Source organism: Dioscorea cayenensis, chromosome 3 (assembly GCF_009730915.1).
Source record: "Dioscorea cayenensis subsp. rotundata cultivar TDr96_F1 chromosome 3, TDr96_F1_v2_PseudoChromosome.rev07_lg8_w22 25.fasta, whole genome shotgun sequence".
NCBI lineage: Eukaryota > Viridiplantae > Streptophyta > Magnoliopsida > Dioscoreales > Dioscoreaceae > Dioscorea > Dioscorea cayenensis.
This window is the reverse complement of record NC_052473.1, coordinates 2921752-2993155: the sequence shown is the minus strand read 5'-3', so window position 1 is coordinate 2993155 and position 71404 is coordinate 2921752. Positions and strand designations below refer to the sequence as shown.

Sequence of the window (71404 nt, the reverse complement as noted above, 5' to 3'; positions counted from 1 at the left end):
CAAAACAAGTAGAAAGCACGTAAAATATATAATGATTGAATACATATTGTATTTTAAATCCAAACGAGATTATTAACTTGGTAATCATAATGGATGCAACTACCAGAATAAATCTACTGGCTAGCTTCTAATGATCAATTACTAAAAATATAATCATGTTGGTCATGCACATATAGAGAAGAAAAGTTGGGGGAAAAAGAGATGGCAGCCCACAGACATCTGCACAACAGTGCATTTTTTTAGAACTAAATATTAAGTGATCACACAAAATTAGCTGACACTCAGATCTTATCTAAACACCACTGAAGCATATACTTGGCTCCAGACTCAAAAAATGAAACTAAAATTTTATCTCATGGCATAATCTTAAAGCAATCCATAACTTCAATTTTCATGATTTCAACTTATCTTGGCAAAAAAAGGAAAAATGCATATGCATTTTATACCTTGGAAAGAACACCAAGTCCAGAACAAGGAGCATCCAATAGAACTTTATCAAACTTTAAATTAGTTTTCTCCTAGAAAAGGAAGCATCAGAAATATCAAATTAGTAAAACATAAGTTTACAAAGAATGATAAGAGAACCATTGAGATGAAATTACTTGTATTTATAGACTTTGAATATAATTAAGAATGGAAGAAAAAATTGAGTTCCTACTACATATTATCCCAATATTACAAAAGAACTTATAATAAGCACATGGCAGAATTAACGGCATCCACACCAACCATGTGGTAAACTTGGAAGTTTCTTCATGAATTCTAATAAGATAATATCTATTACTTACAGAATATAGCCGCAGGTCAGAATGGATAGCAGTGATAACACCATCCAAATTATGTAACTTGGAAGTTTCTTTTAGAATTCGCAAGCGTCCTTTATTTAAATCAATTGCTACGACCATACCTGCATGGCACAAGAAACTTTTAAGATTCATGCGCCCTCCCACATGAAAGAGGGCAGTTATCCAGTAAAGCAACAAAATAAAACAATAAAAGAATGACTTCAAGAAGGAAGACAACAAGACCCAACTTTCAACTTTCATTGGAAGTTTGTTTCACCGTCAAAAAGAGGAATAAGATAACGATTTAATTTCTAGATGCTTCATATCCGTGATGATTTAAATTTTAAAGTTTACAGTTGAAAAATGTTTTATGCTACAAATTGGGGATGACAAGAAGTCTGGTTTTCTTGGGGCCTAGGCCATGTCAATTCCAAAAAGAAATTTCAGGTTAGAACCAACACAATCTTCCGAGGATTCAGGGTTGCTCAACCCATAATCATTAGCAGCTTAGCACTCTTACTTAAAAGAGGTTCATCTGACTTATCTACTGTCCAAAATTATTATTCACTGTAGTATCATCAGAACCAGCAATATGCATACCAACATGAGACCAACATGACTTGTAATTAGAAATTCACATGTAAAATCACCTTGGCCTCTTAGACGTGATGCCATGTAAAGAGTTTTCCCACCAGGTGCAGCACAACAATCTACTATAGTCTCCCCTGGCTGTGGATCCACCACAGAAACCACCAAGCCTGCAATCAGTTACATAAAAGGGCTTCTAGGTCACAAAAGAATATTGAAGGCCTCTGGAAAATCAGAACCAACAAGGGGCCTATAAGTAACATATACATGCATGGCTACATAATGATAATGACAAATCATAATGATATAAAAATTAAAAAAATAAAGGGAATGGACTCTTTTGATCTGAGGAACAGAAATAGGATGCAAAGAACCTGAAATAAATCCCTTGATTGCAATAGAAGAGACCACTAGATTCATGTCTAGTGCTTTTTTAATTCCATAAAAAATGATTAGATCTAGGCTTTTATGAGGTGAACCATTCTTTACAGTTTATACACACACACACAAAATAATAATAACAATAATAATAATAATAAACAAGTAAATAATAAATCTATTCTATGAGTTTAAAAAAACAATTCTTGAATGAAAAGCCCCAGTGAAGCCCTTGTAAGTATATATGACATCAAATATGCAAAGTTCTGTCTCTTTTGCATGTCTTCTTTTGCCACATGAAACATGAACAGATAATATATATATTGATTTCAAAAGTTCCTCATCTAGGCTTTTATGAGGTGAACCATTCTTCAAAAAATAAAAAATTAAATTAAATTAAATTAAATTAAATTATAAAAAAAAAATCCCTATTCTATGAGTTTAAAAAAAAAAAAAAAAATTTTCTTGAATGAAAAGCCCCAGTGAAGCCCATGTGGGTATATATCACATATAACATACAAAGTTCGGTATCCTCTGCATGTCTTCTTTCGCCACACATGACATGAACATATTAGACACACACACACACACACATACATATATATATTATATATGTTGATTTCAAAAAGTTCCTCTAAAGGGAATAGAGAAAGTATCAAGACACCTGAGTATATTAAGCTCATTTAACTAAATTCAAGTGGTTAATCAACCCAATTAAGGTTAAAGTGGTTAATCAACCCAATTAAACCATTGATATCAAGCAGGTGAGTTGAAACGAGAGTATAAAGTGTAAAATTTAATACTTTGCATATTTTCAATATAAAAGTGTAGGAGTAACCTGCACTCTCATCCTGAACAGAGCAAACACCTTCTCTCAGTAACCCAGCTTGTATAACTGTCTAAAGAAAAGTAAAATAAAGAACTACGCAAACAAAATGTCTTGAGAAACAGTTAAATGAAATAACACGCTATAGATTCCGATGGTTTTAACAAAATATAAAACCATAATCATCAAAACGTAGCGAATAATCACCATCTTATTTCTAACATAAACTTTATTTTCTTAAAAATGTTATTGAAATTAATAGGGAATGAAATAATTCAACTCAAACATTGTGTAACATTGCGCATTTTGAACTATGAAAGTGAAACATAATATTTCCATGAACTTGATGGCTCAACTGATGTGCCATAAGTGTTACAACCGGAGAAGTGCATCGTCAATAGCAACATAGTGTTATATATTTCAATATCTGAACAAGTTTTCATCAATTTAACAATCCCAAATTCACACAGCAATTTACAGATTATGCTGATCTTAATATAAGGTCTTAGAAGCAAAAAGATCAATTTTTCTAAAATCTTCAGATCTTATTTTATAGAATACTAAATCAATGTTTGTCAATTCATTGCCAAGCATCTCCTATGAAGAATTTTTGGTGCCACAAGAAAAAAACATGACCTGATTATTCACTATAAAATAACAGAAAAGCAAAGAAAGAAACACTAAACAAGGTGATGCCTGAGCAAGAAATTTGGAAGAAAAAAAAACTTGCTACTTGCAAAACACAGTAAGAAGCCAAGGTAATAAGTATGAAAATGTGGTGAACTGATTAAAAAAAGGTGCAACATTGGATAACCTACAAATTATCAAAAATTTCCAAAACAAAATTTTGTGATGCTGACCCAGCGATAGCACAACAAGAAATGATTGAAAAATTCTGAGTGCACATAGGCATTTTTGTATGTAGTTCCATGATTTGATTTTAAAAAATATAAACATGACAGGATTTGCATTTAAACCAACCGAAAAGTAAGGATATGTCAATGCTCATACGGTAACAAGATCGAAGGAAGTAGGTCCCACATCCATTGGAAGGAAATTGATTTCACTATTTTAGAACCAATATTTCATGTATATTATAGTGAAAATATCCCCTACCCACCAGTTCATCATGAATGCACACCCACACACAAGTTGCAAAACAAAGAAGAATGTTCATAGAAAATCATCAGGAATCCATAAAGTTTCTTCAACGCAAATAAGAAGATCCAAAACATCTCTTAGAGAAGGATGCTACATACCTGCAACCCGGTTTGTACACGGACAAAATCATCCATACATGGAGAGGGCTCATGTGGAACCTGTTAAGAAAAATATCGATAGTTTAAAGAGTAAACAACTTACATAGTTCAAAAACTTTGAAAGAAAGAATTAGCTTAGCTTTCTGAAGAATGAACAGCAAACCAACCTTGTTCAAAAGGTAATTTACAAAAAATCTTTAATAAACCAAAAAATTCACTCAATACTAGACTCACTTAATAATCTGCAGAGATTTTTCAAAGACTTTCCCAAAAACATATAAGAAAGATTCTTATAAGATAATATCCACAATTCTACATGAGAAATCACTGTGTTTTCATTTGAAATAACATTAATCCATATTAAAGTCTATGAAGTTTAAGTATGTTTTTAACTCAACCACAGGAATCTATTTGTGCAATATCCATTTTTAAGGATCAAGAAAAAAAAAGGGCAAAAAAGGTTAACAGTCAACTAAAGTCAGATTTATTTTGCAAAATGAGAGTCAAAATATATCAATTTTTGAGATTGCATTGCTGAACAATAGCCAATAATTTTGTTCAATAAACTGGCCCCTCCCCTAAGCTTGGGTAAGGATAGCACATGGTGCCAATTCTACTAGATCAATGCCAGATGATGAACAATTCAAAAATCATTAAGAAATTAAATCCATGTCTCAACAAGGATAGTATTTGAAATGAAGAGAAGCAAAAATCAATGTTATAATAATGAGCAATAAAACTATCATAAGGTCAGAAACAATCAAGACTTATCAAAAACCAGACAGCTATAAAACCAAAGCATTATCAACAGAAACTCCTCATAATATATGCACAAAGTTAATAAAGGAGGAAATGGCAGTGGAGGCACCTTCAACATTTCCAATTTTTCTACAAGATCAGTCCTTGTATATCCTCTACTAGTGTTTACTCTGACAATAAGAGGAAATCTCTTTCAGCCATTAAAATCATAAAAACTTTTTACTTCATAACATGTAGAAGAAGAAATAAAATGAAGTTTGAAACCTGAGGCAAAATCTTGGATCACCATTATTCCAATTCATTAGTTTTATGGCTTCTTCTTGGCCAAGAAAATTTGTCCATCTTCTAACCATCCACTAACATCAAAAATATGCACAAGTTATAACAGAATCATTATCAATTAATAAAATTTATTAAGTTGGAGATACAATTCAGACTAATAAGAAATGGACCATAATAAAACCAAAGTTAAACACATTTAAATCGCTCACAACTGGATGAGAATGAATAACAGCAAGAGCTCGGGCTTGAGCACGGGCATCACCTTCTATTTTAGGGAGTGGAAGTGAATTGGTTTCCTGAATCAATAAAAGAAGGGATTTGACTAAATATTAACAAATAAACCACAAACAATTGAATTCAAACAACTTATTATCAAAAAAATAAAAAAATAGAAAAAAAAAGGGAAAGAAAGAAAGATAGGAAGAAGAAGAAGACAAACCTTAAGCAAAACTAATTTACGTAAAATTCCATTCACCATGTTTCCAGCACCAGGCCTTAGAGCAACTTTAGCAAGCCTAACATTCTACAATTTCAGGAAAACAGCCAAAATGAAACATAGCACGCATGTACAATTGATTGATTATTTAAGCATATGCAGACCATAAAAATAAATGAAAATATGAACACAACATTAGAAAAACTCAGACCATAAGAAATAACCAGTACCTTTGGAAATAGATTTTTATTAAAAGCAACCAGTGAAAAAAAGTCAAGTCATAAAAAAGAAATCATTCCTCAGACTTTTTTTTTGTTTCTATTCAAACATATTGAATGTGAAAAAAGAGTGCAACATAGGGCCACGTTCAACGCAGTCAAGAATAGTTGACACTAGATATAACATGTAAATCTATAAGTTACTACAAGGCTAATTATCATAGTGAGCCAAAAAAATGTACTCTAGGTGCTGTATGAATGAGTATATGCTTATTGAATATGTGGTTCCTGCTCTTGTAGGATATAAAATGCTTGCAATTTCCAACAAGGGCAATCATTTTCTCCTGTTTTGCAAAACTATTTTAGGAAGCTCTCTGTAAAGAATGAAAGGGTTCAAATTTTGGGTTTGGATGTACAAATGCTTTCGGGTTGCATGTATATGCTTTTCATAGTCATGCCAACAATAGATCAACAAAAATATAACTTAAAATGTATTTTCTGATGTCAATTTCATGAGTAAGTGTGATATAGCCTAGACCCTTCAATAAGAAGAGTACCAAATAACACATCAAATAAGATCTTAAAAAGGAAGGAGATTGGATAAACATTTATTGGATGGAAGCGGCTCCTAATCAAGTGACGAGATATCTTAATATTTCATCTGAATCATTAGGGTACACATGAGAACTAAAATGAAAGTGCATTAAGAAGCTCAGAAATACATCCAAGTGCATTGACCATCAAAGTTTGCAAGATCCTTGGCACAATCTTAACATCCAAAAACAACAGGATCATTTTCTTGTCAAAAACTTAAATCATAAAGGTTTGAAAGAAGTAAAATGTACCTCATCAACAACGGCATATGGAGGCATGGCTAGCTTTACTATCTCAAAAAACCCAATTCGAAGAATCTAAAATAAAAGAAGAGCAAGAGCTTATAGATTAGATAGTTATGCAAAGAAAAAGCTACAGAAATGCTTAAAGAGCGATTCAGAATTAACAATAATCATAAAAATTTAAATATAAATTTCACATTGCCAGAATTGGGCTGCAAATGCTTGCCAAAAAGTGTTTCATTAATATTTACAAACAAAGCTGGCAACCAGTACCATATGGTCAAATCACATAGAAAACTAACAAGGGCAGTGGCATTGTTATGCAAAAGCAGTACAGGTGAAAAAAATAAGCATACCTGCAACAGAAGTGGTTCCATCTCTCTAAATGTCCGCTCTTCATGACATAGAGATAAAATAAGATGATCAAGAAGGCGCCTCCAGCGAACAGCTCCTCCAACAATGTCTGTCACCTATAATCACTTACAGGGAAGGCAGAAATTTTCTCAATACAACCGACAGAAGACACAATTGTATAATAAAGGTAAAACAAAAGGAGTTAAAATGTGAACGATTCAAATTTATCACACTTAATCTTAATAATCAACAAATAAGGAAACAGTTGTCAATGCCCTTGATTTAAGGCGATAAATTTCTTAAATAAATCTAATGGCGTGTAAAGATCCCAAGGCAAAAGAATTTCAAAATCATCAGCATGGCCTATAAGTATCCTCTAAATTCTAGAGGAAGCATAAAAACTACTGAGTATATATTTTTCTTCCCAGAAAACATCCCATGCTCCTTTGACCATATGAACCAAGTAAATCTATATGACTTAAGATGGGTAAATGGGCCCTAATCATTGCAATCAATGAGCTAAGCAAGCTTCCGTCTGAAAATTTCCTATTATTAATGCCATTTAAGTTAAAAATTATAGCTTTCCTAATAATGGGAAGCAAGAAGAACAAGGCATATAAGAAGGACGAATATAGCAAGTGCTACTTAGAAAAAGTTTCATGTTAATTCATACTCTAAGTTTTCTGTGACTACTTCAATACTTCAATTGATTCAAAGTGGTAAAAAAGCTACAAGTAATATGGAGCAAATTCCAAGACAGAATGGGAGATCATGTTGTTGCTCTTGATACCCAGAACTAACCTTGGGATAATCATTAGGGAACATCTAACAGCTCGGTAAGCAGTCATAATTCATAACAAGAAAAATGTAAATAATAAAATTAGAAAAGAAAATGTTGCTAAAAGGTATTCATGCCACTAGGATGATCTTGGCAGAATTCTGTGACTCATTCTTACTCCTAAGGTCCATAAACTCCTATAACAAATGACACAAGGAGCATCACATACAATAGTTCTTTCCACTAATAGGCGGTACCAAGAGAGATTTACGCATGAGAGACTCTTTTTCATGTTGGTCATGGAGCTTAGACACTAGTCATGCATGCATGATAAGATCGTTCCTATGCATAAACAAACAAAGATTGTCACAAATCCTGGCTCTAATCCAAACTCACATTTCACATAATTACATTAATTTAGCCACTCAAATGAATAAACCATAAACTAAAAATAAAAAATAAAAAATAAAAAAAGAGCATAATGTCATCAATAAAAAAACATCAACTTGAATTCATTCATGAGACGGCTATGAAACGTACAAGCCTAAGATCTCTATCTTCCAAATCCCTCGTGCGAAACCCAAGCGTCCGTTCAACATAGGCCATCTCATTCTCCGCTGCGCCCCGCCCCTTTTCACTCAACAAGTCAGCAAACGCCCCGCCCTGCTCAATCCTCAACAACCTCACAGCAGACACTAATCCATCCACAAGAAAGAAAAGTTCATCACACACCAAAACAACCCAAAAAAAAAACAAAACAAAACAAATGCACATGAACTCAACACTCACCAGCTCGGTGTGGGGAAACCTCTTCGTTAATCTTCTGAATCTTCTGCTTCGATTTCAACCCTAGCACAAAGAGAAAGAGATGAAACGCAGTTCAAATTGAAGTGGAAAAATGAAGACTTGCTTACCTGCAGCTTTGTATGCAAATGCAATGATCCTAGCATTGAATTTCTTGGTTTTGATTGGCGATTTTGGGAGAGAACAAGAGAAAGGAAGAGGCTTCCTTGATAGTGATAAAGTGGAGAAAGGGGAAGAGGAGGAGGAGGCGAAAGAGATCGCCATTTTCTCTCTTTCGAGAGAAAGATAGAAGAGAGAGTGAGATAGGCGGAGAGATGGTGCAGACTGCAGAGTATAATATCGGGGATTTTTGCAAGCACGTCCTAAACATAATCCAAAATAGAAACAGGTCCCTGATGATTTTCAGAAGGATTTAGAGGTCCTATAATTTTTTTTTAAACAACTTAAATGTTTCATATTTCTTTTCGTGTGTTTTTATTTCTGTCACCCACCTTTTAAAAATTATGATGTGATTTTTTACCCATCTTTAAATTTTATTATAATTTGGTTATTGAGCATAAACCTTTAAAGATGGATCACATATAATATACTATGTAACACATTTTTTCTCATAACTGGCATATGTCACATTTGATCGTTACTGAAGTATATTCAAAATAAAAGTATAGATCAAATTTTTAACTTTCTAAAGCTTGATCGGGCAAGTTCTATACGAATTCTGAGACTCATTTGATGGTGGTTGAGAAGGTAACTATTGTTATACACCCCATCCAATCATCGCCGGGAGATACCGACCAGGACATGAGCGATTCGGATGATGAGAAAGAGGAGATGTCTGAGTCGGAGGAATCCGATGACCTCATGACACTCTATCAGTTCCAACACTATTTAAGGAAAGAATCCTTTGCTCAAAATGTCCCCCAAGCTCCAGTTGCTACCCAAAAAAAAAAGTAAGGGTAGAATTAGGGTTTGGAGAACTCTAGTTGGACAGCAGTCTTTTTCTATTTTGAAAAGCAGTCTGGTTTTTGGTGTTTCCTCTTTCTAAAGATGTTTCTTTCCCTTCTCTGTCTTTTTATTATTTTGTTTATTATGATATAGACGTATTTAAACTTGTTTGTTGGAATTGTGGGGGAGTATCCGGGATAATTTTCCTTTTGATGAAGAAGATCAAACCGCTCTTTTTCTATCTGGTTAAGACTAGAGCTAATGAGGATCGTCTTAATAGGTTTTGTGCAAAATCGGTGGAAACTGGGGATGGGCCGCCATCTAGGTAGTTGGTTTCTTTGGCGGAATTATCGTTGACAGTGACATATTGGATTAGTTACTCCAGTGGTGACATCTAGAAATGCTCTGCAGCTAGTCATATCTCCAACCATCTCTGAAACATGGGTTCTTTTACTTTTTTACAACTCGAGCACGATTCAAGATTAGTCAGTTCTTTGGCAAGAACTGTCAGGTATGACTTCTTTAGATATTCCTTGGGCTATTATTGGAGATTTTAATTCTATTGTTGATATGAATGAGCACAAGGGTGGAGCTAATCACTACTATTTGCATAAGGCTCGTTTATGTAATGATTTTATTACTGTTAATCATCTTCTTGAAGTGAGTTTTGTTGGGTCTTCTTTTACTTGGTGTAATAATCAGGCCCGTTTAGCCAGGAGTTGGGCCAAACTGGACCATTGCCTGGTTAATGCTCGTTGGGTTTCCTATTCTGATTCATATTATGTGAAACATTTTCCCCAGTCTTTCTCTGATCATGCCCCTTATTTCCTTAATGCTTTCCCTCACAGTTATTATAAAAATTCTATCCTTAGATTCGATAATTATTGGTTAGACTACCTTGGTTGCCATGATATTGTTCGCCAAATCTGGAACTCTTCTCCCCATTCCACTCCTATGCATGCCTTTAGTCATCTTGTTGCTAGGACTAGATCTCAGCTGATTGCTTGGAGGACGAAGGGCTTAAACTCTATTGATTCAGACCTCAAATGTCTGGAGCAAGAGATTCAATTAGCAGAGATCAATGATGTTCTTAGCAACAGTGAGGATCATTCTAACATTGCTCTTACTACTCTCTATAATAGATATGCTGCCCTCCAAAGGCAGAATTCTATCAAGTGGGCTCAGAGGCCTAGAATGCTTTGGGTGCACGATGGGGATCTTAACACCAGTTTCTTTTATAATTCAATTCATATTTAGAACCACTGCAATACTATTTCTCATATTTCTGATGCTAATGGTAATATTTTTACTCATAGGGAAGGTATTGTTCAAATATTTGCTGATTACTTTTCCAATTTGTAGTCAGATGGTTCCCATATGAATTTTACTGAGATTTTGCATGCTCTTCCTAATGATTTACCTTTTGTTACTGATAGTGATTCTGAAATGCTCACACGTGAAGTTACAAAGAATGAGGTCCTTCAAACTTTGATGTCTTTTTTTACTACTAAAAGCCCAAGGCTAGATGGTTTAAATGTTGAATTTTATCATTTTTTCTGGATTGAATTTGGTGAGCATCTCTTTACTGCAGTTAAATTTTTTTTTGATAATTCTGTCATGCCAAATGCTTGGGGTAGAACTTACATTACTTTAATTCTAAAAAGACCAAAACCTAAATTTGTTTCTGATTTTCGACCGATTTCGCTTTGTAATGTGTGCTATAAAATCATTTCAAAAATTTTATCTAATCATTTACAACAAATTTTGCCTCGTCTTATCGGTCATGAACAAGATGGTTTTATTTCGGGGTGCATCTCTTTTGATAACATCATTACTCTTCAAGAGGTAGTTCATTCTATGAATAATGATGTTAATCACCCCCCCTAGGATGCTAATTGTCACGCCCCGAACTCGGCTCGCCAAGCCCAGTACGCTGACAAACGGCCACACACCAACCAAGACGAGACAGTAGGCATGCAAGGCCTCAAAACCTGTTCTCAAAATCACAAAATCTAACAAAGAAGCGAAAACTAGAAACAAGAACAGAGTTCAACACTAAAAGAAACAAACTAAGTGTTTTGCATAGTCAATATTAGTTTATTCAAATAAAACCTATACTCACAACAACCGGGACTTATTACATGCTAAATAAATTGATGATGTCCCAACGATCCCCGCTAAGCTATCCTCTACTCACCCTTACTCTTGATCTGAAAAAAAAGTATCAACAATATTTATGAACTTAGCAACCCAGTAAGCACCACTAAAAATATAGGGATCATTCACTCAAAATCATAATTTATCAAAACGTAAAATAATAAATAAAATTTCTTTCAAGTAAACACCAATGTCCCCCAAAAAACTATTGCCAAAACAAAATCACAGAATTCATATGTTTACCCTCGGTGACCCGAGACAAAATTTCAGAGAAATCATATTTTTAACCTCGGTGACTTGAGCCAAAATTATCAGAGGCCGTTATTCTTCACCGACGGAAAACGATGGGAAACTATAGTTTATAGGTCAAAATACGTGTCGACACGGTCAGTGTATAACCCCCAGTGACAGGGTTATTGCATAGTTAATTGGGGACTAGTTTCTATGTCCAAATACTTTATGTTCACAAAACAGTAAGCTATCAAAATTCAGATTGAGCAAAATACAAATTAATTCACCAAGCAACATTTTTAACAGTCATGTGATCCCATTTTTCATAATATCAAAATAATCAATTATTTAACTTTAATCGATAATTCAAAAATATCATTAATTAGAAAACTAACTATAGAAAAATTTCAAATAAGATACAAAATGCAAATAATCAGAAATTGATAAAATATCTGAAAATTCAAAGTTTTAAAAGAAACAGAATTGATAAGTTAGCTGGTAATTAGAATTTAAATAAATTATATAAAAATTCAGAATTTAAGTAATTCAACATTTAAATAGTTCAAGAACTTTTAGTTTATAAACATCTTTAAATCAATTTTTTTAAAATAATTAAATGATAAATCCAAAATTAATAATTCTTAAAGTGATAAAGTTAGATTGAGTAACAGTAATTTAATTTTACAAAATAATTAAATTAAAATGATTAAATTCACAAATTTAGCTAGTGTCAAAGGATGTATATACATAGTATAATTTATATGTGGTTACTTACCTAGATGTCTTCCAACTCTAAGACTCCAAATCAGATTACCAAAATCAAGCACTCCAAGGAAGCCCTAATAAACATTAAACATGTGCATAAATAACAAAACTCCAAATTATAAGCTCACAGATTTTGTGAGAGAGACGTACTGGGATGTACATGACCATACCACAGGGCTTTAAGAAAATACCTAACAGTGCAAATGACTAAAATGGTCATCTAAAAATTACATCCTAAAGGCCAAGGTATATAGTAGCTTAAAATAAATCCAAACAAATTATCAGAAACCATGAAGATATTTAATGATCGAAGCTAGCTCATCAAATTCTACCAAATTTTGGTTAGCCAGATACCTAGAAAAAATAAGGAAAAGCCAAGTGATAGCAGAATCCATGAGAAGATTAATTCTTTTTCCAAGTCAACGATGCAAGACAGGTGAAATTGAATGAATGAAAAAGCATTGGTATTCATGACAAAAGGCTAAGTAATCAGAAAATCTCTACACATAATTGGGAAACATGCTGATGTAGACAAGAAACTAAATAAAACAAATAAATGAATGAATAAACAAAAAGGGGCTGATGAATACATATCAAATTTCTTATGGTAGTCAATGGAGTGGAAATTAAGGATGAGGATAAGCAAGATCTCACAACCAAATTAAAAATTTCAAGCATCTACCTTGAATTTTCATCAACGAAATTCAAAGGAGAAGATATCGAGAGCCTGCCGCCAAGGTCACCACGTGACATAAGGGGAGATAGGGTTTCCTCCGGTTTTCTACTCTTCTTTTATTTAAAAACCAAAACAAGATATCGCGTGAGGATCTTCACTCGGGCGCTACGGAACCATAAATCATAACCGGGAGGCTGGGATAAGATAATGATTTTTCTTTAAAATATAAATAAATAAATAAATATATTTAACTAAAAGTAATTTAAAATTTATTAAGAGAGCGGGGTCTACACTAATTAAGTTTGATATTGAGAAAGCATATGATACAATGAGTTGGAATGCAATTCTCGTCACCCTTACTAGAATGAAGTTTCCTAGTAGTTGGATTTCTTGGATTCATACTTGCATTAGCTCGGCTTCCTTCTCTCTTTTCACCAACAAAACACCTTCATATTGGATCTCTTCTTCTAGGGGCTTAAGGCAAGAGGATCCTTTGTCTTCTTATATGTTCATCTTAGTAGCTCAAAACTTGACTGCCTTGCTTAATTTTGCTATGAGAAATCAGATAATTCCTGGCTTTAACGGCAATCTAAATTGTAACTTTAACTGGCCACCTGATGTATGCTGATGATTTAATTTTGATTTCTCATGCCTCTAGGAGAATTGCTCGTAATATCAATATGTGTTTCCACATCTATGAGAATTTGACAGGTCATCGTGCCAACAATACTAAGTCTGAGGTTTTTTTTCCAAACAGATTTAATAAAAGACTCAATGTAGTATTAGTGGCATTCTTAGCTTCAAAATTGGCAATTTCCCTCACTTATCTGGAAATTTTGATTTCTCCAAAGAGATTGGCCATGACTCATTTTAATTCCATGCTTGATAAGGTTGAGCATTCCATCTCTGGTTGGCATCACTCCAGAATTTCTCTAGTTGGGAAATCTATGCTTATTAATTCTTATATCTTTTCTATTTCCCTTTATTACTTGTTTGCTTATCTTGTCCCTGATACAGTTTTAGAGAAAATTGCTAAGGCTTCTAGGAAATATTTTTGGTCCAAGGGTGGTGATAGAAAGGGTATTCCTTCAGTAGGTTGGAAAGATATTACACTTGATCTCACTGAGAAGGAAAGGGGGGGGGGTATTTTGATTCGGAATCTCAAGTATTCAAAACAGTCTTTAATGGCCAAAAATGTTTTCAGCTATCTAAATGGCCAAAATATTTTATGGACTGATATTCTTTATCTCAAGTATGGGAAAATTAATTTTTGGATTGATCCCATTCCTGGGAATTGTTCATGGTTTTTTCGTGGCCTTTGCAAAACTGCTCATATTTTAAAGCCAAACTTGTGGATGATTTCTATTAATGTGAGTTCTACCTCCTTCATGTTGGATCATTGGTACTTCGATATCCCTTTAGCTTACAAGCTGACTTACTTAAATATGGATATGGATCTTTTGCAGTTTCTTTACTGGATCTAACTGTTGATGTTCACTGGAATTTGCATGAGTTACATCATTTTTTGACAGGTATCTGAACACTCAAGCTCTTAGCATTGGATCTATTGATAATGAAGACCTCGGTAAATGGGTTTGGTATCCTAATACTGATGGTCACAAGATTTCTTCTAAAGTTTATCGTCATTTTAATAGCTTTGCTGATATTTCTAAGCATTGGAATGGATGGAATATCTTGTGGCATCTTAAGGTCACGCCTCCTTCATGGCAGCATTATTACAAATGAATACCTTTATCATATCAATATGGGCTCTAATAGATTGTGTGCTTTGTGTGGTCTGGAGAATGAATCTATTACTCATGTGTTATATTTTTGTTTCAGAGCTCAATTTGTTTGGGCCCTTGATTGCTAGATACCTTAACTCTAACATCCTTTTTCTTAATGGCATAACCTCAAGTTACTGCCTATGTACTCCTGAAAATGAGATCTCTAGCTTTGCTAAGTCTATCATGGCTTCCACGGGTTGGTTTATTTGGAAAAGCCGCTGCAATCTTGTTTTCATAAATGAAACATTTGATGATAGCACTATAGCTAAGAAAGCGGTGGCTCATGTTAATGAATTTGCTTCTTCTTTGAATAATTTTGATGCAAAAAAAATCTATTTCTGGCTAATTATCTTGGGCATGATGGGCCCTTCCTCTTCTCTGCAGCTTATTGGAACAAAGATCTCATGAGAGAAGGAATTGGTTTTTTGTGTCTAAGGCCATCTCCAACCTAAAACTCTATATTTGGCGCTTCAGTACTAAAAAATACAGCTTCTATAATGAAAGTTTCTCCAACCACCATCTTTATTTTTAACTCTAAAATAGAATATTCTAAGAATATTCTTCTCATTTTACAATTTATACATTCATACTTTCAACAAATTTAATCATCTTTAAAAAATTTTCACTTTTAACCATTAAATTTAAATATTATATTATTTAAAATATAGTTTTAATTTTTTATATTTATTATAAATATTTATTAAATATAAAATAAATCTTATTGATAAAAAAAATATACAAATACAAATACAAACATTACATTAATTACTTAATAAAAACATAACATACAAACACCATTAGTAAAATCAACACATTATTGGAAACTAAAGTAGCACACAAGTTTCTAATTATCTTCATTATTTGCATAGCGCAACCATAAATGTTCAATTAATGGATTGCAAAGTGCAATATGAGCATCTTTGTCTTTAATTTAGCTGTAACGACCAAGAAATTGTTCAAATCGAGCATCTTCATCTTATACCAATTCAACTAATGGGGTCGCCACTTCTCTGACATCCACGATTGGTGCACTGAGATCTCGTTCATCCTCGACTATCATGTTGTGCATAATAATGCATGCAGTCATTATATCATGTAAGATATTTTTCCTCCTAAACCGTGCTGGTCCTACCACAATTACAAAATGAGATTGTAGAACACCAAATGCTCTCTCGACGTCTTTTTGGCATGCTTCTTATCTCATTGCAAAATATTTTTTCTTTGAAGTTTGTGGTTGATGAATAGTTTGTACAGTATTAGACCATTTTGGATATATGTTATCAGTTAAATAATATCCCATATGGTACTCATTTCCTTGAATGACATAATGAGAAGGAGGAGCAATACCTTGTGCTAGGTTGGAGAGCAAATTAGAAGACTCTAAAACATTTATGTCATTGTTGGTGCGTGGCATACCGAAATAAGTGTGCCATATCCAAAGATTATAATCTACTATTGCTTCAAGAATAAGTGAAAATCTCTACTATAGCTTGACAAAATCTTTTGAAGCTTTCAATTGTAGTTGATTCCCCGATTTTGATATATTCGTTTGTAGCATCAATAGGTAAACCATATGTCAACATTCGAAAAGCAGAACTAATTTTTTGTAAAGTAGATAACCCAACTCGACCAAGACCATCACAACGTTGTTGAAAATAACTATCATGGTCCTTCACTGCCTCAACAATGCGAAAAAAACAAACTTCGTGACATCCAATATTTTGTGGATTCTCTGAAAAGTAATCATTCCACTAATTGCAATCTGCTACTTCACTGTTACGATTGATAACAACATGGCCTGGAATAGAGCTACCATGGGAACGTCGGTTGTTCAGATAACTAAGGGTTAACTCTAATATCATGTTATTATTTTTAATAACACGATGCATTGCATCCTCTTCCACTAAAAAGTGATCATACATTTAAAACATATTGTCATTATCATCTGAAGATGATGACGACAATATGTTATTTTCAATATTTGAAGTTCCTCCAATGTTGTAATTCATTTTGAGTATATGTTTATGTGCTCTATGAATGAAAAGAATAATAACAAGGTCAATTTATAAGAAAATGGGGAAATTATTCAATTTGCTTATCATCTAGGATTGGGAAGTGTGATAAGATAGGGTTTGATAGGATGAATTCAAATCCAATGGTGTTGATGCAAATGAAATCCATCCGACGGTTGGTAAGAAGATAAGGTTGCATATTATTCAATTTTCTTATCTTCTGGCATTGGGAAGTGTCACATTATTCAAATTGCTTATCTTCTGATATTGGGAAGTGTGATAAGATAGGGTTTGATGATAGGATAAATTCATATCCAATGGTGTGGATGTAGATGAAATCCATCCAATGGTTGGTAAGAAGATAAAGTGGCATATTATTCAATTTACTTATCTTCTAGCATTGGGAAGTGTCACATTATTCAAATTGCTTATCTTCTGGCATTGGGAAGTGTGAAAATATAGGGTTTAATAGGATGAATTCAAATTCAATGGTGTAGATGCAGATGAAATCCATCCGATGCTTGGTAAGATGATAAGGTGGCATATTATTCAATTTACTTATCTTCTAGCATTGGGAAGTGTCACATTATTCAAATTGCTTATCTTCTGACATTGGGAAGTGTGAAAAGATAAAGTTTGATAGGATGAATTCAAATCCAATGGTGTGGATGTAGATGAAATCCATCTGAGGGTTGGTAAGAAGATAAGGTGGTACATTATTCAATTTGCTTATTTTCTGGCATTGGGAAGTGTCACATTATTTAATTTGTTTATTGTTTGGCATTGGGAAGTGTGATAAGATAGGGTTTGATAGGATGATTTCAAATCCAACGGTGTGGATGCAGATGAAATCCATCCGATGGTTGGTAAGATGATAAGGTGGCACATCACTTAATTATTGTGTTGCCTATATAAACAACTTCATGTCACCTCTCATTTCAACCATTATTATAAAAAAATCTCTCATTCATTGTAGCCCAAGAAAATGTCTAAACAATCTCGTAGTTCGGGGTACTCTCCTTATGAAGATGTCCACCTTTGTGAAATTTACATGGAAATGACTCAAGATCCCATTATTGGTACGAACTAGTCTTTAGAGCAATTATGAGCTCGAATGGAAGAAAAATACAATTTGACAAGAGATACGTCTTGGGTGGAACGTTATGCTTGGTCTTTACAATGTCGGATGCGAACAATAGAGAAGACAGTGAAAAAATTGAACGGATGTATTCAACAGGTGGAAAATTTGAATGATCCTAACTACAAGAAAGGGTTCAAGTTTGATCATGTGTGGCACATTGTGAGGAACTTTGAGAAGTTTAAAGATAATGTTATGACATCTAGACAAATTACTCGAAAGCATGCATTTGACTATGTATCATCAAAATCTGAAAATCCCATGCTATAATCTCAAGCACCAGAATCTCATGGACTTTCTCAATTTTCTCTTAACTTAGACGATGGTGTTGGTGGCTCACCTTCTGAATGCCCAATTGGATAGAAGAAAGCCAAATTGAAGAAAAAAATGGATGACGAAGTGGCATCTTTTCTTAGTTGTCTAAAAGATGATAATTCCAAGATCATGGAGATGTTAGAGAAGACTAATGCAGATCGACAAATGTTCATAGAAATGCAGAGTAAAAGTCTTACTTTTCAACAAATGAGATACGAGGACAAAATTTTGATGCGAGATTTGAATTCTATCACTGATCCAAATATTTGTATTTGTATACAAGCACAACAACAAGAAATTTTACAGAAAAGGGGTCATTTTCAATAAACACCCCTTTTTGGATCTAATTTGTTTAATGACATATATTGACAATATTGGTGGAAGTGGTAAAAGCATGCCAAACAATAAGACCCATCTACTTCAGACTTCATATTTGTATTTTGGGTGTTATCATTTTTTTGTTTTTGGTATCGATCATAATATATGTTTTAATATTATTTTCTATGTTTTTATTTTATCGTTCATGTAATTTTCGTTAATTTTAATGAATTTATATTTTGCAAATTATTTTCTTTAATTTTATATTTATTATTAATTAAAAAATATAAACTTAAATTATAAGTTATTAATTTAATTAAAATATATATTTATAAATATAAATTAAAAAAACAGAATTAAACAAAATAAAAATAGAAATAAAAAATAAAATAAAATAATAACGCAGCTATAATGGCGCGCAATATTCTGTGCGCCACTGTAGCAGAAATTAAATTTGGCGCAAAGTATTGCCCAGTTGGCGCGCCCTTGCGCCAAATCTAAGTTTTTTCTTCAAAAGTAACGCATGATTGGAGATGCCCTAATGTTAATACTAAGATTTGGTGTGCAGGTTGTTGCAATTCCCAACCTTCTTTGCAATTAGATGCAGATGTTCGAGGTCTGATAACTGTTGTCAAGTATACTTATGATTCTAATATCCTTATCAGGCATCTGTTCATTAGCAGTGAAGATTTGTTTGAAGCTATCATGGATACCGGATTTTAGTATGACTAGAGGGCTACAAATGGAATCAAATTGGATCAAACTCTCCTTGCAAATAAAAAAAAGCTTGATAACTAAAATAGAAACATAGGAAAAGGTAAAGTATCATTTTAGTTGTTTTTTTTATTTTTTTTAATATCTAAAAAAATTTTAATATTTAATGAATGTGTGAATGATGGTGATGTAAATCCCCGAGCGGACACAAGTTGTGGTACCCTATACTGATTTTTTATCTTATGCCTTTTTAGATTTTTGTGCATGCATTTGGGGTAAAATGGTCATTTAGCACTAGTGGCGTCCTTGCATGATTGCACAGTAGGTTGTGTATGAAAACCAGCTGAAAACCAGGGGCAAACTGACCTTTTGGACTCATTTCTTTCTATTTGCTCTTATAAGGGCATTTTGGTAATTTCCTTTTTTCTTAAAAAAAAAAATGAGAATGAGAGGATAAGAGCAATGTGGCCCTCTCCCATTTCTCTCATTTCTTCCTTCTTTCTTTGTTTTCCTTCTTGTTTTCCTTTTTCGGCCGAGTACCAAATCCTTGGAAAAAATTGTGTCGACGAGCTTTTTCGGTGAATCAACACCTCTACTTTCTTCCTCTCACTCTCTTGAGCTTGGTAAGGCTTTGATTCAAAGTTTTTCCTTCGTATTTTCTTTGTATTTAATCGTTTTTGAAATCTTTTAAACCCTAGAAATAAACCTCGGTTTGAGTTGTTTTTGGGCAAATCCGAAGTTACTGTAGTAAATTGAAGCTCTTCTTACTTGGAATCCATTGGAACTAATTTTACTCCGGTTTGAGGTCGTTTGGGGTCCAAAATGACGTTGTTTTTACCCAAAACCCTAGAGTTACATGTTCGGCATGTAACCTTGCATTCACATGCATTCTAGTTTCCATTCTTGTGTTCATTGGTTCTTGGATTCCTTGTTTGACTCTAGGTGGCGAAGTTTCCTCCCAGGGGAAGGAAATTGCCGACTTGTGAGCTCGTCTCAAGGCGAGACGATTGGTTCAGTTAATGGTTTCCTTGTTAATTGCATAGAGTTAGTAAGAGTATTATAGTATTTCTCTATATGTTTTATATCTTAAATGTGATGCTAAACCAGATTTCTTTTGCTATATATATGGATATTTTGTGCATGGAGTTATTTGGCAAAGATGATTCTAGTATATTTATACGTATTTATCTTGAAAGAAACATGTTTCCATATAAATGTATTTACATGCATGAAATATGGTTTGTTGTATATTTCCTTATTTATCATATGCTTGATTCCTTGAGTTGGAATCGGGAAGAATTGCATTGTGGCATTTGGATTTTGATGGTGACAGTGGACTTCAGTCCGACACTGCAGTGTGGGGTTCCACAGTTTAGCCTAATGGGAGGTGGCATGGTCAACCCTGAGTTTACCCTGGTCAAAAAGTGTGCCGAGCCATTGACAAGGAGTCTTTTATGTGAGAAACACGGGGTCACCACACGGGGATCTCAGTGGCCAACACTAAGGAAGGCAGCATTTGTGAATTTTAAAAGTTTTAAAAACACCTTGGTGGTCCGTAGCTAATCGCGGTCACAATTAGCTTGGGAATTGTTTGAGGCCAGTCTGTATTTTGAGCGGTGCTCAATGTGTCGGAAAATGCTACTTACATGTACTACTTATAAATCTTTTTGAACTCTGTTAATCTGTTGAATACCTGGAACTACTTTTATATGTTATTATTATTGTGGTAATTACTATTATGAATAATTTATTACTGTGTTATCTCTATGCTGTCACCACTCACTGGGTAACACTTGTTACTCACCACTCTCTTTTCTTCTCTCTCAGACTGCGACGTTGGACAACGTTGTGCTGGGCAAGCAGTAGAGTGACCTACTTTTCCCCTTGTATAGGTTAGTGCGTTGTGTGCATGTAAACTTTATGGATCCACTAGACTTGAGTTTTCTGTACTGTTCCTGTATTTATACTTTTTGGTTGTATTTGGAACCCTGGCTGGTTCTGTAGTGGAGTTGTCTTATTCTTCAGTGAGTTGCAATAACATGTTTGTTTGAGCCTTACGGTGACTAGGAGGACGTTGTAGGGTCTACTCCTTGTTGTCGTGGTGATTGCCACGTGCCTAGCTAGGGTCGGGGTGTGACACAAGTACTGTAGACAGTGGAGAATATATGTCCTCCTTATCATGTAGTGGTGTAAAACGGGTCATGCCGGCCCGAGCCCGACACAATTTGGGCAGTGCCCAGCCTAGGCACGATGCTACAATACCGTGCCCAGGCTGGGCACGGCCCAGAACCCTAGTCGGGCCAGGCCAGGGTTCTGTGGCCCGTGGGCCGGCCCGGCACGCAACCCGACTCGGGCCGTGCCAGCCCAAGCACGCGGGCAGGCCCGCAACGGTCCAATTTTTTTTTCCTTTTATGGGTATTAAAAACTTTGAATTTATTTTTTTCTTTTTGTTTTGATGGAAAGATATCTTTACCCATCCCAACAACTATCTAACGGCTAGTTTTATGAGTATTTTTAATCTTTTTGGTGTAAATGACAATTTTGCCCTTCACAACAACTATAAACGGCTAGTTTATGAGGGCATTTTTGGAATAAAAATATTTAAAAAAATTATAAATACCCCCAAATTCACACTAAAATTTCCACAACAACCTCTCTCATCTCTCAATCTAATTCTCTCTTGGCTTCTAAGTCCAACTTCCAAGCTTCAAGTTTGCAAATCCAAGTTTCAAGTTCTTCATCAAGTATTTCAATTGCACTCAAAAGAAAATCGGCACCAAAAATTGACTTTCTAAATTATTTGTTAAAGCAATTGAGGTAATCCGTTGTTCTTAATTTTTAATTTTCATAATGGCCGGTTCTTCTCCCAACTTTCCCTCCGATAATTCTCCGTTTGGTTTTTATCAAAATACCTCGTTAAATTCTCCGGATGATGATGTTGAGCATGTTATTGAGACCCCAAATATTGGGCCATCAAGTAACAGCCCTCAAAGCTCTACAAAACGAACTTCCGGGGTTTGGCAATTTTATGATATTGTTGATTTTCCGAACAAAGGCACTCGGGTGGTTTGTAAAAAATGTAAAAAAGATTTTTCTTGCCAAACTTCGAGGGGGATGGGGCATTTAAAAAGACATGCCGACAAGCATGCCGCAAAGCCATATGATCCCACACAAACTCAAATTAGTTTTACCGATTCGAGTATGGGAAATTTTATTTTTAATAATGAAAATGTAAAAAAAAAGTTGTGAAATTTATTGTTCAAAATGAGCAACTTTTTTATCTTGCTGAAAATCTTGCTTTTATAAAAATGCTTATTCGAGGTTTTAATCCTAATTTTAAATCGGTTTCAAGAAATACTATGAGAAAATATTGTCTTATTATTTATGATGATTATAAACAAAAATTAATTTCCAAATTATCTTCTTGTTCCTTTAAAATTTCTCTTACTTCGGATATTTGGTCTTCTCAATTTCGAACAAATTATCTTAGTGTTACCGCTCACTATATTGATAATAATTGGGTTTTGCAAAAGCGTATTTTAAGTTTTTTGAATTAGAACACCGCCATACCACAAGTGTTATTGCAAGTTATCTAACTCGGGCTATTAATGAGTATAATATTTCGAGTTCTATATTTTCAATTTCTCTGGATAATGCTTCGGCAAATAACAATGCAGTCCATATTTTAAAAATGAATTTAATGCCTTTATTTTCCGGGGTTTTTTTTCATGTGCGTTGTGCATGTCATGTTTTGAATTTATGTGTTAAAGATGGTTTAAAAATAATTGAGCCCCATATTAAAAAAGTTCAAAATTCTATTTTGTATGTTCGAAATGGTTCAACCCGAAGACATGATTTTCAAGCTTATTGTTCGGAAAGGTGGAGAAAATGTAAAAGATATATCATTGATGATGAGCATGGGTGGAATTCAACTTATGAAATGTTGGAGTGTGCTTATAATGATAGAGATATTATTTCTATGTTTGTTAATGAGAGATTTCCCGAAGATCATGTCACTAATTATGATTGGGAAGTTAGCCATGTAATTAAGGATTTTTTGGAAATTTTTTATGCTTCAACTAATATTTTGTCCGGTGTTTATTATTCCACTTCATCTATTATTGTCAACCAAATATTTTTTATTAGTGAGATTTTTGCAAAATTTAGAGAAGACCCTAATTTTGCTCCTATTATTGCTCCTATGGAGGAAAAATTTTAAAAATATTTTGGAAAAATCGAACCACTTCCTATTTTAGCTATGTTTCTTGACCCCCGTTTTAAAATTGATGGCACTTTTTGCATAATTGATTCTTATGATAATAATATGGGTCTTGATCATTCTTTTTTCAAAGAAAATTATCATTCTTTATTTTATGACATGTATAATGAATATCATAGAAAATATGGTGATAGAAGGATTTTCAATATGCCTCAATCTAGTGAAAGTTCCTCTTTAAGTACCAAAAATAGATCCGTCACTTATGTTGTAAATATAATTAAAAAAAAATTCCATGGGTGCTTCTTCTTCTTCTAATACCAGTACTTCTTTCTACTTCTCATGAAATAAATCATTATTTAAATAATAATATTAATAATTTCCATATATCGGAAGAAATGGATAAGTTTGATATTTTGGCATGGTGGAAACAACAGTCGCATAGTTATCCTGTACTTGTCGCCATGGCTCGTGATCTGTTAACTCCACCGATGTCTACAGTAGCATCGGAGTCTTGTTTTAGTGCAGGAAAAAGAGTATTGGATGATAGGAGGAGCAGAAAGAATAATTAAACATTGCAAATATGCATATGTTTGAAGGATTGGCTAGATGCTGAAAATAGATTGCAAAGGCAAATAGAACAATTCACCCCTGATGACGGCGGAGAAGGCATATATACTAACGTAGAAGAAATAAATTGATGAGCCTCAAGCTTGCAAGATGCCAAGATTAATCCTTTTTATTGTTTCAAATGTTCAAATTTAAAAAAAAAAAAAAGATAAATATTTTGAGTTTACTTCAAAATTCAAATGTTATTAATTGTTATTTTTGTAATTTTTTTACTTTTTAGACTTTTATTTAAATATAAAATATCTATTTAACTAATTTAAGTATCTTGTGACTTGCCTTCTCATTAGGGTTAGCCTCCCCGCACTTGGCTTCAACAACAGCCTCATTAATCTTGCGCAGCTTCCATCCAAGTTCCTGGGCGAGCTGGTTCATCATCTCCTTCTGTCCAGTGGTGATCTTAGTGCGGAATCTCTTGCGAGGGGCTCAGGGATGGGATCGCGCTCGATTCTGCCACTGGGGCGAACGGCAAGGAGCGGGCGGGCTACGACGGGAAAGGTGGGGCTGCGAGGATGAGGGGATGGGAGATCGGACCACAATGAGTTTGACGAGGAGGAGGATGGGATGCTGGGGTAGAGAAATTGCAGGCGATGGAAGTTCCGATGGCACCCGCAGGCGCCGCAGATCAGAGAGGTGGGTTTTGCTGGATCAGCGGTGTTGCAAGCCAGAAACGCGAGGCAGTCGTCGACGGCGAGGATCAAGCTATTAAGGAACAAGAGGGAGGTTCAGGTTCGTCAGATTCGCCACGGCATTGCCATGTTTCTTGAGTCTCGGCAAGAGGACACTGCCATAATCCCGGTATTGAGAAAAAAAATGAAAATTTCTTTTTTGTTTGTGGAATTCGGTTCGTTGATTAATTGATTGAGTGAGTGGAATGGTTTTGTAGCTTCAGAATTTGCAACCATTCATACTTCCTCTGTTCTTAATGGTAATAGGGGATGTCTTCCCCATTCTTATTATTGTCTTCCACACGATTAAATCTCCTTTTGATATGAGGTTGTTGTATATTGATTATTTAGTTGATTGTAAATCATTTCTTGTAAACAGTTGTGTAATATTGTATTTATCCAGATTCATTTCTTCAGATTCTTCTTGATGTATTTATCCACATAAGGTTTATTGAGAACCAATATATCAAATATGCATTACAGACAATCAATCACTTGTTTATTATATAAACCTGAAATTCAATATGTTATGATGTTATCAGAGCTACTATCTATTGAGAAGAAGGATTAATACCTCCCAAGCACCCTCACTGGCCAAGATCACCAAGCTAGTATTATGTTCAACCTTCCAGGGCAAAGTGACAACAAGTCTAGAGCTTCTACCAATCCTTTTCATCTCACTTGTCTCGATTTTTTTAGATCTGTTTTTATTTTTAATATTTTATATTAAAAAATATTAATGGGCCCGCCTGGCACGAGCCCAGCCAAAGTGGGTTGTGTCTCGTGCTGGGCCGACCCTCCCCCATTTGCTGGCCGTACCGGCCCGGCACGACAAAGCCATGGGTCAGTGCCTCGCCAGACACGCATGGCAGGGGTCGCCTCGGGCCTCGAGTTGTGCCGGCCCATTTGACACCACTACTATCATGTCAATCAAGTCCGTGTCGCCCACAAGGTTCCTTCTATCAAATTAAACCTTGAGTCTTATGCAAGCCCCCTCTTTATCTATATAAGAGGTCTTACTGTGTTTGTAAAGACTCACAAGGAATACCAAGTGAGATCTTAAGCTTGTTCTTGTAATAAAGCATCCAGTTTTATAATCTCTCTCTTTAGGCTTCAAAACCCTAATTTTTACTTCACTTTGTTCTCTAACCTGCGAATCCATCACCGGAGTCCATCATCAGAGTTTGAAATAAGTTCAAAAGCACACCAAACCCTATAGTGGTCGTCCATATAGTAAATCAATGTGGATTAACCATTACCCATCAATCATTATGCATTAGGAGAAAATCATACCCTTAACTAAATGTCTTAAGCGGTCAAGGGTAATGGTATTTTATTTTTAACACTCATTATAAAATTGAAAAATTACTATTGTTATAATCATCATCATTATCATTGCGTTTTATATAAGCCCCTTCCCCCAATGAAAGGTGGATCCCAATTCACTCCTGGATATATATACATTAATGCTCTTTTTTTTTGTTTATATATGGGTTTGTTGAAATCTATACTTTCATATGGAAAAATTTTAATTTTTGAATTTAGTTATTATTAATGCACATATAAACATCCATGTGATCACTATTTTACATATTTTCTTATATGCAATTGTTTATGTACCAAACTTTTTACTTAATATAATCTATAATTTAAAAATAAATAAATAAATAAAATTTTCATTATATAGCATATATATATATATATATATATATATATATATATATAATATAAAATAAATCTACCCAAAAAAACAAAAAAATGAACCAATTCATAACCAAAACAAAATTACAAACAATAGACTTAGAAATTTGCAGAAAACTGATTATAGAACCGGGTCAATGTCTACAACACCCTCAGCAAAAACGTAATTTGAACACTTTTTCACAATTAACACTGCAAAATCCAGCAATGCAGACAATGCAACTCCATGTTTCTTTTAAAAGAGTACCTGGACAAGAAATTCTTCAAAGTGCATGACCATTACTTGGCCAATTTTTTGTCAAGCTATATATACATATAACAACATAACAACCGAAAACGACGAATCAGTGGAGAAAATCCTTCATAGGATCATCATGGTGGACCTTCTTCATTCTATATGCCTCCATATCTTCCGCGGTTACTTCATCGTTCCACTTGACATTGTATTTCCGCTTTCGTTCATCCCTTTCTTCTTTCTTTTTTTCATCCTCCTGCACAGACAAAGACATGCACTGAGTAAGCACTTTAAGGTTTCAATTATCAATAATCAAAACACACAAAGGATGATCAGATTATATTATTGTTTACCTTCTTCAGAGCTTCTGCAAGGCGTTTTTGGTCAAGAACCAAATCTTCGGGAACATCAGTACCCCAAGTGGCAAGATTCTTTTCTTCATTTTGTTCAGGTTCCTCTGCATAACACCCGAGCGTTAGTACTTCAATTAGTACATCATAGTTTCAATAACAGATAACAGAAAGATGTTGATACTAACCTTCTGAAGCTTCCTTGCGCGCCATGTTCACCTTCATCAGATCAGCTGCGGCCTCAGCAGCCTCGATTCCCGCTGAGCCTGTGCAGTAGCTGTTGCGTATCATTTGCTTGCAGCATTTATATCCCCATTGGTGATCCTTCCACCATGACCCCCACACAGTAGTGTGGTTATTAATGAACACATCTTCTTCGTACTTGCTCTTTGGAAGAGCAGTCTCCTGCCCTTTTATAATACGACCAGCACGATCATACTCGATTTCTCTCTCCGTTTGCCCCAAAAGTAGCTCTCTTGGGATCTCCTCCTCAGAAGCAGCATTTCGTACTTCTCCATGATTGTGTCCTTCATTTTCGACTTCACTTTCTCCTTGATCACCTTATAGTTTTTAAACAGTAACTCAGCTTGAGATGGAGCAGCTTGCATGTGGATATCTTGTCCCTTCTCAAAAGCTTCCCATGCATGAATGTTGAGCTGTTTGAAGTCAAGAGCTTGCCCGCTGACTCTGTACTGGTTATCACCTCCATAAAACTTCTCATTTGGATCACTGTCAGGTACAGGGTCCTCTCTCATGGATCTCGCTTTTTTTGGGTCATAGTGAGCAGAATCGACATCCAGATTCAACAGATACTTGGCGGTGTCTTCACGAATACGCAGATTCCTCACAGTTCCTGTACTCCCGCCACCAGTTGTGCGAACACGTTTCTCCACTTTCGCAAAAGTCCATCTGCTTGCTCTCATCCACCTTCGCTTCGTCCACCCTCAAGTCATCATCATCAACATCTTCTTCTTCTTCTTCATCACTAACCTGATCCTGACTCTTCTGGTTACTGTTCTTCTCCTCGAGCTTTTTCAGTTGCTGCTCTTTCAGATATTTCCTTCTTGCCTCATCCCTCGCTTCATATCTCTCAATAACAAGCCCGTAAGTAGAAGGATCATACCCATTCCAACGATCACGTTTCCCATCATAATCAAGTTCAAAAGTCTCCACCTTTTCATCAGGAGCTATATGCATGTTTGTCCATTTAGCTCCCAGCTTCCGTGGTCTATCCATGCATGACTTCTTGTCATGGGTCATTGCACCACAATTTTCACAAGCGCCCTTTCTAAATTTATCAGCTTGAAAGATCTTGGCACCTCTATCATACCATGCTTTTGTATAATTCGGATCAGACTTCCATTTTCTTTGATGCTTCAAACTCGGTCTCTCGGCATTAAGATACCAAGGTGCAGAGGACATGTACTGAGGTATGTGAGGATTAATTTCCTTTCCATCTTCATCAAGCTCAGCAGGAGCCAACCCGGCCTTCCGGGCCTCCTCCAACTCAAGTTGTTTTCGATGATCTTCTCGTGATTTAAAAGACACTGAAATTCATAGAGAAGATGATAGGTCAAGCTTCTAGGCAAAAATTGCAATGAAGAAAATAGAGCTAAAACAATTTGTTCACCAGCAAAGATCATTGCAAATTACAGTCAAGAAAGATAATCTCTTGTACATAAATTCTAGACATTAAAAAAAATCAAATCAAATCAAATCATGAATCCCAAGATGATAGGTCAAGCTTCTAGGCAAAAATTACAATGAAGAAAATAGAGCTAAAACAATTTGTTCACCCGCAAAGATCATTGCAAATTACAGTCAAGAAAGATAATCTCTTGTACATAAATTCTAGACATTAAAAAAATCAAATCAAATCATGAATCCCATATACATGAACATATCTACCAACAAAACGAGAAACAAATTACTGGCAAAAAAGAGCTTTATATATCAAAACAAAGAACACAACAAATTAATAGCAAGAGATTACAGGTCAAGTTTCCGCCGCCCAACATTACAATGAAATTAGGGCTAAATCAATTTTTTCACCAACAAAGAAAACACTCTGTTGTACATAAATTCTAGATATTAATGAAAATACTACATAAATTCTAGATATTAATGAAAAGTATGAAAAAAAAACATCAAATGAAATCATGAGTTCCATGCACATGAACATATCTACCAACAAAAAGAGAAACAAATTACTGGCAAAAAAGAGCTTTCTATATCAAAAACAAAGAACACAACAAATTAATAGCAAGAGAAAAATCATGCTCACGCGTACAGACAAGAAACACAGCACATTACAATGAAAATAGGCTAAATCAAATTTTTCACCAACAAAGAACACACTCTATTGTGCATAAATTCTAGATATTAATGAAAAATATTTTTTAAAAAAAAACCATCAAATGAAATCATGAATCCCATATACATGAACATATCTACCAACAAAACCAGAAACAAATTACTGGCAAAAAAAAAAGATCTTTCCATATCAAAAACAAAGAACACAACAAATCAATAGCAAGAGAGAAATCATGCTCAGGCGTATAGACAAGGAACACAGCAAATTACAAGAAAAATCGCAACTTTATAGCTCCTAAATTAAAAAAACCAAAGTAGAACACACACGGAACTCGAACAAAGTCACAAATCAAAGCCCTTGCTAATAATCGACCACAAATCACATCCAAAATCGATACAAAGAAGCAACGGATGCAACCGTGAACCCGAATTCGACTACAAAGACTGAAAGAGGGAATCCGAGAAGGCTTACCAGACGCTGTCGCCATGATCGGACCTGGAGATTGACGTAGAGAAGCAGAACACGCCCTAGATCGCTGTGAAAGAAGAAGAAGATCCAAACCCTAATCGGAGCAGGAATGGATTGAGATTTCAAATAGGCCCAAATTGGATGAAGGCTAATTACGTCCAAATATATATATATATATATATATATAATATATTTGGTACTAATTTATATAATTTTTAAAAAATATAGTAATATAGATAATAGAAATTTTCTTAAAGTATAAAAATTAAAAAAAAAATAGAATTTGTTTTGAAAAATTTTAATGACATGATTTTATGAACAACCAATAAATATGTGCCATGTGGCAATGTATTTTAAGATAAATAATTTATAATATATTTTTATTATTATACATGATTATGGATTTTAAGATAAAGGATGAAAAAAATCTAAAATTATATAATTTTTAATAACAAATAAAAAAAACCTATGACAATGGGGGGAAAATCCCAAAACTTCTGTCTATAATTTTTATTTTATTTTATCATTATTTGTGAAATGAAATATTTGGGATTTCCACCTGCAAAGAAAAACAGAATTTTAATGCTTGAAAAAAAATTAATTAATATATATAATTAAATGTTGCCAAGGATCAATTTTGCGGTATAAGAGCACCGGCCCAAAAATTAAATTATTCTTTTTTTTATAATTTTTTTTTATAAATAAACGATGAGTATCTCTATTTAAAAATTTATTAAAGATAAATAAATACATAAATATAGATTAGTTATGATAGTTTATTAACTGTTAGAGATTTATCAACTCTATTAAACGTGAGATGAAACAATTGGAGTCCGATCATATGCACTTTCAAAAGATTTTTCATTAATAAAACAAATTAATAAATTTTTTGCTACGTATCTCTTAAAAAAACAGAAAACGATATCGTTCTATAAAACGTCTTAAGAATAGCAAACGAACGATATTCTATAATATATGCATAATATTACAACAGTATTATTAACTCTAAAGATTCGAATTACATCCTTCATTCACCATTTAATATAATAAATGGCTGTACCGAGCAGTGGTTCATTCACTTATTTTATGACAAAAAAAGAAAATCCTAATTTTGGATTTAGAGATAAAATAATTAAAAGAAATTAATTTTTAAAATACAGTGACAGTTCGGGTACATGCGGATTATATCCAGAAATGACCTTACAGGGACTATATACAAGTATTCTAAAAATAAAAGGACTTATAAGCAATTTCGCACATTTAGGGGTATATAAGTAAAAGAACCACTCTATAACATGGACACAGTCTTAAGACCCAATAACTCTTTTGCTTTCAAAGACTCTTCATTCAATTGCGCACTTTTGCAAACCCTACTTCTCTGCTCTTCGATCTCGTTCCTCCTCGAGAAGCCATTAGAGGGCGAGCTTGAAGCTTGGAGAGAGGGCGAGGATGATGGAGGTTGGGGAAGAGTATGGTAGTGGAGGGATGGCGATGGATGATGTCTCGGAAGAGGAGGAGATAACGCAGGAGGACGCTTGGGCGGTGATCAGCGCCTATTTTGAAGAGAAGGGCCTGGTGCGGCAGCAGCTTGATTCTTTTGATGAGTTTATCCAGAACACCATGCAGGAGATTGTTGATGAATCGGCTGATATCGAGATCCGCCCTGAGTCCCAACACAACCCCGCTCGCCAGCAAGATTACCTCGAGGTTCATTTTCCTAAGGATATGGCCAATTTCATTGATTGCAAACAAGAGAAGGAATCAATTGAAAGACTTTGTGAAATTTCTCTAAAAAAAAGGCTCAGTTTTTTATCTAATTTAAGTTGGCAAGTGGTCTTTTGGATGGGTTTAATCTAAAAGTAACGAGAGATTTTGTTTGTGGGGTTTCCTGAAGTCTCTTGCTGATTTGCTCTGCTCTTTTGGAATCAAAATTCAATCTCCTATAATCACCTTGGAAATACGCTTGTAATTGCTGAACTTATACTATCATTATCTCATGGCAAGTTAGCTGTCTTGGATTACTTTGTTCAGTGTCACGAGCAAGTACTTTTCAGGCTGTAGCATATATTTATGTTCTTTCCCTCACTTTATTGTGCTAAACATGGTACGCATGTTCTTATTTGCAGACTATCTACAAGATAAGTTTCGGGCAAATATATTTGAGTAGGCCTATGATGACTGAATCGGATGGAGAAACTGCCACTCTGTTTCCTAAAGCTGCAAGATTGCGGAACCTGACATATTCAGCTCCATTATATGTGGATGTCACTAAAAAGATCATCAGGAAGGGCCTTGATTGTGAAGAAGTGACTGAGACCCAAGATTTTGCAAAAGTGTTCATTGGAAAGGTGATATTTTAAAAGCATAATTAGTTAGTTAATTCCATGTTTTGTTAGTGTTGCTTACCATCAACTACTTTCATTTTGTTGGTCTGTTTTACAGGTTCCTATTATGTTACGTTCTAGTTACTGCACATTGTTTCAAAATTCAGAAAAGGACCTTACAGAACTTGGAGAATGTCCATATGACCAAGGAGGATACTTCATCATTAATGGAAGTGAGAAGGTCCTGATTGCACAGGAAAAGATGAGTACAAATCATGTCTATGTTTTCAAGAAAAGGCAGCCTAACAAGTATGCATATGTAGCTGAAGTAAGATCCATGGCAGAGTCTCAGAATAGGCCTGCAAGTAGCATGTTTGTGCGAATGCTTTCTCGCACAAGTGCTAAAGGGGTTAGTTAATTCATTGCTTATCTTTATAAAAATGTAAATGCACTCACCCTTAAGTCTAGTGCATTCCGTCCAGGACCCTATGCTGTTCACCAGCTACATTTGGAATTCTGTAGCACTTGCTGTTCTTGTTTAGATCGTTGAAATGGATCGAGATAGATTCATGCTTCTTGGTCTTGCAGGGTTCTTCGGGACAGTATATTCGGGCAACTCTTCCATATATTCGGGCAGATATCCCAATAATTATTGTTTTCAGAGCATTGGGTTTTGTGGCTGACAGAGATATATTGGAGCATATATGCTATGATTTCTCAGACACACAAATGATGGAACTACTGCGACCATCATTAGAAGAAGCCTTCGTCATACAAAATCAGCAGGTTATTTATTCAATTTCTGTTCATTGTCCCCTGCCAATTGAACTATTGTGAGATGCTCTTTCACATGCATGAGAAATGAAATGAACATCTGAGGAGATACTACAGAATTACGTGTACTTGTAGCTAGAAAACTTGAATATATCTTTAAGAATAGAGTTATAGCTTCCAGAAAACATTGGTATAAACAGAATGCAGACTTTTTTATTAATAAAAAATGTGTTGAACAATTAAATTTCCACGTTTTACTTCAATAAATTATTGATCACAAGAAGGTAGTGTTGTGGAACAGTTGAACTGTGGTGATTCAAGATACTTTTTTTAGCAAGAAAACTTTCTGCTGCGTTATGCTTTTTGTGTTTGCTTTCTCATTATATGGTCCAAGTTGCTGTAATTTTCATATGCAAGACTACTTAAAAATGTTCCCCATAATTGACCTTTCTGTCTATAAATTTGAAGTTTCTTTTATCTTTCATCTTTTCCTTCTCCTTTCTGCTTCAAAAGTTCCTTTTCTTTTAAAATGCGAGATTTCTGCGCTTCAAGTGCCTTTGGTATAGGATTTTACAGTGCTTTTTCATATGCATGTAAGGCCAATATGAATATTTGAATTACTTAATCTTGTGAAGATCAATTTCTTGGTGTGGAGTGTTTCTTTCATACTGTATTATAATTTTGGTTTTACCACTCATGTAGGTTGCATTAGACTATATAGGAAAGCGAGGGGCAACTGTTGGGGTGACAAGGGAGAAAAGGATCAAGTACGCTACTTAGAAGTCTCCCTTTCCTGTGCTTCACTCCAATTGTTATCTGCAGATATAAGCTTTAGTGTGTTTCTTTGTTGTTTTTGCGTTGCTTGAATTAATTACTATCGCATATGATGCAGGTATGCTAAAGAGATCCTTCAAAAAGAAATGCTCCCCCATGTTGGTGTTGGGGAGTATTGTGAAACAAAGAAAGCTTATTATTTTGGGTAAGGCCTGCTTGTTTAGGGGAAAAGTTACTGTTGATGGAAAAATTGAGCAATTTTTTGTATGTTATTGCTATAGGTATATCATCCATCGGCTTTTATTATGTGCACTTGGCCGAAGACCTGAAGATGATAGGGATCATTATGGCAATAAAAGGCTTGATCTTGCTGGACCTTTGCTTGGGGGCTTATTCAGAATGGTTTGTTCATTTGGAACTCAAGGGATTCATTAACTTTTGTATGTTTCACGCTTGATTTTTATTTCTTATCTACTTTTTTACATGTGCAGCTATTCAGAAAATTGACTAGGGATGTCAGATCCTATGTCCAAAAGGTTTGCATGCATTAGATAACAGTTCTTTAGTTGATGTAAAACAAAAAAAGCATGCACCTCTTGGAACACTTTTTATTCATTGATGTGCTGATCCTGTTGATGATGAGACAGTGTGTTGATAACAATAAAGATGTCAACTTGCAATTTGCAATTAAAGCTAAAACCATTACTAGTGGTCTCAAGTATTCTCTTGCCACTGGAAATTGGGGACAAGCCAATCAAGCTGGTACTAGAGCAGGTGTTTCACAGGTTCATCTTCCTTCTCTTTCTGTGTTTCCTCATATTTGATGTAGTCCATGACAGTATTCCTTTATTCTTTTTGAGGCAAAATCAATTTATTTGGATATTTTGCATCTGACAGGTGTTGAATCGCCTCACATTTGCTTCTACTCTCTCTCATTTACGAAGATTAAACTCTCCCATAGGCCGTGAAGGTAAAAGGATTTGAAGATCACCAATTTAAGTTCCATGCTCTCAGTTTTCCAACAATCTTGTTTCTCATGAGTATTTCTATATCAAACCAGGTAAGCTGGCAAAACCCCGACAGCTGCATAATTCTCACTGGGGAATGATGTGTCCTGCTGAAACTCCTGAAGGACAAGTATGTATCTGTCTTTTCAACGTATAATTTTGTTTTAGCCAAGCACAAAATTATTTCTGTTCAGTGTGGAGGGGAACTGCCCATGTTATTAAATTGGAAAAAAAAAGCCTTGATATCAAATTGGCACTAGAGTTGCGGAATTGGCCATGTTATGCCGAGTACTTTAGTTTACTTATTCTTTGTATTTAACCATATTGGGATCTATTTTTGTGCAGGCTTGTGGTCTTGTGAAAAATCTAGCCTTAATGGTGTACATAACAGTTGGGTCAGCTGCAAACCCTCTTTTGGAGTTTTTGGAAGAATGGAGTACAGAAAACTTTGAGGTGAAGTTATCTTCTTGCAAATTTTAAATACATATTCAGGTTTGTTGTTGCAATGTCCTGTTTCCTTAATGTGCATGATCCACTAATATTTAGAGTGATTGCTGATTATCCTCTTCTAGTCATTAGCATAAAAGAATTAATTTCATAGTGGATCACATTTTTGTTACTTTCTTCAAACAATTAGATTGGGTATGCAAGGGCCTTTGCTTTTGATCTTATTCATTGTTTTGCCTTTGCAGGAAATATCTCCTGCGGTTATTCCTCAAGCTACCAAGATTTTTGTTAATGGTTGTTGGGTTGGCATTCATCGCAATCCTGATCTCTTGGTGAAAACTCTAAGGAAGTTGAGGAGACAGGTCTGCCTCTGTGTTTTTCCGTATTTGACCTTCATGCTTAGGTGCATCTCTAGTTATCTATGCTCATGGAACATATTCTTTTTTCTTCCCATTTGTTTAATCATTACCTTCTGATTATTATTCTCATACCTGCCTGCCTTAAGTCATTTCATGTAGTACTTGGACAGATTTTACTTTACTCATCCATGTTTATCATCTTTCTTTTTATGTATTTTCATTGATTTTCTAGGTAGAAAATTTTGAACATATCATTTTCCTTTGTAACTTCTTCATTTTACATCACATAAGGACTAACCCAGCATTATTTTTATGTGTTTGAGTCTCACAAGGCTGCATGAGCATTGAGGAACTAAACCTAGTTTTTTTTTAAAAGAAAATAGAAGGAAAATGATTAGAAAAAACAGACAATGATTTTAAGGAAAAAAGAAAAAAGAAAAAAGAAAAAGTGATCTTATGAATCCCGTTTCTTTATTTGTTTTCCATCTTATTTTATTTGTATGGACAAATGGATGAAAAAACTTATCTCCTTTTTTTAATCCAAGCAATTATTATACAGCAGCTCTCTGGAGGTCTGTTTATATTTGCGTTTGTTTCTTTCAGTTTGAAGCCTTTCTGATTTGTATCTCCAGCTATTTTTATGTCACTCTATTGAAACATATTTTATTTTTATTATACGTTTCTTTTTCCAGATTGACATCAACACTGAAGTAGGAGTCATACGTGATATTCGGTTGAAAGAATTGCGGCTTTACACAGACTATGGTCGTTGCAGTCGCCCACTTTTTATTGTGGAAAAACAAAGGCTGCTGATAAAGAAAAAGGATATTAGAGCTCTTCAAGAAAGGGTCTGACATCTAGTATTTCTAGTTTTGTGTATAAATTTTCATACCATTCAAGTATCAATTACCTATCCTTTATCTCTGTTATTGCCAGGAAACTTCGGAAGAAGGTTGGCATGATCTTGTTGCAAAAGGATTCATAGAGTACATAGACACTGAGGAAGAAGAGACTACAATGATTTCCATGACCATTAACGTAAGTATTCATAGCTTTCTGCTAATGATGATTTCCTTTTTATTCAGGCAATGGGATTTAAATGAATTATGATGAGTAATTTCTTATTCTGCTCCATTTATGATATTGTAACTTGTAAGATATCTTTTTTATTGCTGTTGTACATTTGATGTGTTTTTTCGTGCATAGACATTCCTTATCTTGGTGCGACACATACTGAATTTGCATTTGCCTTTTTGAGACAAGAAAACAAGCCTGAAGCTTAAATTTTTTTTAGAAATTATTTTATTATAGTAATATTTTGTTACATATCTTTTGCATTGGTACTGACTGAATTAATAAAGTACGCAATGTTTACGAAGTCATGGCAGCATGGAATATGTTAGCTAATGAGTATGTATGAAATAGATTAACAACTTGTTGGCAATCTACACTTTCAGGATCTTGTAAATGCAAGGCAGAATCCAGAGGAGGCATACTCTGACACGTATACTCATTGTGAGATTCATCCATCATTGATTTTGGGTGTTTGTGCGTCTATCATTCCTTTTCCTGACCACAACCAGGTAATAAATACTAAGTGGAAACTGTCTGTTGGCTTCAGAACAATGCTTATCATCAAACCTTTTCTCCCGCAATTGATTTCATCACCTCTATCTGACTTGGTTTTGCACTTTTTTGTTTCAGTCACCCCGTAACACATACCAGTCAGCAATGGGCAAACAAGCTATGGGTATTTATGTGACAAACTACCAATTACGAATGGTGTGTTTATGCTAGCCAATCTCTTTCTTGCTTGATAATAACAATACTAATCTCTGATATTTGTTTTACAGGACACTTTGGCCTATGTGTTATACTATCCACAGAAACCACTGGTTACTACTCGTGCCATGGAACATTTGCACTTTAGGCAACTACCTGCAGGCATTGTAAGAAATTTTGAAATTTTCATTGCCCTTTATTCTTTAGATTTGTATCCAGTGTTGAAATATTGTTAATGAAATTTTTATTATTTATTTGTGTGTGTGTGTGTTTTTTTTTTTAGAATGCAATTGTTGCAATTGCATGTTATTCTGGTTACAACCAAGAAGATTCTGTCATCATGAACCAATCTTCGATTGATCGTGGGTTCTTTCGGTCTCTTTTCTTCCGTTCATACAGGTAACTTGTAACAAAAAAATTTAGGCCTGATTGACTGTTCTTTGTCTTAGAATGTCATTTGATATATTAACCTTGCTTATTAAAATGATTAATTTTAACAGAGATGAAGAAAAGAAGATGGGAACTCTGGTCAAAGAGGATTTTGGGAAACCAAACAGGGAAAATACAATGGTCAGTGCAAAAGTGATTACAATCTTCTCAGTAGCGGAGAAATGTGTACTTATCCCTTGTTTTGTAGGGCATGCGACATGGGTCTTATGACAAATTGGATGACGATGGTCTTGCACCTCCTGTGAGAAAAAAACTATATATATATATATATATATTAGCTGTTTTTTTTTCTTTTTCTTATCTGTGGGATGAAAATGTTTTGCTTAATATTATTTCTTCACATCAGGGTACGAGAGTTTCTGGAGAAGATGTCATTATTGGCAAAACATCTCCAATTCCCCAGGATGAGAGTCAAGGGCAAGCTTCAAGATACACCAGGCGTGATCACAGTACCAGTTTACGTCATAGTGAAAGTGGGATGGTTGATCAGGTAATCTAGCCATTGCTTAGTTTTTTATTGATTCGAATATAGTACAAAATGTATTAAATTTAATTTGTTTCTTAAATAGATGCCTTATAATTTTTAGACGTGTGCTGCTTAAATTGATATACATAGTCTTAAATTATCTAGAGTCTGACTCTTTATCTTCTGTTCTCCTGATTTTGAGCGCAACATGTTTATTCAGTATTGATTAATTTGATCTTTTTGTAGGTTCTATTGACAACGAATGCTGATGGTTTGAGGTTCGTCAAAGTAAGAATGAGATCTGTCCGGATACCCCAAATTGGGGATAAGTTTAGCAGTAGACACGGTCAAAAAGGAACAGTTGGCATGACTTATACACAGGAAGATATGCCATGGACAGTAGAGGGCATTACACCTGATATTATAGTGAATCCTCATGCCATTCCCTCCCGAATGACAATTGGTCAACTCATTGAGTGTATTATGGGGAAGGTTGCTGCTCATATGGGTAAGGAGGGTGATGCTACTCCTTTCACTGATGTCACGGTGAGTAAATTTCTTTAATCATTTCTTTAATTTATTTATGATGGTATACATGATGTCTACAGCCTCCTAATAAAGCCATATGTTCTAGTTATGATCTATTTGTTATTTTGAGCACAAGGTTCTGAGATTGAGATTATCGAAGATTGTCATCCCTGTGACAAATATAAAAACTGGAAGAGGTAACTAAAGGCTCAGTTTGCTGTCAACAATGTGGCCTTCAGTTGCAACTAAGCATCATCCAGCATAACCCATTTGCTGTGTTCTTGAAAAATATGTGAAATATAATGGGGCATTTAACCTATAACAGAAGATTTAACAGACCCTAGTACTAATGGCAATTACTTGGCAATGTTGGGATTTATTAGAAAAAAACCTTCAGCGATGGGAAAACCTTGGAAATGCTTTAAATTTTCTTCTGGTTCCCAAACGTGTGGTATCCTAATGATCTATGTAATTCTAGATAAGCAAACACGAGTTAATTCTATGTTTTTTTCCCTTGCTATGCTATCCAATTTCAAATTTATGAATTTTATTGCTCCAGGTGGATAATATTAGCAAAGCTCTTCATAAATGTGGATATCAGATGCGCGGCTTTGAGACAATGTACAATGGCCACACAGGACGGAAGTTGACCGCTATGATATTTCTTGGACCGACTTACTATCAAAGGCTGAAGCACATGGTTGATGATAAAATCCACTCTCGTGGCCGTGGGCCTGTGCAGATCCTCACAAGACAACCAGCAGAAGGTCGTTCTCGTGATGGAGGCCTGCGCTTTGGGGAGATGGAACGAGATTGCATGATTGCACACGGAGCAGCACATTTCCTGAAAGAACGCCTGTTCGATCAGAGCGATGCTTACAGAGTTCATGTCTGTGAGAAATGCGGCCTCATCGCTATCGCCAACCTGAAGAAGAACTCCTTCGAGTGCAGAGGTTGCAAGAACAAGACTGACATTGTCCAAGTGAGTTTTCCTTCCTTTTACTACTGTGTCAAAGAGAAAATGTTCGATTTCATTGTTGTGTCTAATTTTGTGTGATTATTCAGGTGCATATTCCGTACGCTTGTAAGCTTCTTTTCCAAGAACTCATGGCCATGGCGATTGCTCCACGAATGCTTACAAAAGAAGTCAAACCAACGAAAGATCAAAAGAAGAAATCAACTTGATCTGTGCCGATCATTACCCAAGTTTTTTCGACATAAACTGTGCTGACAATGCATGCATGTGATCTTCTCAAGGTTCATAGACTAGTAAGAGTCATTATTCCCCATCTTTGTTTGAAATTAGTGTATCGTCATCGCAAAAAAGGATGAACAAGTTGAACAATATAGTCTTGAGGATCGAACTAGTGACTAAATATGTTCTGTTCTTACAACTTTGTATTTAATGACTCATAGTTGAAATTGGCACACAATCAAAAAGCTGTTGAAACATTGGCCTGTATGTATGTTTTGTGCCTTTTATCCACTGAAGAGTTTGTCTTGTTTCTGAGTTGAAGGAGTTATAATTACATGGTCACAATGTTTCAGTTCAAATCTGGTTTCATGTCGAAGAAAGAAAATAATTTAGTGGACTCGGTTCTGTGGTAACCATCATTAAACTAAGATGCGGTTTATTTTTAATTATTAGTTTATAAATTTTGTTATTTGTTATTTATTTATTATGTAATATATAAATAAATTTTTAATTATTTTAAAAAATTAATATTTTTTATTTTTAAAAATTATTAAATTGAGACAATCGAGGATAATTCATATTTTAGTTTTGTTATTTATTTATTATATAATATATAAATAAATTTTTAATTGTTTTAAAAAATTAATATTTTTTTTCAAAAGTTAATAAATTGAGGTAATCTAAGGGGTAAAAATAATTCATATTTTGGTTCAGTTATAACTTCCATTTCTCGTTAAATAACCTTAAAATGCTTGTTTGTTATTATTGCTTGCTGCTAAGTATCTTTGTACATACTACACAACCAATTTCATCCTTGGCAACATTAAGTAAATGTACTAATTTTTTATTTTTAAAATCTACCATTAAACTTCTGTTTTGTTTGTCTAATTTTATGTACTATTTTCAAGTTGAGAATGACTGGTTAGGAATTTGATTGGTATGTTTTTGGTCTAGTGTTTTGCCTCCGAAAAAGAAGAAAAAAATTGTAAAATCAAAGTGCATTTATGGAAAAAATATTTTAATTCACTAGTCCTGATAAAATAAACTTTTATTTGTAAAGAGGAGCTCTGGAGATTTAACACATGTAGTCTTTTTGATAAAACACATGTAGTCTTTTTACTTGCTATTAAAAAAATTATTAAATATTTTCCCATTTCTAATTTTAGATTTTTCAAAACAATTTTACTGCAGACTTTATTATTATTATTATTATTATAATTATTATATACAGTAAACTATTTTATTTTTCTTAGATTTCAAATTAAATTACCTTATCTTTTAAATAAATAAATAAATAAATAAATAGTCTTTATATGGTTGCGATTCTTTTTTTTTTTTTAAATTAGGGCAAAGATTAGGGTTTGGAGAAACCTATCTTTTCCTTCTTCTTTCGTAGCGATCAAGGGCGTGTTCTGCTTCTCTTCGTCAATCTCCAGGTCTGATCATGGCGACAGCATCTGGTAAGCCTTCTCCAATTCCCCCTTTTTAGTGTTTGTGCTTCTAATTTGGTGTCAAAGTTGCCTCCTTTGCTTCTTCTTTGTGATTGATGTTTGTCTATCCCACAACTGCTTCGATTTGTGATTTTGTTGGCCATCTGTGTGTTCTGCTTTGTTTTTTTAATTTAAGAGCTAGAAAGTTGCTATTTCTCTGTAATTTGGGTGGATTTGTTCCTGTTTGTAGGACGGGATGTCTTTAAAATTGGTAATTTACGCCTGAAAATTATCTTTTCTTCTAAGAATTTGTTGTGTTCTTTGTTTTCGATGAAGAAAGTTCTTTTCTTTTCTTTTCTTTTCTTTTGTTGGTAATATGTTCATGTCTATGGGTTTCATGATTTCATTTGATGTTTTTGTATTATTAGTTCATTAATATCTAGAATTTTTGTACAAGAGACTGCCTTTTCTTGCCAGTAAATGTGCTGTGTTTTTTGCTATGAATTTCAGTGTCTTTTAAATCACGAGAAGATCATCGAAAACAACTTGAGTTGGAGGAGGCCCGGAAGGCCGGGTTGGCTCCTGCTGAGCTTGATGAAGATGGAAAGGAAATTAATCCTCACATACCTCAGTACATGTCCTCTGCACCTTGGTATCTTAATGCCGAGAGACCGAGTTTGAAGCATCAAAGAAAATGGAAGTCTGATCCGAATTATACAAAAGCATGGTATGATAGAGGTGCCAAGATCTTTCAAGCTGATAAATTTAGAAAGGGCGCTTGTGAAAATTGTGGTGCAATGACCCATGACAAGAAGTCATGCATGGATAGACCACGGAAGCTGGGAGCTAAATGGACAAACATGCATATAGCTCCTGATGAAAAGGTGGAGACTTTTGAACTTGATTATGATGGGAAACGTGATCGTTGGAATGGGTATGATCCTTCTACTTACGGGCTTGTTATTGAGAGATATGAAGCGAGGGATGAGGCAAGAAGGAAATATCTGAAAGAGCAGCAACTGAAAAAGCTCGAGGAGAAGAACAGTAACCAGAAGAGTCAGGATCAGGTTAGTGATGAAGAAGAAGAAGAAGATGTTGATGATGATGACTTGAGGGTGGACGAAGCGAAGGTGGATGAGAGCAAGCAGATGGACTTTGCGAAAGTGGAGAAACGTGTTCGCACAACTGGTGGCGGGAGTACAGGAACTGTGAGGAATCTGCGTATTCGTGAAGACACCGCCAAGTATCTGTTGAATCTGGATGTCAATTCTTCTCACTATGACCCAAAAACGAGATCCATGAGAGAGGACCCTGTACCTGACAGTGATCCAAATGAGAAGTTTTATGGAGGTGATAACCAGTACAGAGTCAGCGGGCAAGCTCTTGACTTCAAACAGCTCAACATTCATGCATGGGAAGCTTTTGAGAAGGGACAAGATATCCACATGCAAGCTGCTCCATCTCAAGCTGAGTTACTGTTTAAAAACTATAAGGTGATCAAGGAGAAAGTGAAGTCGAAAATGAAGGACACAATCATGGAGAAGTACGGAAATGCTGCTTCTGAGGAGGAGATCCCAAGAGAGCTACTTTTGGGGCAAACGGAGAGAGAAATCGAGTATGATCGTGCTGGTCGTATTATAAAAGGGCAGGAGACTGCTCTTCCAAAGAGCAAGTACGAAGAAGATGTGTTCATTAATAACCACACTACTGTGTGGGGGTCATGGTGGAAGGATCACCAATGGGGATATAAATGCTGCAAGCAAATGATACGCAACAGCTACTGCACAGGCTCAGCGGGAATCGAGGCTGCTGAGGCTGCAGCTGATCTGATGAAGGTGAACATGGCGCGCAAGGAAGCTTCAGAAGGTTACTGTCAACATCTTTCTGTTATCTGTTATTGAAACTATGATGTACTAATTGAAGTACTAACGCTCGGGTGTTATGCAGAGGAACCTGAACAAAATGAAGAAAAGAATCTTGCCACTTGGGGTACTGATGTTCCCGAAGATTTGGTTCTTGACCAAAAACGCCTTGCAGAAGCTCTGAAGAAGGTAAACAATAATATAATCTGATCATCCTTTGTGTGTTTTGATTATTGATAAATGAAACCTTAAAGTGCTTACTCAGTGCATGTCTTTGTCTGTGCAGGAGGATGAAAAAAAGAAAGAAGAAAGGGATGAACGAAAGCGGAAATACAATGTCAAGTGGAACGATGAAGTAACCGCGGAAGATATGGAGGCATATAGAATGAAGAAGGTCCACCATGATGATCCTATGAAGGATTTTCTCCACTGATTAATTCATCGTTTCTGTTGTTTTGTTGTTGTTATATGTATATATATAGCATGACAAAAAATTGGTCAAGTTACAAGTAGTGGTCATGCACTTAAAAGAATTCTTGTCCAGGTACTCTTTTTGAAAAGAAACAATGAGTTGCATTGTCTGCATTGCTTGATTTTGCAGTGTTAATTGTGACCAAGTGTTCAAGTTACATTTTTACTGAGGGTGTTGTAGACATTGACCTGTTTATTATTATTATTATTATTATTATTATTATTATTATTATTGTTATTATATTCTTTGAATAACTGAAAAATATTGGTTGAAAAAGAAAGCAAATGAATAGAAATTGCAAGACCATAACAAGGCTTTCAAGCAAACATTATTCTGATGAATTTACAAAGTAAATGAACACTAAAAAGAAATATGAATCTCATTAATTTTCAATGGAATTAATACATACATGAAAATATAATAAATTAAAGAAACAATTTGTGCATACATCTGGCACATCCACGGTTGCTTTGTAAATAATTGATTTTGATGTAAGACGGTAAAGACAGTAAAGATGTGTACTCTTATGATAACAAGTTTACCAACCATTTTGACTTTGTTTTTATTATTCACCATTTGTTCATACAAAATAAATAAATAAATAAATATTAGAAAAATATGGTTGGCACCCTTTCATTATTATTTTTAAATAATTAAATTTCACTGTTGGAAATTCCTGATTTAGCGGCACTGATTATTTCCTCAAAATATATTCACATTTCCATTTGTAAATTTCATCTTATTAAAATTCAAACCACATAATTTATTTAAATAAGTAATAAATAAAACCTACAAACATATATATATATATATATATATATATATATATATATATATATATATATATATATATATATATGCTTTAACAACATGATTTTTTTTCAAAATATTTTGTAAAAAATATATACTTTCAAAACAAAAACATACCCTTAGAAACAAGAGAGAATGAACCATGGTAAGTAATCAAAACAAGCTTATATATCTTTAGATACCTTTGTATAAACCAAATATACTAGGGTTTGAATGAAAATGTATAGAGAATGCAACCCTACAAACAAACAAAGAGAGAGAAAGAGAGAAAGAGAAGGAAGGAGAGAAGATAAGGATGACAGATAGAGCAGAGAGCACAATTAAAACAACAGGGAACCATTTTTCACCATTGTTGATGAACTGTGCTCTCTCTCTTCTGTCATCTTCTCCACCTTCTTCATCATCTCTTCATCATCCCTATGCATGCATTACACCAACCTTAAAAAACATATCAAAAGATACAAAACAAGCATGCATGATATCTCACGTAGTAAATAATCATTCAAGTTGATATCCATGCATATTTCAAACCAAACCATGTTTATATATATATATATATATATATATAAAGAAGAAGAAGAAGTGAATATGTATATATATATATATAAGAGAAGTATATATGAAGAGAATAGGAGAGAAAGTTTGCTGTAGGATGTGGTTATATAGAGAGAAGAGAGGGTGGTGACTGGATGGAGGAGGTTAAGAGAGATCTTATAAAACTAATAAGATTATTTGGTTATGAATCATATTTGTTAGTTTTTATTTGAAAATTTAGATTCCACTCAAGTTGGAAAATTTTAATGGCTGGCACTGAGAGAGCTTTTATTGCTGTTTCTAAAAACAATAGCAAATGGTCATCAGAGTGTCTCACTCTCTCCACAGATTTTTTTTACTTCTAAAAGAGCAATAAACTCCTTCAATTTTCATTTTAATTCTTTTCTAGTCTTTCTTCTTTTGTTGGAAAAACTAGTTTATTTTTCATTACAATTTATTTTAATCTTTTTTTTTTGTTCTTTCAAACCTTCTTCACTGAAGAACATTGGTAGAAAACATACTTTATTATTATATATATATATATATTCTTAAATTAAAGAATTAAGGGTGTTTTTGGTAATATGAAACTTTGGCAGGGACCTTGAGAGGGAGAGGTCAACATAAACTTTTAATTTTGAGGGAAATAATGGGAAATGTGATAGTGATAGAAAGGAGAGTTAATATTGGGATACCTAAATAAGGAATCCTTGATGGTGACCGGCTATTACAGGTTGCCATGTTTGGGTTCCATTTTTCGCATTTTGGGAGTTCTAGGGTTTGTGAAAATTTCCATATTCAATATCATCAAATTGAAATCCCAACCTACATTGATAATAGAGAAATAGTTTATATATAGGATTTTATTTTTTAATACAAAACAATTGGTAAGTAAGACCTATGAGATTTACTTGAGAATATTTTCTTTAAAGAAGCTAAAAATAAATCTACAAAAAATAGATAATTAAAAAAAGGAATATTATATAATTTAAAAAGCTACAGGGGCTAAACAATAATTCTGCACAAAAGTGCTAGTAGATAATTAAAAAAACTACAATGGGCTAATCAGTGATAATTTAAACATTCAAGGACTTGTAAATAATGTCTCACTTCGAATAATTAAAACAAAGAGTTTTCAGTTTTTCTCTTTCAATCTAAATTAAAAATAGCAATTTCCATCACAAATTATTGTGACAAACAAGCAACACATTTAAATTCAATTATTTTTCACAAACCAATTCTATTTTGATTCACTGAGATCTAAAACATCAACAACTTCTAACTCTTAACATGCAAACTAATATATATTTTTTGTTGGTTAGGTATATAGACATACATACAACAGTTCATACATAACAGTGCCCTAAAAAGTTCAGAAGAAATTTGGCACAATCTTAAAGAAACAAGGTCATTGATCTAGGGTTTCAGTTTCAGGAACAAGCTCCAACTCGGTGATGACCGGTATCTCGGGCAGTCTTTTTTTTCATATTCAAAGAAATTCAGTGACTGTTAGGATCGATGTAACGACATTATGCACAGAAGCTATGATATCATTATTTTGTAAGCGAAATTACAGTGTTCCGCAAGGTCGTATTTCGTTGAAGATTTCGGTGTTGAGAAGTAATCAAAGCTATTATGTCAAGGCAACACCCGGCTACGATGTCCTTGTTCATGGTCTAAAGAGTTATGCTTTAGCCTGCTTTTCCGGCCCGTTGCTTCCACGCACCCTGCAACGGAAACTGAAATCAGAACGACGGATTACAGTAATGATTTTTCTTTGTTTTGGAGATTTGTTATTGGTAAAGGGATTTACAAGAGGTTGATCATCATCGTCATCCTCGGAATCTTCCTTGTCAGCTGAATGAGAAGAATCTGGTTTCTCTTCTTCCATTGGATTGTCTGGCTCATCATCTGACATTTGTTTGGTGTTTTCTTCGGGTTCTGAAACTTGTTCGTCCACCGTCTGCTCTTCTGGTTCATCTGCGTAATAGATCATATATGATGAATAGAAGAAACTTGTAATCAAATAAGCATGGCATTTGCATCATAGGTTTTTTATTGTCTGAAAGAGAATATTTACCTGAATTGGCATCATCAACCTCAGAGATAGAATTCGGATGAGCGTTCGACAAATCAGAATCATTTCCACTGCTTCCAGAAACAACAGAATCTGCACTCGAATCGCCTCCAGATAGCATATTCCTGTTCTTGCCCACTGGCTCTTTCTTTGTCGTCTTCCTTTTAATCCTATCAACAAATCATGAGAATTTAAAGTCCAATTACAGTAAATTTCTCCATTTGAGATGATGTCAAGTGCATGAAAGAGAAGCTTACTTCTTGACAGAGTTCTTATTTTGTGTACCGATGGTTTTGCTCTTGCCTTTCGGTTTTTTACCAGACCTGAAACATTCATAGATGAAATAGAAATAAAACACCAAGCAAGTTAGTTTGCAATCTAAAAACATTACATGTATTATAATCAAGATTATTAATGGTAACATGAAAAATCATTATATCTTTCACAAAGGGGTCTCACTAACAACTAGAAGGGGTGAGAGAGAGTTTGGAATCTGCTGCTCATTTCTAACTTGATTTATAGTTCAGACCACATGCTTGCAGTTAGTTAGTATAGCAAAAATCTAATTTAGCGATGATAAGATCAAGAGGGAAGTATGACACCTTTAAGACTTGAACAGCTTTTAGCTGGTTTGGGGTTAGAATTTCCATATAATGTAAACTTTGCCCATATTTCCATGTGTGGTGTGTAAATAACATGCTTAAACAATTCATTGATTTCTGATGCACGGCAGAGTTTTTAAGACCATGATGATCAGAATCATTATTCAAGTCTAGAAGGCTACTAATTAAAGGAAAATTTAATTTCAGCAAATAGATACATATATCCATTTGATAATTTTTGGATAAGGAAAGCAAGTGATTATTATAAAGATGAACACTGGCATTGATAGGAGATGATAACGCTGTCGGTGATGGGATGTGTACTGTCAGACCGCCCTCAGTAAACCTATAGTATATCAAATCCTTCATGCATTGACAGTTCACTAACAGAGATCATTTCTCCTCTATAGATCCATTGTCATTGTCCGTGACATTAAATTTCTCGAAGACACCGGTCTTCTTCACTACTAAATCTTTTGAATTTATTTGTTGCCTTGAATGTATGCCAAGCACTCAAGATATTGGTTGTTTTTCATTTTGTCAATCAAAGATAACAAAATAAAGACCAATGGTTTACCAACTTTTTCCACAACAGAGTATAAACTATTTGGATGCGTAACCAATTAACCAAATATACCACAAGCTACTTGAAATGACCTCCTAAGATAATGAAAGAAGCTAAGAAGAATATAGTTCAAGAATGATCCTTACAGTTCTTTATCTGACAACAGATTTTCTAACTTCGGCAGCTGCATAAAATCAAGCAAAATGCAGAATGTCAGAATTTTTTTTGTAGATAAGTGAGAGTTAACGACAGAATTTAGACTACAGATACAGAAATATTAAAAGTGGACAAGAGAATAGAGACAAATGAAGGTAGGTATAATGAGAGAAAAGATCGACACCTTTCTTGGCGAGCAACCATTACTGAGAGGCTCCCACCTCTCCTTGTCTAAATCAAGAACTTCTATATCTCCATCATCATATAATATCTATGATGTGAAACAGTTCAGAAAATATTCAGTTTCATAGATTAGAATGGAATTTATGAAAAAAAAATAACAGAAATGAAAACTTTCATGGGGAAAGCAAAGGGTAGTAGAGTGCATTCCAAATATTTTCCAGAGAATCCACATATTCCAACAAACCGTACCCTTAGAAATATATACAAATTGCTCCATTTGAAAGCTAGATTTCACAAAGCCAATACTGAACACATTGCCTAGTTGACATATTTTTATGACATTCCAAGCTCAGTGCTCAAATTTGATTAGTTTAAAGCATGCAACAAATAAGCTATCAGCACAATTCTTGCAGCTTCTGCAGAGAGATTTCTTCAATCATATAGATCAATTGTGGAAGAAAAGGTAGATGATTTTGTTTTAGCAAACATATAGAAGGACAGATGATTCCAAATTCAATCATTTTCAACCGCTGATGTAAATTGTATATAGTAGCCAGTGGCAGCAACAGCTATATTTTAAAGAAAAGAATTGTTCTGACATTTTAAAAACAAACTTGGTCTCTGCAAAGAAGACTTAGCTAGAAGCACCTTAGACCATGCTTATCATGTTTCTCATGATTAGTGAAGCCTCAGAAACCATGATGTTAGAATAACCACCTTACGCAAATAGCATTCGTCTGTCCATGCAGTCACATGAATGTAGGAACCCACAATACAGCTCAGATTTAATTTGAATGCCAAATGAAACATGATTTGCAACAATTAAATTAACTCACAGATCTGACAACAAGTTTAGCAGAAGAAAACAACTGCCATCATGTTTCTACAGAAAAAATGACGAAACTTAGGGATAAAAATTTTTGTTCAGTGAATATTCCAGTTTATGTAAAAGATATTACCATTTGTACTGAGGAAACATGCTACAAATGCAGACAACAAAAAATTCATCCTTCAAACATATACCAAAGCAGAGTAAAGAACCATCTTACTGTATGTTTCTTCTTTCCAGGATCATAAGATTGTACCATGCCTTCATAAAACCTATTTACAAAAGTAAAAACCTCCAATTATTAGACAACCTAGTCCACTTTGACCTTTTTCTTTTAATAAAAACAAATTTGTAACTTGATCACATTGGAGCACAAGAAAATTGAATGAAATACATAAATTGTTTGAGAAATAATACAGTAACATATGTCTTACTTCCTGTCCAATGGCCACCAAACTTTTATCCTCGACCCTACCAGTTCATCATTCTCGTCAACACTATATGAGCACTGTGACATGAAAAACACATTAAGTGAAATCCATGAAGATGAAATATGGCGGTCAACATATATTCCCTCCAGCATTTGATGAAGGCTTATATGTTCAAAACATTAACTGATAAAAGCATCAGTCAACAACAGAATTTGCAGTAATGGCAACAGGGAAAAACATGAAGAGCATACCTTTGCTAGACCAGCAATGCTTCTCCTTTTACGCTTCTTAGATTTAGAGCTACTAGTTTTCTTATCCTCCTCCATTTGGGTTGTAGGTTTCTAGGAACAAGCCAAAACCATTCAAAACCAAGAAGCAAATGAAACCATCAATCAAGTACCTTTCATATTTTCCCTACAGAAGGAGATTACCTTTAAATTATTACTGACACCAGGCTTAAGATCGGATATTTCAGGCTCTTTTCTCCCGCTTGAAAATGGCGACACATCTGAAGCAATAGATCCACCAAGGTCTTTCTCCACAGACAGCCTCTTTTTAGATGAAATACTGGGTTTTTCATCCATGATAATAGGTTGCAGGTAAGGAAATTTTCTATTATCATTCAGGACCTTGGGGCTCTTTGAATGAGACCTGTGAACAGATGCTGACCTTTTGCGTTTTGGAGTTGGGACAGACAATGCAATGACAGCCTTATTTCCTTTCCTTTTCTGAGGCGATAGAACCACCTTGTCTTTGTTTTTTGTTGACTTTGGTCCACAGTTATAATATTCAGGGCTAGTTAAATCTTCTGTTTCCATGGTCCGTGCTTGTTCCCGACTGTCCAAATTTATTTCTCTAACCATTCCCAAGACATCAAATTCACTTTCTGGAAGTTTTGTATCAGGAGTCAAAGTGTTCTTTTTCACTATTTTCTTTTTCTTGCTGCCCTGAGATTTGAGAATTTTCATCATTTTGCTTAGAGGTAATTCATTTCCTTCTCTATCGCTATCTTCTAAGGCCATTTCATTCTTGCCAGAATCTGACCCTGCCTGAAATCCAAATACCAGGAACAGTTATGGTTACAAAGGATTCTTGAGGCACTAAATTTAATATGAATACACACCTGTTCCTTATTAGGAGTATTTAGTGCCTCATAATGGGCCATGGCGCTAGCACCATATAACCATTCAAATTCCTTGTCATCCTATACAAGTATGGCCATCAGTAAATAAACAGGGTCAGCTGAAAAATATACAAGATAATGACAAAGGTTGTTCTTGAATACTGTCTATACTAAGTAATGAATTTAAATTGGCAAGTGTTACAATTTTCTATCACACAAACAACACCAAGAATAGCAATGAAGTATGCTTTATTGAACTTCACGGAGTTCACAAAAATAACAAAGGACTCACCAAAGAGGTTTCACCATTGCTCTCAGAAAGCTTATAAAGAGAAGGTGGCAAGGAAATTGTACTTGTTTCAGAAGTAACCATCTCGTCATGAATTAAACTCTTCACAATTGATAGGCCAAGCTCACATAAAACATGTGACACCTGTATTTTCAGAGTACACAATCAAAACAAATCATTCTATATCAGGTCTACATGATAATTTTTTTTTCCTCTTGAAAATGATGACCAAACCTTGCCTACACTCAACTGCATACTTAATCAACAGGAGGGCATACTGATTTGCACAAGAGGCACATAAATCACTTACTTTTGATTTTTCTGGATCAACAACATCTTCTGAGCACTTGATACTGTGAAAGATAGTGGTCACTGCAGTAGTGCTTTCTTTTTTCTGGTTAACATTACCACCACCAGACTTCCCACTTTCATCTCCAAGCAACAGCACAGAAAGAAATAAATGCAACCGTCTGGACACTACAAAATATCAGCACTAACGGACAAAGTTTCTCATATATCTCAACATTTTTTTAATAGTCACAGCTATAAATAACATTTACAGATCACCCAAGAGTTATATGAGAGAGACATTCAGATGCACACTCCCCCAACATTTGACAATAATATACACAAAACTCTGTTTTGCTACATCTTATGCTCACAACATTATAAACCAATAGTGCAACAACAGATGACACTGGAAGGAACAAACCATATTTACCAATGAAACATTAAATATCAGCTTTAAATATGAGAAAAATTTTGTCAATTTGTTTTTTTTTCCTTATTTTCTTATAAATAAAAGTACAAAAAACCCATGATGAACAATAAATAAATTTGTTCTGAAACTCACTTAACCTTGCAAAAAATGTGAAAAACAGAGCAAACACAAGTAGATGACAACCAGAGAGCAATATCACAATACTATAAATGCAAATTAATAGAAATCATGCGAAAAAATGCACCCTCAGTTTAAAAAGGAAACAGAAATTGAATCATTAAAAAAAATTGAAAGAAAGAAAGAAAAATGGCTTAAGAGAAGAGAAAACATACCGATAAATATGATCAAAGGCATGAATTTCTTTGCAATCGTTCATGTTTGGAAATGACGGATGATGCACAAGAGCATGAACTAAATACACCAGGATATGTTCTGGATAGGGCAGTACTGAGCTCACATCAGTTTGCCTCGAAAGTTGACGTGCCTTAACTTGACGACATATTTGAATAAGTTCCAGTAGATTGTGTTTGACCTAGAAATATATATAAGAAGAGGAAAGTATGCCTTTAAGCAATATATAGCAAACTGTATAGAAATAGAGTACAGACTAATTTCACAGAGCTAACCTCTTTAACCTCAGTAGAGTTCCATTCAGTCATATTAAGAAGGAAGGCACAAGCATACTTGGGATCTAGGTGCCTCTCCTTGATATATTGATTGACTTTGCTGAAGAATATTCTCCTAGATTCAGTATATGGATCCTGCAATTTTGCGGGAAAAGCACAACAGACTATAAATAATTGCATAATTTGATAAAATTTTCAGAAGGTGACATGGTTAGAGCATTAGGTAAGCCTGTCACTGGGATGGGATGAGATGGCCCAAGAAGGACCATAAAAACAAGTGACTCAGTCCTTAAATTTTAACGCTAAGGTCATACTAAAACGCAGTCCACCTGAAAATTTTATGCAAATCACCAACACCCATGCCAAGCTCAAGCTAAGGCAATGTTAACAGCTGTAAACATAGTGGAACTAATTTGTTTTAGTTAAGAGTTCAGATAAACCTCTGAAATGCTTAATGTGAGATAGAAGACATCAACAGGTATTTTATGTTCCCACTGCCTTGACAAACGCAGAACAGCTTTGGCTGAAGCAAGCCTCATATGGGCCTTATCCACATCACTGCAAAGAAGATCATTATTTAACCAACTTTATGAAAAAAAGACAATCCAATGGAAAAGGAAAAGAATGGAGGTTTGCTTCTATACTTCGATTTTATATCCTTTGAAACTTCTCCAAAAGCAAGAATATTCTTCAGGATTTCTAGAAGTTTTTCAATGCCTGGCCTCAAATGAGCATCTTTGTGGGGTAGATAGCTTTTCACCAAAGTCTTAATGCTAAAAATCTGCAACACATTAGAAAATTTAGAGCCCCAAAGAAACCAAAAGCCCTAAACAATAATTATATCACATAATTCGAACACATAGGCCTTACTCTATATGTAATTATCAAGCGATATGCTACAGTGATCATTTGATAAGCAACATAGAGAACAGTTTTGCAAAATAAAATGAACATCTGATTGTAGACAACAAATTGTTTATAGGCTTGTTTACCTTTAATAGACAAATTTCGCCAATTTCATTCCAATCAGGTTTGTCTTTTGACCCTGCAGTAATTACCTGAACAAGGATCAAACAGGCAGGTGTTAAAACTTTTTAATCATAAAAGAAATAAATCCTCACATGCACGTTGGTACAAGTTTAGAAGATGAAAACATACATTACTTTGCTCCAAAATCTTGCTCCTAATATACTCTATGATCTCATCTTCCCTGGTTTCAAACACAGGCATTGCAGTTTGGGCTATACATCCCAGAGATTGTAATATGGATGGCAAGTGAGTTTTTTCCTCCAAGCTATCAACCAGCCTCTACAAGCACAGTGAAATATCTAATTCAGTATGACAATCACCAAAACAGGAAGGTAATAATACTTCAAATCAAAAAGTCCGACTATCTTAATTTATTGTCCAGAATAGGTCAACTACACTCTTGACTGATCAACCTTGTATAGTACTGATAATGACTTAAGCCCATCATCTTGTGTTATTGCTGCCAGGGCCTGTACAGAATACTTTGCTTGCTTTCGGCTACCCTCCAAACAGAGCCTTTCTAAAAGTAGATCAACAGCACTGCAAGAGACAGATGATAAAAACTCCGACATCTGCATAAAATGCTTAATTTCTTCATATATGTTTAAATGTTCACACCTGGAAGTTGAACCCAGATTCTCCCGTATGGTTCCACCAGCCTTTGCTAGAACATGAGCAATACCTTCTTTAGTGATATCATTGTCCTCTTTCAGAAGATTAACAAGAGCTTCCTCAGACCCAGCTAAAAGCAGGGGAGAAAAACAACCTATCATCTGAGAAAATAATCAATAAAATTTAAGCTTTCACTAGAACTAAAAGCCCAGAGAACACAAACTGGCAAAAGAGAACATTAAACACTTAAGTTTTACTCTCTTTTAAATTTTTCAACCAGGAAACTTGGTGCAAAATCTACATGAATAAAACAAAAAATTCACTTGGATAAAATGTCATATTCATCTTTAGACTAAAACTGTTGTATTCTTTGTTTGTGCACTTCTCTCAACACTTCTCCATCAGTCACCTAAGAAAATGTTATGCGCAAAACATACATATAATAAAGTTTCAAGAAGTCATGTAAACCGACACTACCAGATAGTCAGACATATATTTCCAAAAATGCAATATCTAGCAATGTAATATCACGAGCATACTGGGCATGGCCATGCATCCTACCTAATAATTGAAAAATGGGGAAACTCACCCTCTAATGGAAGTGGCATGGTTGAAATTATAACAATCACCAACAGTAACGGGATACTTCAACTAGCATTGCCCTCGCATTAGTCTATCAATTTCCACAACTAGTGTGCATTAGCTATGAACTCAAGCTTTGATTGTGAAAAGTAGTAGACCACTTGAGAATGTACTTTCTCCCAACATGGTTACATAAATTGGCATCTGCTTATGAATTGGATAGAAATTATGAAGATGAGGTAGCCCAGAAATTCAAACCGAGGAACTTCTTGGACGACCCCTATTGCTGAGTATATAGACTCTGACATATGAAGCAGCTCACGGAGATGTCAGAGAACTACATTACACAGCCAGTTATGGAAAGCCTATGGGTTTTGAAAGCATATGATAGCTCAATGAGCCAGAATCATTTTATTACAACTTACAAGCATGTTGACTACATAAATATTTAATTAGAACCCAACATCACCAATCCAACAAGAGTTCTGATTAAGAGAACTTTCAAATTCCAATGTTGAAGGGAAATCTACTCAAGCCAAACATAAAAAGTAGGTGAATCTTAGAGCAAAACAATGGCCAAAGCAGCAGACCGAATCAACGATATTAGTGACAAAATCAAGTGGCAGTAGGTGTCGGCTCCTTATTCTCATTTTGTATTAAATCTATATTAAAACTGCAAAAACAAAACTAGCCATTTGAAAAGCAATTGCATAAGAGTTAATTAAAGCAAAAGCCAAATAAATGTGGACTAAAGGAAAAGGAAGGTGCAGATATTACCGCAAGCAGATTCATAGATGATGCTAGAAGTTTTCTATTTCCACTAGAATTTTGTTGAGAAGCCATTGACAAAATCTCCTTGACATACTCCTGATTGAAAAACAGATAGGAGCATTTTATGGAAAGAATACCCATAAAATCATACAACGGATGTTTTTCCCCAAGGATCTTCAGCAGGTCATCCTAGAAAAAGATGGAAAAAAATATAATTGCCGGAGAACAATTGCGATATATAATTCAAGGGGATATCGGATGTATTAAGAAATACATGTCATAAATGTCAAAAAAGAATTCAGAGAATCTATCCAGCAATAAAGAAACACAAAAACTAGAGCACTAAAGATGAATGTTATATCCATTTGAAAATTAGTTAATGATTAGCTGTATTCACCAAGGTTTTGACTTGAATAGAAATTCTAAATACCCGAACAGTCCATGCATGACGGAAAGTAGTGCAAGGGTCAAGTAGGGTTTTCAGGAGTTTCCAGATATTCATATCCTTCAATTGATTTAGAATCTGAAAGCTCTCCTCCGCTTTCACAGGATCATTAAACAGGCGAGACATGCTTCGGATGCAAGCAGAAATTTTCTTTTGGATATCAACAGTGCCACCTTCCTGCTTTCAGCAATACCCATTTGTTATTATAGATTGGATTTGATGGAAACAATACTGATCAATTATACTTGCGGACCTGATATCTTTGCCTAAGAGAGAGATAACTCTGCAACTCTTGCTGTAACCTGCAATCCAAGAGGAAACCACCTGAAAATCCGTGCAAAGCCTATCAAATACTAGAAATTTAAAATGACTGCAGAGTGCTAAATATCCATCGAAAAGACATGGGCTGGAGACGAACCTTTGCTTCTGCATGAGAAGTTGGTCCAAAGCTTTCACCTCAACTTTATCAAGCCCTGAGAAAACTGCTGTCCAATGTTCCACCATGTCTTTAGTGGCCATCTCAGGTGGGAACAAAGATCCACACAAAATTTGTTCAATCGTTTCAGATCTGCATATATATTCGAAGTATTAAGCTAGCACCCTCCTAGATATGAAACAGAATTGTTATAGTTACATATGCAGACCACCACCAGCGAGTAAATATCCTAATAGTGATACTTTCTAGATATGATAGATTCACCAAAACAGACAACCATTACAGAAGACATAGGGTCTACGAACGAGGAAGCTGTGGAACCAAAAAGATCCACCAATATGATCACTGGAAAAAAGGACCAAGCTAGGAAGAATTGGAGTGCAAGGAACATCAAACAAGAAAGAAAGAAAAAGGAATCTCCAATATCATGGCATCTAAGGTCAGAAAGGAAAAGAAGAAAGAAAAACTATAACTTATTGACGCAAGCCAACTCAGTAATCACTTAGATTAATGAGTTAGATTGCTGAAAATTCCCAAGACAGAACCGAATCAAAACATTCCTAATCTGAAGTCAAAGTAGCTTGTTGCAATAGATCTATATTTATTTGTATAGGATCGAAATATCGAAGATGAAAGCTCTGAAACCAGATCTGGGCAAGTGCCACACCGCCAATCAATGGTCTCACACCACCAATCAGTGGTCTCAAACCACAGGAGAAAACTAGCGGCCTCAACCAAGAATATTGTCTCATCAAAAAGTGATTACCACCTCATACAAAACATGATAAATGACCCTAGAACAACTCAGCAAACAACGCCAAGCAATTGGGCCAAACAACCAGGCCCAACAAGCAACAGATCACAAATAAATCCTGCTAGTAAACATAAACTGTCGAAAGATAAACATGTCCGCAACCAATTGGGCTAACTTAAGAACATAATGAGTTAATTACTAACTCAAGAAATGGCATCACATATGTATGAGTTCACCATACAGCACGGGAAGAGCAAGGCAAACACAAAATACAGGGAATGTTTTATAAAGGTGTGTATACTTATGGTAACATATGCAAGTGCCAATGTGTGGGCGTTTGTAAATTTTTGCAAAAATATTTTTATTTCTTACACTCAGCATTTCCACAAATGAAAATATGATTAAACAAGCACCAAACACAATTAATTTTTCTAATTTGCACAAATTTTGCCTATGCAAATTCGGCTAAAAAATATCACCTAATATTTGTCTAATATTTGTCAAAATAGTTGATAAAGTTTTACAGTCTGATTATGTCTTGGACTCCACATGTGGTCAAGGCAAGGTCAAGCATCATCTGTTATATTTATGAAGTAAAAGACTACAACATTTCAACAATTCAATGCAACTACATTCAATCCTGTGGAAAAAATGACCTGAGCAGAGCCCATTTCAGTTGCACAAATCTTGACAGACAGGAAGTTCAGAAGTTGTCAACTACATTATTGAAGTTAATGGTAGGTCCAACTTCATATATAAAAGTTGCACTGCAGACATAGCAGTTAACATTGCACAAGATTTTTGAATGTCTGTCATTAGTTACAAATAAAGACGCCAGAGAGAAGGCAAGAAGATCACCCGTCTCTATTGGCAATTTCCCCCTTGAAAACAATGGTTTCTAGTTTAGTGAACTGGTGAAGCAAATATTTCTTGTGTTGCATCTCACAATAGATATCACTTCTGTGTGCATGGAATCAAATACAAGCATATAGAAATTACATATGAAATCAAACAAAAACAATCCCTAAAAGTATGTGGTTTGGTTGTTAAATCCAGAATGTGCAAATTTGGAGTCTTACCTCAAATCTTTGTCATACAAACATCTGACTATTTTCCCTGGTATCCACTCAAATCCATCACGACTTATTGAATCATCAACACTCTTCAAACAATAAAGCTTGTACAGCTCTGCTAATCGCTCCATGGCATAGCCTTTGACAGCGAGCTGAAATTATCGGCACAAGATGATAAAAATATGAAGTAAATAATAAACCCTGGAACTAGAATCAAGAAGAGATCACAATTTTTTTTGACAACAAAAACACACAGATTTATCTCGGAGGCGATCTGCAACAAGCTTCACAGTCTCGGTTGGAAAACCTTTCAATGAATGACATGCCACATCACAGATGGCAGCAACAACATGTTTCCTGACATTTTCATCATAGTCCATCAGCCGATCCGATAGTGCACCTGAAAAATGTTTCATAAACACAAGAATTATTTTCTGTGAGTCCTCACAGTACTATTACCTATTTATAATGCAGGTGAAAAGTACTTCTTACTAATAATCTGAGATGCTTCAGGTCTGGACGGATTTGACAGCAAACAGTTCTTCACATGTTCAATGACAGAAACGCGAACATCAACCACCCTATCAGTCAATCTCTTCAAAAACTCAGAGAAGAGTGGCTGAAAGGGTTCAGAGATTGGACACCCCGGTAAAGCAAACAAGTCTCCAAGTAAATTGACTGCCTTTTGCCGAATATCTAACTTATCTGTCTAAAATTTGTATTTGGGGAATCAGAATCATGGAGTATCAACAGGTATAAGAAGAGAAAGAAGGATCTACAAGCTATTTAATATATTTTTTCATGGTCATTGATATTTAACATAATAATAATAGAGACACTTGAAAGCCAAGTACTTTCTTTTGCATATCTCCATGCACTTCACGTTATTCTTCACATGGGTCAAATAGGTCAAATAAATAAGCTGGGAAATGATCCACATATCTAAATGGTACAATAGCTTTCAGATTACATAATCCTGTAGTAGATTCACTAAAAGAAGATGCACAATAATGGTAAAGTATGGGTACTTCTTCTGTAAATCTAGATATAAGGTAATGAAGGAGATAACTGGCAATGTGGGTGTTTACCAATAACTCTCCTGTGAGATATGGGATAATGCTGTGGAGAATCTTGGGCGCACATTGATATAGATCATATATCACTTCATGATATTCAATTTGAGTCTTCAAATAACTGCTATCTCCGGACAGAGCAGAAACAAGAAACTGCTTTATGCCAGGCTCAAGTTTCACAGTACATAGTTCTATAACTTTCATTGAAAGCTTCCGAGCAGCCATAGAAATGTCCTGACATTAGAAATTTCAGCTCTCTAAGTACGGACAAAAAATGTAACACATTGCCCATAAGAAAGAAGAAAATTGAAAATTATTGGACAGAGTTCAGGATGGATTAAACAATGTGGTAGAGAATTAAAAACAAAAGACAGAAAGAAAAGCTCACTTTTCTTTTCCGGCCCAAAACAGACAGTATGGTATTTAAGAGATTCTCCTGAATATCCTCACTCTCCTCTAAAATAAGGACCATGATTGTTTGCATTGATGTAAGAACATTTTCTGGATGATCATCACTGCATGAGATGCATCAGAAAGAACAGCTAACCCATTAGATATACTCTTTACCGAATGAAAGGAAAGAACTGATTACCAAATGACAGGAAAAAGCTGATTCACAGCACACAAGCATCTAAAAGAGGGAGGTTGAAAATATCCGGTAACAGCAAAAAATATGTAAGAACACAACTCAGATTGCTAATTATGTAGCTGAATTTATCGAAGTCAAATGTACCTTACAACAGCAAAAAAAGTGTTGAACATTTCATTTATGAGATCATGACACTCAAGATCCAACATCACAACACATGACCTATATCTCGCAAGTGTCTCCAAGATAAGAACTCTCCTCCCGAATGATGGGCTGTTAATATCGCTTAGGCCACTAAGTGTGCCCACAATCAGATTAAATATGTCCTGCAAGAAGAAAAAACGAACCAGAGGGTTTGGTTAGGATCAAGTAAAAGATTTTTGTTCATTTCTCATGAAAATGCATGCCTTTAGAACATCATCACTGTATGGAGCTTCAGGTGCAGTTATCCGGGTGATCTCACAGATGCATGTTGCTACAAGAACTTTAACATCCCTATCTTGATGATTCAGATACTCTTTCTTTGCCACAGCATTGAGAAAAGGCTTCATGAAATCTGACATCGAAGACCATTGTGATTGATCCAACTCAGAGAGATACTTTGCAGCTTGCTGAAAGTACAAATTAAGAAATCATGTAAGAGAATACAAATGTCAAATAAATATATAAAGTAATCAAAGAAAGTAACCGAAGTATTTGCAGTTGATGGCAACATACTGATGCATGGATCAATAAATATTTGCAGTGAACATGGCACGTGAGATACCTTGGTCATTTACCAGCTAAATAAAAGAAGAAAACTAGAAAGACTTTGATCACTAGGTTGGCTCACTCTTTCCTTGCATCTGTCATACCTATAGAAGTCCTATCTCGCAAATGTTGCACAAAACTCTGACTTGCAAATTGTATTCAATACATAACTTACTGTTTACAGCATAATGATATTAAGATAAAATAAAACAAAAGGCCACCATATTTAGTAATTAATGCAAATTGCTTCGTAAGTCCCTACAACATATCATGAAAAATTAATCATTCCGATTATTTCATTTTCTATTGTTAGACAATCCACTAGCTTTAAGATAGATTTAAATGAGAAATGCAGTATGTTGCATATGTAATTTGAAAACATAGAATGAAAGAGAACTTCTTGTAATTCTTATTAAAGCAATCTACATCAAATCCTGTGATGTAACTATATAAAAAGTGGACAAGATACGTATGATCCTATCTATAGTGATGTCATCCATTTTAGGCAACACGAGTATTATGCAGGATCCAACGGTTTACTTCTCTTCCCATATATGCGAATACTTAATAATGTTGTACATCATTGAGACAAAAACAAGTTCCTCAATAAAGGTGAATTCAAGACTGGAGCACGCACAATATTTTCATCATGAAATGATTGCAAACATAACTGTCATATAAGAGGATTATAAAACTCCATTCTCTTGATAAGACAAGAAGCTTGTAGTATTTAAAGTATCTAAAAAAAATACTTTAGACTTTGTTTTCTTATTAAGAGAATGGAGTTTTATTATCCTCTTAACAAGACATGAAAGTTTAAAGAGTGCAAGTTCTCATACACATGAACTAGTTGAAAACCTAGTAGTAAACTGAACTACGAGAACAGGATAACTGGCGCCTAAATCCAACTCAATTTTTAGATTATATAAAAGCTTATTCACTATAGCTACTTCCCCCGTTTTCCAGGCAAGAAGAATCCATCCTTCAACTTTCCAGGTTCATATCCAAGAAATCATCAAAACTCAACCTTTTATAAAAATCACAGCTTCTCATGTTAAAAGTGCAAGCTTTCTTGACCAGTAGCGTGGATAATCACTCAAAGGTCCAATCTTTCGCCAGCAAGAAACCCTAATCTGCACCCATTTCCAAAACCCTAGCTCCAACCACAAACCACACAAGAAACAAGCACCCAACTATATCCAAATCGCAACCAGGCCAAAATTCAAGCAAAAAATCTCCACAAAAACCAACCTTTAAGAGTTTAATCAGCGCATCTTTGGAAGCGGGAGGGCTATCCAGCTTCGATCCAAGCTCTCTCAGCTGCTGCTTCTGAGCCATCTCCGTCCCTCGGATCGGAGCTCCGTCTCCTCTTCTCGCTCGTCCTTGCTCCTCCTATCGATCCAAAGCTTGGAACTTTGCTGGGGTTTTCGATTACCAAAGCTCGGTTTCGGGACGGCACGCGCGGATCAACCTCGCGAGCATACGAGCTCTCCGTTTCGATCGGATGAGCCCGTGGTTTCCGGTTTGGTTGGTGTTTTTAAGACAACCTTTGGATCTGAGTAGTTATTTTACATATTTACCCCTGGCTCTTAACTTATATTACAAATTTGTCCCTTTGCTCTAATGGACTAATATACCCTTTTTTAAAAGAATTATAATTAGAAAATAATTTTAGAATATATAGAAATTAATTTTACAAGTAAATATGAAAACTCTGTTATTTTATATGTGTATTTATAACAAATGCCTAGTTAAGTATTGATAATAATAATCAATTATGTATCTTATTTAATTACTACATTTATTAATGGTTGGTTCACTTTGATACATGTATGTAGATTCTAATTTTAAAATTTTACTAAAACAGAACTAATATTTTTCGTGAAAATTGTATCAAATAAAAAATTATGAAAAAAAATAAGATTATTTAAAAAGTATTTTTTTTAAAATAAAAAATATAAATTAATTAAATTAATTTAAAAGTTTATGAAATTAGTACCAACATTGTTGGTTTGTTCATTGGGTGAATCAGCCCATAATAAAATTGATGATGGTACATGGTTTTATATTTCAACAATTAAATAATATGCATGTTTTTCAAACTAATTCAAGTTCAAAAAATTAATCTATGAAAATCTCATTAACACTACAAATGTTCCCTCAAGCTTTTATACTCTTCCAACGAGTGTTTAAAATTGATTAAAAAGATTTCCCTAAAGTTTCATTTTCATTATGTGTTGACCTAACAACAATTCTAAGTTGAGAGCTATTAGTTACTAGGTCAATATAATCCGATTAGATTTTGTATTGGGCCTAGTATGATACAAACTCTAGTTGGCCCAGTATAAACATGCTTAGGCTCTTGGAGCTTATACCATGAGGCCTGGCCTGGCATCTGATTCGGTTTATTAAATTTTAAGTAAAACTCAAAAAACAAATGCTTTTTAATTCATATTTTTTAATGAATTATGATTTATTTATTTTATAAAATAATAAAAATAATACTCTATCTTCCTATTTACTTTTCATATTTTGGAGCTTTTTTCTGTTCCTTTTTAGTTGTCCATTTAAAAATTTTGTGCAATATTAAATATTTTTTTTTTCTAAATTTACCCTTTAATTTAATGTATTTTTAATAAATCACAATCAACTAAGCATTAAATCACGAGAGATGATCCCACGAAACCGGTTCCATGATAGTTACTATAGAACCAAGATGTGGCTCAATCTCATCCGTTAGATTGCATCGTTTTAATAATTTCTAAAGTAAAAAACATGAATCTTTTAATATAATTACCAATATATCCCTATATTATATAATAAAAAACAATAAAATTTATAAATCCATGGCTAAGATTGAGCCACATCTTGGTTCCGTGGTAGTTAACACTGAACCGAGTCTACGGGATAAAAATCCTTAAATCATATACTTCTCTTAGTAAAATTTTAAATATGGGTAATTTTGAAAAGTAATGTAATTTTTTATAAAATATAGGTAACTAACTAACTTCAACCATTTTTTTTTAATTGATGTAATTAGGTAATGTGACAAGTTAAAAAAAAAAGAAAAAAAAAGGAAATAGTAATATTTTTAAAAAAAAACCAGCAACTTAAGCTTAGCCCCGGACAACATCACAGGCTCAACACTTAGTGGGCCTAACAGCAGCATGGCATGTGGGTTCGTAGATCAGGGCCCATAATTGTAGTAGTTGGGCTCTAGGCCATGGATGGCATGTTTGCTTTCACTGGTTTGACAACAAACAATATAATCACTCAATAGCACGAGTGGATCCAGTATTTTGGTCTAGTAGGGACAATTTTTTTTAAAAAAAAATTAATTATATTTTATTTTTTAATTTTATTGGAGCAAATTATAAGAAATTAAAAAATTTTAATCATAAATTATGTATTTTTACGAAAAATTTTAATTAGATGTTCTCGCTGCCCCATCACCCACAATATATGTGGGTGGTGTCGATGGAGAGAACAGGAGAAGGGTCTCATCGTCAAGGATTGTTTCATTGTTATTGTTGAGGTAAGGTTATGATTTGTTTTGTTTATACTCTTTCTTATGATTGTTGTGACATGATACTAGTTAGGGTTAGGGTTTTGGTGAGAATGTTGATTTGATTGAATTTGAGGATAAAATTCAGAAATTTCCTGATAACATAGTAGAGATCCCTCTATAATTTTGGGAGACCTAGAGATAGAATTTGGAAGAGATCAAAATAGAAAAATTGTAGATTGATGTCTTATTTAGCTTACTGCCAAATTTTAGAATTGTTGCACAAGTATCCTGTAAATTATAAGCTTTAAACATAGGTGACATAGTTAGAATTTCTGTGCAACATTGAGCTATTTTTGATTTATTTCATGATTGTAAGTTCTTATTTAGATTTAGATTTATATAAGAAAGTTTTAGAAGATGACATTATCTTTGTCTCTGCCAAAATTTAGAATTTTACCCCTGTAATTTGTGATATATGATCAAAATTCTGTAGATGTGCTCAATGGCATTTATGCAGGAAGCATGAAGATTGATCAAAGCATTTGAGGATCTTAGAAGTTGAATCAGGATTCATGTTTAATATGAAAGTTTTATATCTTGATGTTACCTAAAGACTTGAAAATTTTAAGATTTTATGCACTTGTATTTTATGAGATATGATTTTATTAGTAAACTATCTCACATAATATGTCTGTGCAGAAAATCAAGATTGATGGGTATTTTTTATGGTCATAAAGATTGGATTGGGTAAGGTGAAAAATAGAAACGTTGTTTTTATTAATTTATATAATTGTCCATTAAATATCTCTAATTTTAGAGTTATATATTGAGATATATGCATGTTTAAAAGGGGTATGTCGGAATTGCAAGTCTACAGGAATAGCCGGCCATTCAAATAAATGTTTTGCATTGAGTAGTGTTATAAATCATGTGAATTTTGGATATGTCATAGCCTTGGCTGTCTAATATCCTTAGAAGTTATAATTTGGTGATTTGGAAAAAGATAGACAAACTTATGTCTGATTTAGTACTCATGGGTAATGATAGAATTTTAATATGACTTTTAGTGTGGTTAAATGCAATTTTACCTTTGAAAATAACCAATATTTGGGAGAGCAAAGTGATAGCTTGATTTTTTGCATTTGTACTCTTCTTTCAATTTTCTTGCTTGTGTTAAATAAGTTTTTGATATCCTTGGAAATTATTCTAAAATATAGGGTATGCTGAGAAATTTGTTTGATTTGGGATTTGGAGTTTTTGAGCGTTAATCAGGTAAGTACACACATATAAATTATATTATATATATAACCTGAAAATTGTGGATTTCTGAACTTCTGAAAGGTCTGAAAGAAAGGAAGTTATGCAATTATTACAATTATTATTGATACCTTTGGACATCTGATATATAATTATTTAAATATTATTATTGTTTTTATTTATTTAATTATTTTATGTTAAAAATTTACACAAAATGACGTAACTTGTAATGAGTTTTTTTTATTTATTTAATTATGTATTATTTGAATAGCAAGCCTATCCATGGTGTTAGTTAAGCTATAATCTTGTCTATAGTGTAAATTATGAGTTTGTATTTAGTAAATTTTTTTGTAAATTTCCGATTATGACTTTTGAAATTTGCAATTTTATTAGATGGTATGTTCTGTTTTGTAATAGGTTTTGACTTTTGAGGCCTTGTATGCCTATTGTGCTATGCACTATGGGTGTGCGGCTGTTTGTCAGCGCAATGGGTCCGGCGAGTTTGGTTTGAGCCGTAACACTATTATCACTAAGAAGTGAGCTTTCAGTGAATATTAACTGAAGATCTGCATTCTATGAAGATTTATACATAGATCTATTGCTCTGCATGCTTGTTTTAATTGACATTTGCTTTGTGAGCATTTAGGTCTATTACACAGTGGAGATTTGCTAATGCTAAATCTCAGGCTACGATGCATGCAAGGAAGTTCGCAGCAAAGGTCAGTGTTTTTGTTTGTTGATCTATTTGATTTGGAGCTCCAGAATTCTGTTATGACAAATAAGGTTGAGTTGGAACATTTCAAAAGCATGAAAAAAATTCTCTACAATTCTAGATGCTCAAGTAAGGATGATCTAAGCTCATTCAATCTTGAATTCCTTATTTAAATTTATATTTTGATTGAATATGCTGACCCTTAATTCTTAGTTTAGGGGGAAAACTCAAGTTCTTCGTGAATATGTTTTTTCGGAGACTATAAATTGATTGTAACTGAGTTTCATTCTACATGTAGACATCGATTTTGGATGATTAAGCAATTTTTGAGGAAGACTATTCATGTTCTCTCTCTGGAGCAATTGAAGCTCTATAGAATGCATCAGTTCAACTCCTATTAACTGGTAATGTGAGAGTAAGAAAGAATGATGACCATATCACCATCGCTACTACTCTGTTTCCATGTTTCATTGTACTAACTAAACATTTCCGATTGAAGAAGTCGTTGGGTCTGCTATAACTATGCTGCAGGCAATTTCTCCATCTGTTAACAGATTTCTACCTGAGGTAAATCGGAGATGTGATTGGATTTCTGCTATCATAATAAGTGGATAGTTTTGGATAGCAAGCAGTTAAATGCTTAGAGTTTGTTCTTGTTGTTTGCAGGCTAAGAGATGGAGATCATTGTTTCAGAATTGGCAAGAGTTGTCACTAGAGAGATTTCTTCAGCGCAAGAATGTGGGGATATCTTATTTGAAGTTCACAAATTTGCAGGTATACTTTTCTATGTTTTTTGCACTGAATGAAAAAATGTCTTAAAAGCTTGGGATACTCTAATGAGGTTTGAAATTAAAGAAATTGGGATTAATTGTTTCTCAATTGATCTCAGGTTAAAGAATGCAGTTTAAGAAGCCGATTAATTAAGGGAAAGAGAAGCTGTGGAGTGTCGTCATGAAGCATGTTTCCAGTATGAAGAAGATCAAAGCAATCAACTTCCATTCTCTTGAAGTTTGAATAAGATAGAACAATCTTTTTATTCAGAATTAGTCTTTCCAATTTTTTGTAATTTCATTCATTTGTTTCGATTAGAACGCATAAAATTTTAATTTTGAAGATCAGAATAGAATGTTCAATTGGCAATGATCACCATATAATCTTCACCTGGAAAAGAGAGTAGAAGGAAAATATTTTCGAAGTTTTGCATGCAGTGGAGTGTGAATTCTATCATCATTATAGTGTTTTGGTGAGGGTGGTAATAATGTACTTATACAACATGTTTCTTCATTTCAATGCTCCATCAAAAAGAAATGATACAAATGATCAATCAAAATTTAGTCACAACCATTGTGTGAGGTGGATAGCCCAATGGTATGACACCAAAGTGTAAAGGGGGAAGTTATGGGTTCAAATCCCTTCCCGGATAATACTATTCCTCGTAATGTTCATATACTATTCATTGAGATTCTTATATTATTCTTGTACTGTACATCCGGGATTCAGTACTGTTTAGTACTGTTTATAATCATAAAAAGAGCGCTTGTCACCTATTAATCATTCAATCACAACAACAAAAGGTATATGTATCTAACCTTTTCCCAATCCTCTCACTATCAACTCTCAATCTCTACTTAAACTCATTAGGCATACTCATCACTCTCAACTCTTGTAGATTGGTGAATCCGAAATGCCAGAAAGAAAAGAAAAAAAAAGCCACAAATGGGTAGAAACAAGCACAATTGCTTGTAAGCATAGATTATTACTAAACAATTCATGAATATAAAACTTCAGTGCTCACTGAACACACTATGCCAGAACATGAAATGGCTCTTGCTTAAATCATTACTCTTCATCCTCTCGAGCTTGAGCAATTGTGCTTGTTGGAGGACTGCCATGTGGTAAAGTAGGGATGAAGTTTCATACCACCGAAAGTTAGGACATTAATAGAATAAGCAGGGATCCTTGACAATTTGGAAATGTGGTTGCTTTAATTGGTTGTTATTTTGTTATTAGTTATGTTGTAATTTGTTATGGAATTTTTATAAATAAAAAAAGTTCTCTATAACATTTATTAAGGGTTTTCAAACTCAAAGGATAAAATTTTTACCATTTCTAGTTCTATTTTAAATCTTGAGTTGCATTGCAATGTAATGCTACATAAACAAATAAACAATATAACTAATAATTTGAGTCTGTCACATCGAGAAGAGGTATGTGTCGGACCTTATCCCAATCATCACCGTCATTAGCTCTCAATCTCTGGGTGAAGGCAGAAGGTGTTAGCAGGTGATTGAAGCAATGAAGTTGAGTGTGGTGCTGCAGGGAAGAGATCAACATATAAAGTGGAAGCTGTTGATGTTGTTTGTAGTTGAATTTGTGTGTAAATTTATATGTCTTAAATGTTTAGTTATGTGTTTTGTTTAGTGTATTGTATTTGTAGAAGTTGTGAGCTGGAGGCATGAGATGAGATGAATTGAAGTTAAAATGGACGGCTCTGATCTCATCATCAGGTGATGGTGTCTTTAGTTTGAGGCACAACTATGTTAAGATGATGATGGTGACATGATTCATTAGGCTTGTGACATGTGTATTCCACTAAAGTAAAAACATCTAAAAGATAAGCTTCTTGTAATTTTGGTTGTTGTTGTTCTGATGAATTGAAGAGAGTTTTTTGAGTGGGTTTTCTTCTCCGTTTTTTATTTGAGTTTTTGCTGATTTTCTTCTCTGTTATTGTGAGTGTTTACAACGTGAGTATCGAGCTTTTTGTGGTCCCTATGTGGTCTGTGTTTTTTTGTCGGGTTGCAAGTTAGTGTCTTCTTTGTTTTTTTGGGTACTGTGTGTAGAGAAGTTGGGTGGAAGAAGTGAGAAGAAGGTTGTTGCAATTGGATGAAAATGGCATCAAGTTCTGGTGCGTCTGTTTTTTCTCAAACTTTTTTGCCTTTGTTCAAAGGAGATGGGTATGAAAGGTGGAGTGTTAAGATGAGGACACTCTTTGAAAGTCAAGATTTGTGGACAGTTGTGGAGCACGGTCCACTCAAGGAAGGGACAGAAGCTCAAAAGAAGGAAAGTAAGAAAGAGGATGCTAAAGCTTTACATTTAATTCAGCAGGTAGTGGAAGAATCAATATTTGACAGGATTGTGAGGTTTAGAACTGCTAAAGAAGCCTGGGATCACATTCAATTAGAATTTCATGGATCTTCTAAAATTGTGTCAGTGAAGAGGCACACTCTCAGACAAAAATTTGAAGTTCTTCAGATGAGGGAGAATGAAAGTGTGTAGCAGTATGTTTCCAGAGTAATTGCTTTGGTGAATCAAATTAAAGGACTTGGGTATGAGTTAGAAGAGAAGGAAGTGGTTGCTAAGGTGATGAGAAGTGTGATACCTAAGTTTGATAATGTCATTACAACCATTGAGGAAGCTAGAGATGTTGAGAAGCTTACTTTGAGTGATTTAAGTGGGAGTCTACAAGCATATGAGGCAAGGTATAATAGATTCAGTGACATTGTTGCAGATGACAAAGCATTTTATATGAAGGGAGAGTCATCAGCTTCTGGTGGTTCAGGCAGTGGTTGTGAAAGTGTATCAGGGTCTTCTGGTAGAGGTAGAGGTTTTGCAAGAACAAGAGGAAGATTTATGAGAGGAAGAGGCAGAAGTTCAAGTGATAATAGAGGCCGATTTTCTGGTGAAGGAAGAGGAAATTTTCAGAGACAATGGCAGAATCAATCTAATTTTGGTTCTAGGAGTTTTGGTGGTCCAAGACAAGGTGGAAGGCAACATTGGGGTCAAAGATCAAGCAGTGGGAACTTTCAAAATGTGCAGTGCTTTAATTGTGGAAGATTTGGGCACATGAGATCTCACTGTTGGTCTCAAGATAGGAATTTTGAGAAAGGATCAAGTTCTAGAGGTGATCAAGGCTCTAATGAAGGTGGAAATTTGTTCATGGTGCATGAGGGGTTAGACATGAATCATACTGAAGTGTGGTTGTTGGATAGTGGGGCCTCTAGTCATATGACTGGCAAGAAAAGTCTATTTTATCAGTTAGATGAGTCAATGCAACATTCAGTCAAGTTAGGTGATGACAAGGAGGTGGAAGTCAAAGGTAGAGGTTCAGTTGCAGTCAAATCTAGTAATGGTGAGAGAAAATTAATTCATGATGTGAAATTTGTTCCAAGTTTGGCTCATAATTTGTTGAGTATTGGGCAATTGACTGGATGTGGGTACAATGTGATATTTGGAGAAAAGGAATGTTGTATTAAGAATGCGCAAACTGGTGATTTGTTATTCACAGTGCATAAGAATGGCAGTAATCTATATCCTGTAGTATTTTCTGAGAGTTTGCTTGTTAATGTAGCTATCAGTGGTGAAGAGCAGGCTTTATTATGGCACAGGAGGTTTGGACACTTGAGTTTTCAAAATCTGCAGTTAATTTATCAGAAGAATTTGGTGTTGGGATTACCTCAGTTGCAGAATTTTAAGCATTGTGAAGCTTGTGTTTATGGCAAGCAGGTGCGGCTGCCTTTTGCTTCCGGAAATGCATGGAGAGCCAAATTCAGATTGCAACTGGTTCATGCAGATGTTTGTGGGCCTATGCAAACAGAATCTCATGGAGGTAACAGGTATTTCTTACTTTTTGTGGATGATTTTACAAGAATGTGTTGGGTTTATGTATTGAGAAACAAGTATGAGGTGTTTAATTGTTTTCAAAAATTTCTGGCATTAGTAGAAAGGCAGACAGCTGAGAAATTAAAAACAATCAGAACAGATAGAGGAGGTGAATTTTGTTCAAAAGAATTTGAGAATTTCTGTGAAAGTCTGGGTATTAGACATGAATTGACTGCACCATATTCCCCTCAACAGAATGGAGTGGCTGAGAGGAAAAACAGGGTGTTGATAGAGAAGGCTAGATGCATGTTGAAGTTTGTGGTAAATTGCCAAATGATTTCTGGGCAGAAGCTGTGCTGACAGCAGTTTACATTTCAAACATTTCTCCTACTAAGGTTGTGTTCAATCAGACTCCATTTGAGAGTTGGTTTGGAATGAAACCAAAAGTACATCATTTGAAG

The 71404-nt window shown here is 34.6% G+C and overlaps 5 protein-coding genes across 6 annotated transcripts in view; 2 read left to right on the top strand and 3 right to left on the bottom strand.

Moving 5' to 3' along the window:
- Nucleotides 1-8593, bottom strand: part of LOC120254304 (probable ribosomal RNA small subunit methyltransferase B) — a 17009-nt gene extending 8416 nt beyond the window's left edge. Inside the window, exons 1-14 of the mRNA XM_039262427.1 lie at nt 8414-8593; nt 8289-8348; nt 8040-8194; nt 6724-6837; nt 6377-6442; nt 5317-5400; nt 5087-5173; nt 4860-4951; nt 4705-4765; nt 3837-3896; nt 2590-2650; nt 1436-1543; nt 789-907; nt 447-518 (exon numbers count right to left, since the gene is read on the bottom strand). Coding sequence (XP_039118361.1) covers nt 447-518; nt 789-907; nt 1436-1543; nt 2590-2650; nt 3837-3896; nt 4705-4765; nt 4860-4951; nt 5087-5173; nt 5317-5400; nt 6377-6442; nt 6724-6837; nt 8040-8194; nt 8289-8348; nt 8414-8567 — 1293 coding nt within the window. The 5' untranslated portion in view covers nt 8568-8593. The remainder of the gene's footprint in view (nt 1-446; nt 519-788; nt 908-1435; nt 1544-2589; nt 2651-3836; nt 3897-4704; nt 4766-4859; nt 4952-5086; nt 5174-5316; nt 5401-6376; nt 6443-6723; nt 6838-8039; nt 8195-8288; nt 8349-8413) is intronic.
- Nucleotides 8594-26672: 18079 nt separating this feature from the next.
- Nucleotides 26673-30076, bottom strand: LOC120257009 (pre-mRNA-splicing factor SLU7-like). The gene is given in 6 exon segments (XM_039264646.1): nt 26673-27064; nt 27162-27265; nt 27347-27664; nt 27667-28060; nt 28062-28705; nt 29944-30076. Coding segments are annotated over 6 exon segments (1623 nt in total). The 5' UTR covers nt 29960-30076; the 3' UTR covers nt 26673-26917.
- A 1185-nt stretch (nt 30077-31261) lies between these two features.
- Nucleotides 31262-40352, top strand: LOC120251737 (DNA-directed RNA polymerase II subunit RPB2). Its single transcript, XM_039260378.1, has 25 exons — nt 31262-31647; nt 32067-32288; nt 32383-32673; nt 32853-33050; nt 33741-33805; nt 33931-34017; nt 34094-34214; nt 34304-34348; nt 34460-34597; nt 34710-34782; nt 34873-34949; nt 35165-35272; nt 35512-35628; nt 36318-36473; nt 36562-36663; nt 37083-37208; nt 37330-37407; nt 37479-37574; nt 37691-37806; nt 37908-37977; nt 38045-38098; nt 38204-38347; nt 38570-38869; nt 39411-39833; nt 39917-40352. The coding sequence occupies exons 1-25, from the start codon at nt 31390-31392 to the stop codon at nt 40034-40036; spliced, it is 3585 nt and encodes a 1194-aa protein (XP_039116312.1). The 5' UTR covers nt 31262-31389; the 3' UTR covers nt 40037-40352.
- Nucleotides 40353-41369: 1017 nt separating this feature from the next.
- LOC120254959 (pre-mRNA-splicing factor SLU7) lies at nt 41370-43975 on the top strand. Its single transcript, XM_039262907.1, has 4 exons — nt 41370-41506; nt 41987-43342; nt 43424-43527; nt 43625-43975. The coding sequence occupies exons 1-4, from the start codon at nt 41491-41493 to the stop codon at nt 43769-43771; spliced, it is 1623 nt and encodes a 540-aa protein (XP_039118841.1). The 5' UTR covers nt 41370-41490; the 3' UTR covers nt 43772-43975.
- Nucleotides 43976-46339: 2364 nt separating this feature from the next.
- LOC120254154 (sister chromatid cohesion protein PDS5 homolog A) lies at nt 46340-62376 on the bottom strand. Of its 2 annotated transcripts, XM_039262302.1 has the most exons (34): nt 62119-62376; nt 60525-60728; nt 60262-60443; nt 59917-60043; nt 59544-59762; nt 58948-59164; nt 58710-58855; nt 58462-58607; nt 56611-56760; nt 56446-56494; nt 56178-56369; nt 55754-55936; nt 54401-54555; nt 54196-54322; nt 53912-54061; nt 53746-53811; nt 53398-53534; nt 53194-53311; nt 52754-52888; nt 52460-52659; nt 51717-51876; nt 51410-51550; nt 51118-51198; nt 50664-51043; nt 50426-50561; nt 50246-50335; nt 49998-50071; nt 49784-49835; nt 48736-48822; nt 48542-48579; nt 47486-47551; nt 47232-47398; nt 46965-47131; nt 46340-46878 (listed from the first exon to the last, which is right to left on the bottom strand). In XM_039262302.1, exons 1-34 carry the CDS (start codon nt 62203-62205, stop codon nt 46843-46845), a joined length of 4665 nt encoding a protein of 1554 aa, XP_039118236.1. In that variant the 5' UTR covers nt 62206-62376; the 3' UTR covers nt 46340-46842. The 2 variants fall into 2 exon arrangements, with proteins under 2 accessions (XP_039118236.1, XP_039118231.1); XM_039262297.1 differs by having other exon boundaries at nt 50426-51043.
- Nucleotides 62377-71404: the final 9028 nt, after the last annotated feature.

Coding starts and splice junctions, on each gene's coding strand:
- LOC120254154 (XM_039262297.1), bottom strand. CDS start 62,205: ATGGCTCAGAAGCAGCAGCTGAGAGAGCTTGGATCGAAGCTGGATAGC. Junction 48,823..49,783: donor CTGGAAAGAAGAAACATACA/GTAAGATGGTTC, acceptor TTCACATCATAG/ATATTATATGATGATGGAGA. Junction 48,580..48,735: donor ATGGTTGCTCGCCAAGAAAG/GTGTCGATCTTT, acceptor GATTTTATGCAG/CTGCCGAAGTTAGAAAATCT.
- LOC120251737 (XM_039260378.1), top strand. CDS start 31,390: ATGATGGAGGTTGGGGAAGAGTATGGTAGTGGAGGGATGGCGATGGAT. Junction 34,950..35,164: donor CTGAAACTCCTGAAGGACAA/GTATGTATCTGT, acceptor ATTTTTGTGCAG/GCTTGTGGTCTTGTGAAAAA. Junction 35,273..35,511: donor GGAGTACAGAAAACTTTGAG/GTGAAGTTATCT, acceptor TTGCCTTTGCAG/GAAATATCTCCTGCGGTTAT.
- LOC120254959 (XM_039262907.1), top strand. Junction 43,343..43,423: donor GCGCAAGGAAGCTTCAGAAG/GTTACTGTCAAC, acceptor GGTGTTATGCAG/AGGAACCTGAACAAAATGAA. Junction 43,528..43,624: donor TTGCAGAAGCTCTGAAGAAG/GTAAACAATAAT, acceptor TTGTCTGTGCAG/GAGGATGAAAAAAAGAAAGA.